Here is a 72,089-nt window from a genome sequence, read left to right as displayed (position 1 = left end):
AAAATTCCTCCGTTGCCGTCTGGATGAAAGGTGAGGTGCCTTAGTGGAAACACCTTTTCACCCTCTCTTGTTTGCTACCCCAATTACTTTTCAATGGGGTTGGAACCAATCGCCTTTTGAGGAACTATACGCACCCGATCTTAACAGCGGAAATTAAAGATTAGGAATTAGAAGACAAAGGTGGGTTTTTGAGAAAAAACCTGTAGACGTTTGTGTCCTCTTAAATGCATGTGTCTTCCATTTCTGTGTTATTATCTGTAAAATAAAACTTATTTTATTTCAAAATTTTTGATTCAGATTCTAGATACCTTAGATCTCCAAGAAATATCAGAATTTTTAGTTAAAAAATGGGTTAAATGATAACTAATACGCCTTTGCCTTATATTTTGCATCATTTTTGGAAAACATAACGGCTGCTAGTAGTGGTTTTAAGGTCTTTTGAAAGACTGGCTTGCTGTACGTGCAAGTTAAAAAGTTATGTAAGTAAGTTATTTTATCTCATATGTCAAAAGATGGCAGTTTCAAAAGTGACATCCACTGACATGAAAATTAATACACTTATTACAGAATTGTTTAAATGAATTTGTTTCTCATGAAAATGTTCGAAAAATGTATAATTGTTTATGATTTTTGACTCGAAATCCTCTGAAATTGGTCAAATTTTTTTTTTTTTTTAAATAATTCTTCCTTCAGAACAACAAGTAAGTTGAGTTTTCTGCATCCCAGAATCATTTTTTTAAAAATTTTATTTGAGTTTGTATTTATTTATTTCTTAATCAGAATAACTGGTTGAAGAATAAGTTAATAAATGTAATATTTATGATTTATCGATTTTTATAAAATTAAGGTATGACTTATTTTCTCATTCTTTTAGTTTGGAAGCGTTTTCTTCTGAATTTTGTTTTTAAAATTTAAGAAATAGCCCCATTCATTCCTTTTAATATTTTCCTAAACATCCAAGGACTATAATTGTTGTATGTTTTTATACAAGAGGCATATTAAATGGTTCCCAAAAGTTTTGCAAATCGTTTTTTCTGGCACACGCAACTTAAGTAATATGGGTTATAAAACGATTTATTTTATTTTCCCATATTAAGAACCGAAACCCAAAATATAAGAACATATATGTAAGAGGCATCCTTTATGAACTTTAAAGTAGGTTCACTTAACCATTCCACCATACATTGCTCATTTATCTCATTTATCATTTTTGACCTTTTTAATGGTAAAATATAGTAAGTATATTGTGTTACATAATAAGTCCTTTTTCAGACAATTTATTAATTTCAGTTTTATTGAAATTGAAATTTTATTGTTGAAACCATTTAGATGGCTTCAAGTAGGGTTAAATGTATAAGTAATTTGAATCCAACCTATATTTTATAACATACAATAATGCCCTTATAACTTTGATAACTTGATTTTTATTTCGTATGTTGTTCATAAATATGTTTAATAAGTTATAAGAAGTTATCCCGTAGGTATTCTCTTTTTACAAACAAGCTTAATGGCTCCGTATTTCTAAGACTTCTTTCGTGGAAATCATAAAACTTTATATTATTTCTTTTTTTTTTATTATGAATTGGGTGCAGACTGTTTTAAATATGATAGCATGCTAAATCGTTCGTAATTAAGTTTTCGGGCAAAAACATGTAGGAATTTACTCTTGAAGTCATATTATAGAAACCGAAATCATTTACAAACTTATGTGCCTACGAATTTCTCGTATAATGTGTATTGTTTAAATTGTATGTACATGTACATAGATAAAATGTTTTTAGGTGTGACTGGTGGACGTAAAGAGACAAAAAGAACAGTCGACGTAAAACATTTTAAGGCCGATTATAAGTGGATAAAAATGAAAACTCTCTTTGCAAACATGAACGTGAGTTTGATGATGAAGTTAGGTTTTTTTTGTGTTGTATTACTTATTTTATTTGTAAAGCACTTTTGTCTGTTATTGTTGTTGACATATGTAGGCTTGCCGTTCCGTTGGGAGAAATTGATATTCAAAAAAACATATTCTTTGACACAGAAAACTATAGGCTCTATATATTATATACAAAGGGGTGCATTATTGTTGTGTGTGAAGTTAAAATATATATACTAGTTGAGTGTATCTCTGTTCTTCCTTTAGTTTACTCTTTAATCTATTTCATATTTGTTTAATCAGTTCCACATTCTTGATGTGCAGCTGAGAAAATAATCTCTTCTTATGTTTTCTTTAAAATTTAACTTAAAGGTATGTTAGGTTAGGTTAAAGTAGTTGTCCGTAGTGGATAAGGACATACCTAAGCCAGTTTAATGTAAATGTTGAAGTCTTCTTCTAAGCTCAATGACTGATTATGTAAATATGATTGAGATCGTTTTAGAAGATTTCTTCTAGGTAAGTCTTGCGTTTTTGAGCTAGAGCATGTACAAAGGAGGTCTCTTCCTCATCAATACAGCTTTTGTAAAAGTCATTTGAGAATACGCATACTCTATCTATTAGACGGTGCCCGGTTATGACACTGATTATCGAACTTAAATGCGACCTGCTTAGAGATAGCAAGCATTTTGGGCGCTTTGTGTGTGTAGGCCAGATATTTTTCGTGGCCTGGCAAGTGGTGATGTTATTCCACCTGATGTTTGCCTTCTTCATAGCGTCTTGTTGGTTTACATGTTTCGGTTGCTATGCAAGTATTATCTTAACGTGGTAGAATAGGTTGTGCTGTACCATTTCTGTTAAGTTCATCTGCCTTACAATTCCCTAGAATGTCTCTATTTCCCAGCACCCAGAAAAGGTAAATACTAAACTGTTATGTTATCTTCCATTGAGATGATCGACAGTTATGGACTGTTATAGAGTCCAGAGATTTGATAACGACCTGACTACCTGAAAAAATACGGATATCAGATGTTGGTATCACGTTTTCTTAAAGCCAAGGCAAGACTCTAAGGTAAGAAGATAGTATTCCTGGAAAGGTGAGTATTATTGTAGAATGGTTCAAGTCGGGAGATGGGAATATATAAGATATGTAACATGGTCATGGTGTCTAAGCAATATAATAAATACAGTTGTAGTTGTATAGTCCAACTGTTCAAAATTTCTCGTCACTCGATAAGAGGTTTTCTGTGATACACAGCTAAGCTTTGTAGTGGTTGTCTTAAGCTATACCTCACTTCTTTTATTTATTACAAATATATTTCGGATGAATGAGTGGCACGGGGTTAACTAATTAAAAACATAGTTCTGTTTTGATTTAGAACTGATTCTACTTACTTCCTTAAGGCCATTAAATCACTGGTCAGTTATTATTAGATCAAGAAATATTTCCAAAATGGTTTATTCCATCGAACAGTTTAAAAGATTTATACATTGTATTAAAGAAAGTAACATTTGTTAACAACATATTTAAAAAGCTTTTAGAAGAGTTTGAAATATGGCAATTTAATCGAAAATACGTGCTTTGATTTGTATGAATCAGTACTTCGTCAAAAAAAAAGTTGTAAATAATATCAAGTCTAAAACAGAATGCCCCACACAAACCTTAATGATTCCAAAACTTTTATGTCATAATGCTTTGTGCAACTCACACTGGTGCAAGTGAAATTTAACCAATTTGGTACTATTTCACCTTGTTTGAGTACAATAATGGGTCTGATTTGTCAAATTGAAAATTTTGACAGTTCTCATTGTTTCAGATTTTTAGAAAGATGTCTGTGCGTGCGTGTGTACGTACGTTCGAACGTCCGTACATTCACGACGTTTTTACGTCGTCCATAGCTCGAGAACCAGAAGAGATATTGACTTCAAATAAATTGTGTTATACAGAAAATAAGGCAGACAAATTCAGAAAGGGCTCTCAAGAAAATTCCGTGAGTGTTTTTTTACTATAGCAGGTTAACCCTAAATATCTCACAAACAAATGACACTAATGACTTGAATTAAATTTTATATTATATATTGTAACGTGATAACAAACAACTATTAATTTGTGAAAAAAAAATCCAATTAACGGTTTTTTTTATAAATAAAAAAAAAACTGAAAAAAATGTATCACCTCCAAAATTTAATAGATACAATTGATCCAGAGATTTTATCTCTAAAACAATTTTGTTCAACGAAAAACAGCTTTCTCAACATCTGGCAAAATTTAGAGAAAAATCGAATAAACAGTATTTCTTACAAAAAATAAAAACCTAAACAAAACAATTACAAAAGTTCTTAAAAATTGTTTTTCGACTCAAACATCTTTTCAAAACTTTGAGATATTACCTTTAAACTAATTTTAGCTTTTAAAAAATATTGTTTTCAATATTCCGTAAAATTTTGAGAAAAATCGAATTGACAGTTTTTTTACAATAAAATAGAAACCTATCAAAAAAACAGTACTAAAACTTGGTAAAAATTTACTTTCGACTCAAATAGCTTTTCAATAGCTTGAAGTTTGTTTTCAAGCTTTTTTAATTTCACAGAAAATATTGTTATCGATATTAAGTTGTTTTTTTATAAAAATCCAACAGTTCGTTTTATCATAAAAAATAAGATCTACAAGAAATAGTAAGAAAATTTGATAAAAATTGATATTCGGTTCTTGATATCACTCAAATTAATTTCATTCATCCAATTTGTAAAAATTTAAGAAATGCTACTTAAATTGGTAAAAATTTGTTTTTAACTAAAAGTCTATTTAACAAAACAAAATTTTCAAACTAAACTATTTCTTTATATGATTTCTTTATTATATTGTTGGTAGTTTTAAAATTTAAATAGTTCAATTGAAATTTTTTTAACTCAACACGAAAACCTATACAGACTTTTAAGAAAGACAAATCGGCAGACGGGATGGGAAGTTATCAGTGTAGGTCGCATCCCAGCCTATTTTTGTATTCGTTTTAAGATTCACAATCTTGTTCTTCAATGGCTATTTCATTACGCTTACCACATTTGGTATTAAACAGGAGAAGCACTTGCACTTGTATAACCGTTGCAAATCGCTGCTTCTTTCGATTTAGAAGCAATTGGTTAGTAAAGTCATCAGGATTATATAGAATGCATATTATTCGTCCAAAGTTTAATTATAACCCCCATTTTTGGGCTGGTGCTCCAGTTACTTAGTTACATAAGGTTCTTGAATAGCATTAAAAAAACAGTGTTGAACCATTAACGTCACTTAAACATATTCTTAATGTCTATTTCCTACCACCCACTTTAACAGATATTTTAAGAAGTTATACTCTACTGAAATTACTTGCTGTATTCCTTCCGTCAAGGAGCTCAGGCGTTATACTTGCACTACTAGAATTTTTACTAGTATACCCTAGAATCAAACTTCAAACATCATTTCAAAAACAAAGATTCGTTCTTTTGCTAAACTACTTGAATGTGACACTCTGTGTCTTTCAAGCCAATGTGCTGTGCTTTGAATCCTTCTTTCGAAACCCTTTATTTATATATATTATTTGACCCACCCCTTATTAAAACATTTAACTGAGTATAGTACTTCCGAAACAATAAAATGCATTAAAAAAGTACAATCGCAGGAACTTTAATTAAGATTTAATCTTTAAAATAACAATTTAACCAACTTATTTTGTTGTATTTCCAAATATTTGTTGTATTTCCAAATAAAATTATTATTTTCAGTTATTTTTCATAAAAGCAGCACATGTTAAAGCGAACAACAATTGAACAACTAGAAAAGAGCGGAAATTGTCAATGGTCACCGTTTTGTTTTCGAAAACCGTGTAAAAAACAAAGCAAGAAATGTTCCGAACAAAATATTAACTGCGTGAGATGAAAGATACATTGTGCGCAAAGTGAAGCTAAGCCCGAAGTTATCGGCATTAAAACTGACTAGTGAGCTGGAAAACGAGCTCGGAAAGTCTTGCTCTGCCGAAACTATAAGACGCATTTTGAAGAATAACGGATTTAATGGAAGAGTTGCTCGAAAAACGCCAACAAGATAAATTGAGACAGTCGTTTTAGGTTGGTAAAAGAACACATTAGAAAGGATTCTAGCTTTTGGGGGCAAGTCATATTTGCGGAGGAGTCAAAGTTAAACATTTTCGGATCTGACGGGCGATATTATGTCTGTCGCAAACCAAATACAGAGCTCCAGGGCAAAAATCTCAGAGTGACTGTGAAACATGGACGTGATCACGTTATGGTTTGGGCCTGCATGTCAGAAGCCGGAGTTTGGAAGCTGGAGTTCATTGAGAGTACAATGGATAAATGGTTTATCTCAATATCTCAACAAAAATTTGCTCCAAAGCGCAGAACAATTGGGCATAAGACAATCGTTTCGGTTTAATCAAGATAATGACCCGAAACATACTTCAGGAATTGCCTAAACATGGCTGACTGTCCCAAATTTCAATTTCAATGTTATAGAAAACCTGGTGTCCTTTTTGGATACAAACATTGGAAAATGCTACATTTCAAACAAAAATAACTTCAAAACTTCATTGACTGAAGAATGGGCAAGAATCCCTCCAGAAACGACAAAAAATTTGTAGATTCTAATCAAAATCGGCTTAAGGCAGTATTAGAAGAAAAGGGTGAACATACAAAATATTAAAATTAACACCAATTTGCGAAATCTTTTTTTATTAAGTTTTTATTTAAAATGGATCAAATAAGCTATATTACTGAATAATTGATTTAATTTTGCTTTTGTTAAAAGCAAAAAAAAAAGAAAATTAGGTCTCGCAACAGTCCATGAAGAACCAGGTTCTAGTGACTTACAACTCTCAAACATTCCTGAGTGCGATTAATGTTGTTAGGGATGGAAGGGACCTACAGTTTATATGCCGAATCCGAACGGCTAATTTGAGAAAGCACTTTTTATGACAAAAATAACTCTTGGAGGATTTGTCAATTTCTCGCAAGAGGCAGTAGCCATGAAAAAAGTTAGGCAGCATAGGCACTGATTGAACCCAAGACCATTTGCATAACAGTCCAACGCAATAACCATCACGCTACGGGTACTACTTTTGTTTTTGTTATCTTGTTCACTTTTAATCTTAGTAAAATAAATGAAAAGATTTTGTTAACGTTATAACCTACTGAACCTTTCAGCGTTTTCATTTTTCTGATACCTTTCTTCGCTTAAGAACTATTCTTTCATAAGTTTAATAATATACGATAGGTCAAATAAGCTGTAAGCCACTGTAAATGGTCTAACCGTACTTGGGTGTAGTGAACTCAGTAGCCTATCAAATGTATAAAAGTGTTAGTGTGGTTTTATAAACAGTGCAATGATTTTAAAACTGTCACAATAATCACGTCAATATTTTAATTCCTTGTTAATTTGTAGCGATTTAAAGCTATTTTTTGTTCAAAATGTAGATTGGAAGATTATGAGTTTTCTGTGGCATTTTAAACATATGTGTTTATATATTGCTAATAACATTTTTGCTTCTTTAAATTTCAAGATTGACTCCGATTGTATGATTTTCTTGAAATAGTCATCATTTACAAAAAAAAAACTTGGCATAGTTTCGAAACACTTGAACCAAATGTTAAAAATGACTCAAGAGAATTTACATTTTTAAACAAGAATTAAAAATTCTTATGTTAAATAGATTGAAGCGGTTTACATCATCCCTAATGGACTTCAACAAAAACTATGTGATACTCGTACTCTGTATATTATTTGTATACAAGAATATCCAAGAATTAAAATTTTACCAAACTTAATTTCACTTAAGTGTGTCTTCTAAATTTCCAGTATATCATTTCTCGTTTACTGCCTCTAGCTTGAATTACACACACAAAATAAAAACGATTTTTTTAACCAAAATAACTTTTTGGAATTCTTCAATACTAAACAAATTAAAATTAAAACTGCACCAAAAAGTATTTCAAAACCATTTTCTTAAAACTAACATACATCCACTGCAGTATGGTTGCTTTAACATTGAAACCATCTCCAAAGCACCGCTAGAAAATTTCAAAGTTTAAAAACAAACAAAAATTGTTCTAATTGAATTTTAGTTCGTATGGTTCCTAAAACTTTATAATTTTCTTTTCTTTTTGTATAATGTCGACACAAAATACATAAAATCTCTCAATTCTAAGATAATTCTAACACACTCAAACTGATTTCATGTGTGCATACTTAAAAAACATTAACAACACATGAAAAGCAAAAATTTTAAGAAAATTCATCTAGAAAACTGCCAGAAAAGAAGATTTAGTATGAAATAGCGATTTTTAGCTCAATTATCCAAAAATTTAAAAGTTATTAAAATATTTCACTAGACATCCTGTCTCCTCTGGATTAGGTAAATCGTCTGCCATTCAGAGCATAATCAACATGCAGAAACCTCAAATTAGCAGCTTTTATGTTGAACTTGTTTCTTTTTCCTCATCACACAAAATCTGGAATGTCCACTTTTTTTTTATTCAAAAACTCAAATTAAAAAATAAACCAAAACTTTGTTCAAATCCATTTCATAAGAATTAACTCATGATTTAAATCCAGAGCTCCGCCTTGACTCCATGCTATGCGTGCTCGTAACTCTTTTTCTTGGAAAACAAAAAAAAAAGACCATGGGTAGGGTACACATGGCGTATGAGTAATCTAAATAACGCTTTATGTGGCTTTGGCTTGTTATACGATTTCAAGATACTGTTTTCTTTTCTTTTTTGATTTTGTTTGTACTTTTGGCTTCAAGCTATGACAAGAAAATCACTACAATTAGCTTCACTCGTCTGAACTGGAACTTCGAAAAAAGAGTAAATATGTACAAAATTGACCAGTTACCGAACGTTTTAGCGTCTTGACCATAAGCATTTGTTGGTCTTGGTATGAGTGGTAAGTGAGACCGAACATTAAGTGCGAGTCTACTTTGCGGTATGATTGTTTGAGCCAGCTTTTTTTGGTATTTTTTTAACTTGTTGTTGTTGTCCGTCGTCTTTAGCAACAACGTGAGTTTATAGGCTTTCGCAGGCGCAAAATCATCATTGATTGTCATTTAGGCTAAACACACTGAGCACGATGCCGAAAGCCGAACCTACCTTGACTGTCAACCGTGTGAGTACCTTACCTTATAGCTTACCTTAACTTATACTTATGTACGTATGAGCGTCTCAGCGATAAAGCATCTCTCTCTCGGGCTTGGTATAGTTAACAACCATATAGACGTAAAAGGCGGCGGCGAGCGCGGCGACACAACTGAGCAACTGACGGTATAATTTTAATTTGTTTTTGCAGTTATATGGTTCGTTCGCTGCATTGCTTAACGGTTTCTTGTGTATTTTTCGCGTGAGAGTAAATATTGACGAAAAATATCGTACCCCCTCTTTCTTACCCTGTTGCCGCTGCTTCTGCTGCCATCATCTCGTCGTAGACGTCGCCGTCTTCGCTGGTCGTGGATTTAACAATGGTTAAACAATGTACGCCACTATAGCATATCAACTTAACACTATGCTCGTATGTATGGATGTATGCATGTATATGACGCTGAGCAATGAGGGATGGCAATAACTGTTTGTGGAGTATAATATGCAGTCTTTCGGTCTTCGGTATTTCGGGGTGGGGAGACATTGCGAGGGGCTCTTGAAGCTTGAGTTAAAGGCGTATACGTAATCACGATAACTCGTGGTTTGGTTGCTCTGCCTCTGCAACACACCATGCGACAAAAAACCAACAACCAAAAAGCGACTATTTTTAAATGTGGTATAAAAGGGTGCCAGTGTCCGGACAAGTACATCAAATCATTCTCACATCTCACTAGCGATACATCAAAGCAAAGCTCGATTGTTTTAAGTTTAGTGTTTTTTTTTACTTCTTCTTTAAAGTGAAGCCTTAAAAAAAATTAATATATTGTAAAAAAAAGCATCGTGCGGTTTTGAGATTAAAATACAACAACGAATAAAATTTAAATTAAAAAAATGAAAGTGTTTATTGTGTCTGTTATGCTGCTGGCTGCAGTCTCAGCTGCCCCAAGTGTTATCGATAACAAAATCGAAAGTGAAGGCACCCTATCGAGGGCAGCCAAATATCTTGGAGCCTGTTTTGAAAGTGATGATATAACAACTTGTCTAGCTGTCAAAGGAATAACCGCAATGAATCGTGCTGCAAGGAGTAATAATATTGTTGTTACTAATGGAATAACATTTAAAAGGTGTGAATTTTTGAAAATTATAACTTCTCAAAAAAAAAAGACTGTGATGACTGAGTGTGCAAAATAGTGCTAATTTTCAACTGACTTAATATTTCAAAAGCTTATATTTTAGTCCAAAATGTTTAAGAGAAAGATTTAACAATTTTTTTAGTTTGGAAAAATTTAGAAAATTTATAAATTTTGTACGAAAAAACGAAACATTGAACTTGACTAAAAATCTGAATCAAAAGTGTGTTGAAAATATTTAACTAATGTCTTCTGGATTATTAGTCAAGATGATAAAACAAAAAATACAAGAACTTTAACTAGTTTTAAAAATATTAAATTTATTGTAAGGAATAAGTAAAGTTGACAAATTTTGTCCACAGTTTCTTGTTCGTTCCGCAATTTTTCAAAATTTTGCATTCACAAATTTAAATTATTTATAAACTGTCAAATTTAAAAAAATAGGATTTTGATTTATAATTAGTAATTTTTTCCACAATTTCTTGCTTATTTCGCATTCTGTCAAAATTTTACATTAACAAATTTAGATTATCTGTAAACTGTCAAATTAAAAAAAAAAGATTTAGCTTTTTAAAATATTTGTAATCAAGTCAAAATTGATAAAAAAGTTGTACTTTAAATTTTAACATTAAATTATTACGACGTTTTCACTTTTTTGACGTTTTTACTTTGACATTCCCTAATATTTCGAAACTTATGTCAATTAATTATTTCTCTGGTGTTTAAAAGTCAGAATTTAGAATTTTTATCTACCTAAAAAGTTTTCTAAATCATTGTCACCTTTCAAAAATATCATCATGAACTTTACTGCTGATTGTAAAAGAACATAAGAACATTAAACATTCACGAAGATTTATATTTCAAATAGTTTTTTTCGATATTTTATGAACAAATATTTTTAAATGTTTAAAAAAATTAAAAATTGACAGACGATTTGCCCATCACTAGCTCCCATTACATAACTTATAGTGATGTGCAAATAACTAACGAAAATTTTGAAAGAGGTTGTGTTATCTCAATGAAAGAACGGCGACATTTTTTTATTCGAATTTCATTCACATATCATAAACATTTTCCTTTATTTTCTTGTTTTATATCAATTTTTTGTACTGTTATGTGAATTTAAACTAAATCTCTATCTATTTTCTCCCTTTCATCTTGTAATTGAATATTATGCAGAGATGCAGCAGTTCCAGTTGCACGCAGCGCCAAGGCATTGTCCGAAAATGACATCATGTCTGAACTACCCACCGAAGCTGAAGAAAGAAATGGACGTCTTATGGATATGGCTATGCAATCGGTTACAGATTTCTTCGGAACACACAACTTGGAAGTCAAGGTACCCACTGAGACTACTCAAGAGGTTGCCCGTGCCATTGAAGAAGGTAAGAAAAATACATCACAAACAAGTTTTGCCGCAACTATAACGTCAAACTATGCATTTCTAGGTCGTGGTAAGATGAAGAAACTCATGGGACCATTGATCTTGGCTGTTGGTGCTAAGTTGTTTGCCCTGGTGCCACTTATGTTGGGCGGTTTGGCTCTGCTCGCCACCAAGGCCATTGTTGTCGCTAAGATCGCTTTCCTTTTGGCCTTGGCTGTGAGTGCGTCGAAATTGTTCGGTGGAGCTGGAAAATTGGGCGGACTTGGTGGTATTGGAGGTGCTGCTGGCTTAGCTAACTCTGCCGGATGGCAACAACCTGCCCAGCAAGGCTGGTCATCGGGTGGTTCTTCATATCCATATGCCCGTAACTTAGGCGATTTGGAGGACAGTGAAGAAGATGCGCAAGAATTGGCCTTCAAAGCACAAATCCCAACCCAATAGATGATGTCCCATGGTGCAGCAGGAATCGAGAGTTGTGCCTTTTGTTTTTTAGTTTGTAGTTTAATTTATTTAAAAATAAAAAAAGAGATGCCGAGAAAAGTTGTTGAGAAAGTAACAAATTGTTGTAAAAAATAAAACTTAAAGAAAATTAATGTCATAAAAATGATAAAACTCATATAATAAATCTGACAGTTGTTGTTGTGCCAGTTTTTATTTACAAAATTTCGTTTTTATATATGTTTTTGTTTAGTTCTTCTTTTTCTCGTGAGTTTATTTAAACGAGGTCACCCTGTGTGTTTCTAGTTAATTACATTTTTGTAATAATAAAGAACTTATTTTTTTAAGTACATACATTAAATTTGTTTCACTTATTTGTTTATTTGAATTTAATAAAACAATATTTTTTTTCAGCAATTCAATAAATATTTAAACGTATTTTGAATAAGTCCAAAATTAATTGATTGCAAATTGTAAATAAATTAAATATTCATAATTTGAATAAATTTTGAAACCAATCTCAGGAGAATATAATGAAATTATAAATAATGAAATGGCCAGCAGGTATATTGAAGCCAATGATGGTGATGATGAAGCCAATGATGGTAATTTTGATGATGATTAAGTTGATGGCTTTAAAATTTCAGGGCCAAGTTATGTGAGGTAACTTTTTGATGATGAGAAAAAAAAAAGAAATTATGATTGCTTTTTGTGTTGCATTTAAGCTTATTTAAAAACACCGCCACCGCCGCTGGTGCCGTACCTCGTGCTGCTAATGATGTCAATGAACGCTTCTTCTTAAGATTATATCATTGTTTGGGTTTTGAATCTGATGACCCACTTAATTTGATTTAATCTGAGTAAATTAATGTCTTCGTTTTGAATAAAATTGTTGTTCAAGGTTGAAAATTAGCATTTTTTCGCTGGAGGTTTTAAGTGTTGATATTGATGCAGACGCGAGAGGATGAGTTGCTTTAAAATATAGAGTAATTTACATAATACAGCATCAATGAAATTGATAATGGTGTTAAATTTAATTTTATCTGATTGATTTGAATGACTAATTAAGTCTTATTAGAGCAAATTATATTAAAGTGAATGATTTAGAAAATTGTCAAATTAGCTTTAGCATATTTTAATTACATATATTAGGGAGGTGGGAAGGAGACAGGTAATAGAGAGGTGGTAAGTAAGTAACGACCTCCTAACATTTTTTTTTGTTTAATGTTCCTTTTTACAAAAGACGGTTAAAATAAAATGAAGCAATTATGGGCTACATTAAAGGTAACCCATGTAAATTTCAAACATTGAACTTGATAAATTAGTATAATTGGAAAGCAAATATTAATGTACGTCCTGAATGGCTTAATATTGAAATGGGAAGGATGCAGAGAATTGAGAATAAACAATTCTCCAATTTTGATGATTTAAGCAACAAGAGGAAAGCAACTATGAAAACAGTTTCGACACTTAACTGTTTATATTTACTTCACAAGTAATTAAATTTACAAACCAGTATTGAAGTTGTTATCAATTTACAATAGAATTTGTGTTTATTTCTAAAGTAAACACGTTTTCAAAAAGAAAAAATGTATCCATAAATTTTGTTAGAAATCCATTTAGTTACTTGTATAAAAGCTTTTAAGGAAAAATTTACATGAACTATTATTTTTCTTTTGGAGAATTATTAAAAAAAATAGAGTTTAATTTGCGTTTATTAAAATTGGTTTTAAATAAAAGACGTTCAGTTTCAAAATGTATTTCTTTAAGACTTTTGTTACCTTGTGACCTATAGAAACTATATGATGACAAGTATTGAACTCGTATAAAATTTCGAACTCGAGATTTTAATCCAACATGACGTTACGATAGTAGAGAAGTCAAAAAAAGTGGGTTCTTCGATTCCGTCTGTCTGTCTGTCCTTGCCCCTGCAACCCTAAACCATTTAGAAGATGGAGTTCAAACATGGAAATTAAGGTTTAATTTATTGATAAATGGCAAACTCTTTTATCGTCTTAATAATTTAATAGGTATCTATAGAAACTGGGTCATCAATTTTGAACGAAAATCAAATGAACAACATATAAGCGCTGCAGTTATTCATAGTACATATATTTTTAACAAAAAATTAAAATATTATAAATAAAAATCAAATAAAAAGAATCTGCTACAACGATTTTCGAAAATAAAAATAAAATTTTTTAAGACAAATTTATTTTATACGTAAATTTTAAAATTAAAGTTTTATATGAAAGGAGTTTTTGGATACAAAAGCACTTTATTCATCACATAGTTTAAGGCTAAATAAAATTATTTTTTTTATTTATAAATCTACAAAATTAAAAATTACAACTCATAAAATAGTTAACTTACTTTTTTATATTGGCAACCAAGCCTCATTGACGTTAATGTGAAAATAGTTATATTACGAACTTGCTCCAAAGAATCGGTTTAAAAATATTTCCTGTATTTTAAGATTTAAAAATGTACCTTGGAAAAGTGAGAGGGTTTTTTATTGTTAATTTTGTATATATAAAATGTTTTCATTTTAATTTAAAATACTTTTGGTACGTTTTTCATATACGATTTTCATTACCCGTCTTTGTGATATAAAAATTTGAAAAAAAAAAAATATTTTTTTTTAAATCAGTGGAAATCGGTTCATAACTTCTTGAGAAAACTTAAAAACAAAAATGAATTTTTAACTTCAGATAAAAAGTTTTGTAATTACAAATTTTGACATTTCCCTACATTTTAAGGTCCCTAGAATCTAAACAAAAGATTTTTGGAGTTATGTACGTGTGCACGTACGTCCATACGTTCGAAAAGCTTTTTTCGATCTATATGTCCAGAACCAGTTGAGATATTGTAAAAATAAATAAATTAGGTGACGCAACAGCCCAAGAAGAACCAGGGCCTAGTGACTTACAACTCAACAAGTCCTGTGTGCGAGTAACTGCAGGGATGGAGGGGACCTACAGTTTGTAAGCCGAATCCGAACGGCTTATTTTGAGAAAGCACTTTTCATGACAAAAATTACTCTTGGAGGATTTGTCAATTATTAGCAAGAGGCAGGCAATCTTTGCCTGTGGGTGGCACAGGCAAAGATTGAACCCAAGACCCCTTGCATGACCGTCCATCGCACTAACCCTCACGCTTTATAAATATTGTTATTCAGATAGTGATGCAGTAAGATACAGAAAGGAATCACAAAAATTGATTTGTTGTTGTTTTTTTTTACCAAATCAATTTTACCAACAAATGTTTCAGTAACCAATAACGCTAGCGACTTGAATTCATTCACGTTAAACCAAACTAATATAAATTAAAAAAGAAAAAAAAAAAAACAAATTAATGTTTTGTTTTGAAACAACAAAAACTGGGAAAAAATATTTATCACCTCGAATATTTTACGAACAAACATTGGTTTTATCTCAAAAATGGTTTAATGCATTGAAAAATGACGTTTTTGATATCTGCTAAAAATTTAAATTTATGTACTAAAAATGAAAACCTAAACAAACATTACTAAAAGTTTGTAAAAATTGATTTCCAACTCATACATTATCTTTTCAAAAATTTAACATATTGGCTTGAAACTAATTTCATCATTTAAAAAATGTTGTCTCTGACATTGGGAACATTTTTTATAAAAATCCAATAATAAATTTTTTCATTAAAACTTAAATCAATAAAAAATACTAAACAACATTGAAAAAAGCTGATAATTGATTCGAGATATATCGTGATGAAATTAAGGTATTTTCTTCAAAATTATTAAATTTTGTGCTAAATTCTGTTGCTAACATTTAATGTTGTTATTTAAAAAATCGAATCTTTATTTGATAATATTACTTACTTATTAATTTAAGGTGGCGCTACAGTCCTGTGTGAACTGTAGCCTCGCCCAACAAACTTTTCCATCTATCTCAGTCCCTAGCTAGATGTCTCCAGTTCCGGGCTCCAAGTTGGGTGAGGGTTTCTTTTCACTTGTCCGCCACCAGATCCGCGGTCTGCCTCTACTGAGCTGTTCTGTGGGCGTGGGTTTGAAGACTTTCTAGGCCGGAACATTGGTTTCCATGCGCTCTACGTGACCCAGCCATCTTAGTCGTTGGACTTTTACCCTTCTGGCTAAGTCTGTACCGCCCGTACAGCTCGTCGTTCCATCTTCTCCTCCACTCCCCTTCGATGCATACGGAACCGTAGATCAAACCAAGAACTTTTCTCTCGAAGCGACCCAAGGTGCTTTCATTTGCTTATGTCATAGTCCATGATTCTGCACCGTATAGCAGGAAGGGGTCTTATATAGCAGCACTTTGGTTCATCGAGAGAGGACTTTACCACTCAATTGCTTTCTTAGTCCAAAGACTAAGACATCAGTTAGCAAGAGTTATTCTGCGTTTGATCTCAGCGCTGGTGTTGTTTTCTGCGTTTACAGCGGAGCCTAGGTAGACGAAGTTCTTGACTGCCTCAAAGTTACGTCTGTCGATGGTGAGGTTTTGACCAAGACGTTGGTGTTGTATGTCCTTTCTAGACGACAGCATGTACTTTGTTTTGCCCTTATTAACCGTTAAACCCATTTTTGCCGCCTCTGCCTCAATATTCACAAAAGCCCTATCGACAGCACGCTGAGTTCTTCCGATTATGTCAATGTCATCAGCATATTCCAGTAATTGGACAGACTTTTGAAAGATAGTGCCTCTAGTGTTGATGTATGAGCGCTGCACTATTCTTTCCAGCACGATTTTAGTAAAATCACATGACAGCGCATCACCTTGTCTAAAACCTTTTTTGACATCGAAAGGTTCTGTTAATTTACAAACCTTTATAGAGCAGCGTGAATTCTCCATGGTCATCCTGCACAAACGGACGAGTTTGGAAGGGATGCCAAAACAAGACTTGGTTTTATACAACTAGGCCCTATAGATGCTGTTATATGCAGCCTTGAAATCGATGAAAAGATGATGGGTGTCGATTTGGTGTTCTTGGGTTTTTATAGGTTCTGCCGTAATGTGAATATTTGATCAACTGTGAACTTTCCTGGTCTAAAACCACACTGATAAGGATCTATCAGGTTGTTGATGATCGGCTTTAGACGTTCACATATTACTGCAGAGAAGATTTTATAAGCGATGTTAAGTAGACTGATTCCTCAATAGTTGCAATGGTGCAGTTTAGAGGGTTTTCTTTTTTCAGGATCGGGCAAACAATACTGAGGTTCCATTCTTCGGGCACGCTTTCTTCCAACTATATCTTACATATAAGTTGGTGCATGCTCCTTATCTTATCTTAATCTTTTAACTTATCTGTAACTGCTTTAAAGCTAGGCATTCAAGCTTTCCACTCCAGCGGCTTTATTAGACTTCAGCTTAGATATGGCAATCTTTACATCGTAGGGAGTCGGGAGGACGGGATTGTTGGATTTCGTCTTGTATGTTGAATGGATCATCCTTCCTGACAGCGGAATTTGGTTCGTCGTCGCCGTTATACAGTCTGCAGAAGTGGTTCTTCCATATCCTCAGCATTTACTGCGGTTCCACTATGATCTTTCCGCTTTCGTATTCGCAGCCTTCAGTTCTGGGTTTATTTACCTGTGAATTTCGTTTCACCTGCTCATAGTATTTCCATTTGTATCTCTGCTTTTGAACCTGTCAACATCTTCGACCGCATGCTTCTCATGCCCTCGCCATTCGGTAAAATTTTGAGAAAAATCGAATAAAAAGTTTTTGAAGTGGGTCGCATCCCAGCCTCTTTTTTCCTCCTTTCTTTCAGTTAGTAAGTTTAATACAAATATTTTTTTTAAATCCAAATCTCTTCTGCCAAGCAATAACCATTACTAATATTTCCATCAATGTTAAAATGCAGAACCTTTTTATTTGTTATTGAAAATAGGAAAACTACAAATTAAATTATATTATTATATATATATACAGTAGCACTGTATACAATTTTGAATACAATCTCTGAAATGCAAACTTAAATTTAAATCCCACTCAAGATCTTAGTCCTTCATACTTCCAACCGTATGATACTCTAGCTGTAGCAATATTCTATTTTCTCAACGTCAATAACCAATCATTGGATGATTTTTACAATAAGAAGATATATCAGTTTATTTTTTATTAGACTTGATGTTTTGAAAGAAATAGCATAATATTGGCTTATTACACAGTTCAGGGGATTTAACGTTTTATAGATTTTTGTTATTAAATCGATAACAAAAATGAACTGGCAACGAGACGATACCAGTCTTGAAGTATTCTAGACCTTTTTTGAAGGCCAATCATAACACAGATTAGCAACACGGCTTTAAAAGTTTTCCAAATCGGAAAAACCACTAAATTTCTGAAAATGTATACTTTCATTAAAATTAAAGATTTTATATTTATCTGATTACTTGTTTATTTTGATTTTGCAACTACCTTTCTCAGTAACTATCAAGTTTTCGTTTTGAATAATATTAGAAAATAGAAAAGATCCAGAAATATTTTAAGTTTTAACTTCCCATAGGGAGTTATTGTTATGGGTCCGATTTGTCAAATTGAAAATTTTTACATTTCTCGACGTTTCAAGGTCCCTAAAGTCGAAATAAGAGATTCTTAGAAAGATGTCTGTGCGTGCGTGTGTACTTACGTTCGTACGTCCGTACGTTCGCGACCTTTTTTTTGTCGTCCATAGCTCAAGAACCAGAAGAGATATCGATTACAAATAAATATTGTTCTACAGATAATAAGGCAGAAGGATGCAGAAAGGGCTCTCAAGAAAATTGCGTGGGTGGTTTTTTCACCACAGCAGTTAAAAAAAAGGTGAACATTTTGGTTAACGCTAAATATCTTACGAACCAAAAATGCTAGAGACTTGAATTAATTTTTATATATTAAATTGTAACGTGATATCAAAGCAATAAATATTTTGAAAAAAAATCCTATTAACGGTTTTTTTTATAAATCAAACAAAAGTGAAAAATAAAATTTGTCACCTCCAAAATTTTACGACTTAAATATGAACTCATCTCCAAAACAATTTTGTGCAACGAAGAATGATGTTTTTGGCATCTGATAAAATTTTGAGGAAAATAGAATTGACAGTTTTTTTTATAAAAAATAAAAATCTAAAATAAACATTACTCAAAGTTGGTAAAAATTGATCATCGATTAAAATATCTTTTAAAAACCTTGAAATTTAGGCTTCAAACTTATTTTATCTAATAAGAAATAATGTTTCCAACATTCAGTACAATTTTGAAAATAAATAGAATTGACAGTATTCTTACAAAAAATCAAAAACCTAAAAAAAAAATGTATACAAGTTGGTAAAAAGTGATTTTCGACGCAAATATCTTTTCAAAAATTTGAAATATTGGCTTTAATCTAATTTTATCTTATAAGAAATATTGTTTTCAACATTCGATAAAATTTTGAAAAAAAATCGAATTGAAAGTTTTTTTTTACAAAAAATAAAACTCTAAAAAAAAAAAAACAGTACTAAGATTTGGTAAAAATTTATTTTCGACTCAAATAGCTTTTCAAAAATTTAAAATATTGCCTTCAAACTTATTTTATTTCACAGAAAATATTGTTTTCGATATTCAATAATTTTTATATAAAAATCCAACAGTCCGTTTTTTCATAAAAAATAAAATCTACAAAAAATAGTACTGGAAATTGGTAAAAATTGATACGAGTACATATAGACAAACTTTTAAGCAAGACAAATCGACAGACGGGATGGGAAGTTATCAGTGTGAAAGAAAAGAATCTTGAATATATTGATTAAATATGTCAGCTCGTCGCTACCGGTTACTTCTTCATTAAAACCTGCATGAACACATTTAAATCCATTGAGAGAAGAAGTGCTTATACGTCACGATGTACATAAGACAATACGTATTTAGAGAGTAATTTTGTTCTTGTTTTGATTTAATAAGTTTGATTACTTTACACTTCTCTGATTCCTAGAAATATGCTGTCAGAATCTAGTAGCCAAAAAGACATTGAGATATTTAAGGGTTCAGAGGACATATTTGACCCAACTCCACACTCCATCTTTGACCCGTCAGTAAAGATCAGTAAAGATAGTGGTATCCAAGTCTTTCGTGACCATGCCATTCTTTCAGTATCTAGAAAACGGTTAGTCAATTTTTAAGGAATATCAAATATTAAATAAATATTAGTAAGCTTTTGAAATATAAGTATTATTTTTAAAGAGTCTTTGGACACAAGAGCTATTTTGTAAATTTAAAAATGTACGTCTGCAAAAAAGTTTGTTTTCAAAAAGTTAAATGTCATTTGATTTCCTAAAACATACTTGAGTTTTTAAAATCATTGTATCATTATTGAAGTCCATTTTTTAAGTGTTGAATGGGGGCAACTTCTCTGAAGCAAAACAGAAATGTATTTTGTATTGAAAGAAGCCAAGTTAAGGAAAACAAAAATAAGTAAACATTTAATACAAATCTATCGGTTCGTTTTTGAGGAAATTCCAATCAATTATTGAATAAAGAAATTGTCAAGGTACTGCTGTTATTTTTAGTCTTAAAAAATGACAAACAGGAATCAGCTTTAAACTTTTATTTCCAATTTTGAACGCAATAGTCCCAATGGTTTGGGCTTTAGGGCGAAGTCAGATAGACATACTTTTGACTTCCTTGCCATCGTTATGCCATGTTACATTTAAATATCGATTTCGAAATTTTGTACGATACATAGGGGTAAGTTTTCAGTTTTTATTATAGCGTTTTTATGTTTCGGTTTTTTGGTTACAACTGTTTTCAAATTCAAGATTTTATTGCACTTAAAATCATTTGTATACAAATATTTAAAATGCAAATCTCTTCTTCCAAGCAATAAAGAAGAAAGAAATCTCGAGATTTAATATTTTAAAGTTTTGTTTGTATCAAATCAATATAACTTAGGGCTGACAACTACAAGAGATTTTCAAGACGAAAATGTATATGTTGCACAAAAATTTGTCAAGAGTATTGAAAATGTTTGGAACTTATTTACTTTCACAAAAAATTTACAACAGATAATTTATAACAAAAGCCTACATTTAAATGCATACTCTGTTTTCAAAAAAATTAGTGCTAACTTGACAGTCGTGTGTATTGTATAATTAAATGATAATTAAATCACCCTGGGACCTTTTAAGAAAATCAACAATGCTCATTATTTAATGTGAGGATAAGTTCTTTTTATTTGCGACACCAATCAAATTATTCCAATACGAGGCGAGACTTCTGATTAATCAACTAATGATAAAAAAGTGATACGAAGAACGAGACTCAGCTATACGAGACCAAGACCGATACCAAGACGATACTGAAATGATTTGATTTCGACGAAATCGAGACGAGACTAGTAAAAGTCTCGTCGGATGTCATGTCGTCTTGCGAGACCTAATTAAGTCCCTAAGTTAATTTATGGCACAGTCAGATTTTTACAACGTTTCTATGAGGAATATTCTTAATTATTAAACCGACTTTGAGGTTCCTTAAATAAAAATCCTTAATTTAATCAATAAATTTTTTCCAGAGTATACAAAAGTTTTGAAAAAAAACTCAGATGCTTAAAACTCACTATATGTTATTAATCCAATTGACACTCTTGAAAAATTGTGAATAAAACAAAAAGATATATATGTATCTGCTACCAAAGAGACAAAAATATATTTGACTTACGCTTTATATTATTAATACCTACAGATTCAACAATCTAGTTACCTATGTATGTTAAATTCTTTTTAAAAGCAATTAAAAAAGTTATTCAAAATTTAATTTAAACTTCTGTTGCACTTTATTTACATTTCTCTTGTTGAATTTTACTTTAGTTTCTATTGCAATATGAAAACATTTTAGCACATTGCACTGTCAACATTTAAGTTAATGTCAAAAGTCCTTGCATTTTGCCTCCCTCTTTCCCACAAAAAGAGAAAATACAATTTCCAACATGATATTCTTATACACTCTTTCGGTTACTTCATTTACGTAGTATATAAAAGATTTACTCTAAATATCTAGAGGTAGAATTTTTAATTAAAATTGTTGCATTCAACATTTTTATGCAAACCTGGTATAACTATGACAGATACTGTTTTTGTAGCTAAAAAACAAACTTTGAATCGCTTTTCATACGCATTCAAAAAACATGTCCTTTAAATGATTTAGTTTAGTGACATTTTACTTTAGCACTTATTGCATACGTTTGTTCCATCTATTAAAAATGTTGGTATCATTGCTTAATATCTCAAATCGTCATCAGATTTGTACCTTACTTCACTCCCACAAACAAATAAATATTTAAATTAAAGGATTTCCAAGTAATTTAATAGAGTTAAGATCAAGCTTTCTTATCGAAAATGCGTGCCACAAAATGCGTATCCACAAAATAAACGGTGATCAATGGCTCCCTTTTGTATACAACAATCTTTTTTATTTTTATAAAAGATCTTTTGTCTGGAACTTTTTACCCATTTCAATCAGCTTTTAATATTCGTTTTTAGATTCTCATCCTTGTTTTGTTGTGGACATTGACATTGCCCGACAATGCAAGAAGTTTTCTTACCCCTTCTGATCTGGCTAAGAAAATATAAAGCGTTTATTCGTAAAAACTCAAGTTTAATTTTCATATTTGGGATGGTGGAACGTATCTATTTTAGAAAAAAAAGCTTTAAAAATGATAGCCAATCGTTTTATTATTGAGACATTTGAATGAACGACTCATGGTTTTATGCCTAACATTGTTCTGTCAATAAAACAATGTTCTGATGGAATAGCCAGTTGTATTCCTAACCTCCAATTTCGGACGTACTATTAATTATAAAGATTCTTTTTTCAGCCGCACTTCAAGAATGTGGAACGCTTTACTATGCTCAATATTTCCCACTCATTACAATGTTGTATCCCACTCCGTGGGATAGTTGGCAACGTCATCCTGGTTCATAACGGTGTCTACTGATTTGATGGAAACCAACTGTCGTGGAAGAAAATTCTTATTGGTTGCATTGAGATCCTCGACATCTTTATTTTTCGCTGCCAGTATTGCTATTTCACTTATCCAATTACGATTATTTAACTTTTTCGCTATATCTGGGAAAACACGCTGAATAAGCTCCTCTTTTGAATCTGCGATGTGACAGAAATCTGTGGGTAATATGATGAATCAGGTCGAGAACTCCATTGTAACTTTATTATTTCCAATATCTAACATCTGCTTCGCAAACACATTTGCAGTTTCAACATGTTGCAAAAATACTCGCATGTTAGTTGTTAATTGGATTGTCTTCACGCACTGCCACAAATTCGATGATTTTAGGCATGCATTTAGTTCATCAGCAACAGCTGATCGGGGAATAGCTGGAAAAGTCTGAAGAAAATCACCTGATAACAGAATCATGGCCCCACCAAAAAATATTTGGTTGTCACGATAATCTTTCAATGTTCTGTCCAGCGCCTCGAGTAACCTCTTATGGGCCATTGTGCATTCATCCCAAACAACTAATTTGCATACCTGCAGGATCTTGGCCATTGTGCTATTTTTGGCGATGTTGCAAATTGGTGTTTCGGTGATTTGAATGTTTAATGCTAATTTCAAGGCAGAATGCGCAGTTCGTTCGCCTTCTAGCAGAGTCGCAGCTATTTCAGATGAAACCTACGCTAGAGCGATCTGATCCTCGTCAAAAGCAATGAAATTAAGAACGTTTTTTCGGTTATTCCGGGAGCATCAAGAAAGTAAATTCCACTAAGTCCACTGTTCACAGCTTCTTTAATTTTGATTTAATTGTGGAACATTTGTACGAACTGTTTCGGCCAATGATTCAAAGTCGTATTGTTGTTCCGTTTGTAACTCATTGTTTAATGCATTAACTGTCCTCAGTTGTTTGAACGATGTCGGACCACGAACATTCACCAACAACAATCGCAAATAATAAGATTCATCGTTATTTTGTTGGATGTACTGTGTAGATGCGACCCAGAGCGTCTGAAGCAAATACATGTGGATGTCCTTCAACTCGTGTTCCATGTTTTCGACGATGAAACAATTTTGATGATGCATTCTATATGTAATAGCGTGGCATGTCAGCATACAACAAAGTGCGAGCAAAATTATCAGTTTGACAGACTGTGAAGAAACATGTTAATGTTATCGATGGTGAACGTGCCGCACTATCTGCCGCGTTCGATTCATTAAAATAAACTCGTTGACCATTTTCTAAATGGACTACTGCAGGGTATCTTTCATGGGTCGCTAATGAAAATATACACCAAATTGCTTAATTGCTACTTACATAGCGCCCCATGTCGTACAATATTTACGAGTATGGCACAAATCAATGTTCAAATGGTAGACATGTGCATTCAAGAGGACACAAGCGTCCACAGGTTTTTCTCAAAACCCACCTCTCTCTATCAACTCCTACTCTCACCTCCCCGCTGTGGAATATCGGGTGCCTAGTACCTCAACTATACGAGTAGATTGGGTTAAAACCCCAGTGGAAATTTGTTGGGGCAGCAAACGAGAGAGGGGGGAAGAGTGAGTCCATTAGGACGAATTCTCGAGATGGCATCAACGGTGGCGTCTACAGTGCCAGTAAGGTTGAACTACTTAGTGAACACCTTATAGGGCTTCTTCGACATATTCGGAGCCCAGGCCTATAAGGAGCGGTTCATCCGGCTCCCCTTCCTTGGAGTTATACTAAGGATCTGGCCCTCCAGGTTGGGGGTTGTGCCGTCGGGGTGACTTCCTGGCCACGTAAAAAATACCTTTAGTTGCGAATCACCAACAAGCCTCGGATACGGACGAATTAACATACCGAAAACAAAGACAGCGTCTATTTGGGTGTGGATTTGTTGTTGGAACTAGAATTAGGCAAAAAGTCTTGAATTTCAACAGTGTGAGCGAGCGCATCACGACAATATACATCAAGGCGAAATTCTCCAACATAAGCCTAATATGCGCACATGCCCCAACAGAGGAGAAAGATGAAGACATCAAAGACATATTCTTCGAGCTCTTGGACAAGACATATATGAGCAGTGCCCTATGGCTATGACATTAAAATTGTCTTAGGAGATTTTAATGCCAAGCTAGGAAGAGAAGACATCTTTGGTGGCATAATCGGGAGATACAGCCTGCACGACACTACCTCCGACAACGGATTCAGGCTGGTCGAATTCGCTGCGGGGCGAGACGTTCTGGTAGCTAGTTCACACATCGCAATATCCACAAGGGGACATGGAAATCTCCTGATCAATCAACCGTCAACCAGATTGACCACATTGCGATCGCCGCACGATACTTCTCCAGTATACTGGGTATCTGAACATTTCGAGAGGTCAACATTGACTCAGACCACTACCTCGTTGTAGTCAAGGTACGGCTACGGATATTCCGATCCAAGCCAAAACAAGGAGTCCTATGCTGCCTGCATTAAGCATTGAAAACCAGTGGCAACATTGCCTTGCAGCCATCAGAGATGCCACCTCTGAAGTGCTAGGTTTCACACGGCCACCACAGCGAAACCCCTGGTTTGACGACGAATACAAAACAAGAGGCATACAAAACGGCGCTGCACAAAAGGACTAGAGCTGCTCGCGAGCTCTACGAGCAGAAGAGGAGAGAGGAACACCGGCTTCTTAGACGGCAAAAAAGAGCATGAGAAGCGCTCGATCGAAGAGATAGAGGGATGTGACAACAGGAATGAGGTTTGTAAATTTACCAAAAGGTAAAAAAACCTCCCAAGGGTACCAGCCACGAACCGAAGCCTATAAAGACGATCAGGGAAACATCGTTGTAGCACCGCAGTAAATGCTGAGAACATAGATCACTTCTCCAAATTATATGACGACGATGACGAACCGAATTCAGCAGTAAGGGAGATAGAACCACTCAACCTCGACCACGCAGATCAACAATTCCGCCTTTACGATCTTAGCGAAGTGAAGATAGCTATATCTAAACTTAAGTCAAACAAAGCTGCTAGAGCTTACGGCATCGCTGCCGAACTATCAGCAGCAGGCGATGAGTTGGTCGGAAGAAAGCATGCCCGATGAGTGGAATCTCAGCATAGTGTGCCCGATATATAAGAAAGGAGACCCTCTAAACTGCGCCACTTACAGAGGCATCAGGCTCCTTAACATTGCATATAAGATCCTCTCTGCCGTATTATGTCAACGTCTGAAGCCATTCGTCAACAACCTGATTGGTCCTTATCAGTGTGGCTTCACACCAGGAAAGTCCACTATCGACCAAATATTCACACTACGGCAGATCTTGGAAAAAACCCAGGAGATCGATACCCAACATCTCTTTATCGATTTTAAAGCCGCGTATCACAGCATCTATAGGGAAGAACTCTACCGAGCAATGTCTAGTTTTGGCATCCCTGTCAAACTTATCCGTTTGTGCAGAATGAGAGAATGGAGAACGCACGCTGCTCTATCAAGGTCGGAAAAGATCTTACCGATGCATTTGATGTCAAAAAAGGTTTTAGAAAAGGCGACTGTCATGCGACTTCTTCAACATCGTTCTGGAAAGAATTCCAAAGGTCCATCCAATTATTTGGATACGCAGATGATATTGACATAATTGGAAGATCAAAGCGTGATGTCAGTGGAGCGTTTTTGAGCATTGCGACGGAAGCGAAGAAGATGGGTTAAGTGGTCAATGAGGCAGGACTAAGTACATGCTGTCATCAAAAAGGTAAATTGAACAACGACGTCTTGGACAAAACGTCACTATGGACAGTTATAACATTGAGGTAGTTAAGGACTTTGTCTACCTAGGCACCGCTATGAACACAGACAACGACACCAGCGCTGAAATCAAGTGAAGAATAACTCTTGCAAGTCGCTGCTTCTTTTGACTACGAAGGCAATTGAGAAGTAAAGTCCTCTCTCGAGCATCTAAAATCACCATCTATAGGACACTCATCATCCCGGTTCTCATTTATGGTGCTGAGGCCTGGACCCTGTCAAAGAAAAATGAGAGCGTCTTAGGATGCTTCGAGAGAAAAATTCTTCGGTTTATTTTGGTCCCGTACGCATAGATGGAGAATGGAAGAGAAGATATAACGACGAACTGTATGGGCTGTACAGCGACACTGACCTAGTTAGCAGAATTAAAGTCCAACGGCTTAGATTGCTAGGCCATGTAGAACGGATGGACACCAACGCTCCAGCTCGGAAGGTCATCGAATCCAATCCCGAGAGACGGCGCAGTAGAGAAAAACCGCGACTCAGGTGGCGCACCCAGGTGGGAGAGGACCTCAACCAACTTGGCGTGCGAAACCGGAGACAGCTAGCTAGGGACCGGCTGTGGTGTGCCGAAAACCATTTCTTATCAATTTTTATTTTGTTTATGTGGTTTGTTAAAAAAGTTTTCGGATAAATTTTTCTTAAAAAAACTTAACTAAATATTAACAACAATGGTTGGATTTTAGAATATATATAGCATTTCTTGAAAATTTGCAATTTCGCATTTCTTACATAAATAAATAAAGATTATAGATTTTTCTAAGAACAATATCTTACTTTAACAACAAAATTTTGCACATAACTAAATCATTAAGAGGCAATACCTTTATTTATTCATGTGAAATCGAAAATCGAACATCAATTTTTACCATTTTTGTGTAGTATTTGTTGTTTATTTAAATTTTTATGGAAAAAACTGACTGTTTTATTTTTGACAAAAATTCACTGAATTTCAAAAACTAAATTTTTATGAGATGAAATCAATTAATTCTTCAAACGAATCCAATAACTTTAATTTTTTGAAAATATATTTGAACCGAAATTAAATTTTTACTAACTTTTAGCAATTTTTTTTTTGTAAAAAAAACTGTCAACCTTTTCTCAAAAATTTAAACTCGCATACATACTCGTAAAATATGTCTCAGTCTTTTTATGTATAAAAAAAATATCAATTTTAAATCCGTTTGGTTTGTTGTCACAATGTATAACATTGAATTTAATTCAAGTCTCTTGCGCTATTGGTACGTTATTTTTTGAGTTAACCAAAATTTTCACTTTTTTTAAATTGCTATGTTTAAAAACGACAGACACGCACACACGCACTAACATCTCTCTGAAAATCTTTTATTAAGATTCTAGAGACCTTGAAGCGTTGAGAAACGTCAAAATTATCAATTTGACAATTTACAATAACTTCCTGACAAATTTGTTTGATCTAAAATATCTCAAATTCCGTAAAAATTATCATGAATTGTATTCGTTATGAAAAATTGTATCAGATTTTACAAGTATTTGGTCAAAGTTTCCGATTAATAGAGCTGCATATTGATTGAACAATGACCAAGAATGAATTTAAATTTCAAATATATTCTATGATAATGTAATAATTAAATAAAGTTTGTCCGGACAATCAATTGGAAGTCCTGCACACATTTAAATAGGGTTCATGTCCAAAAGAACTCTTCGGTAATTTAATTGATTCCCAAAGTTTTCCTGTATCCAAACTTTTTTCATCTTTAAATTTGTATCGTTATGTGTTCAGGATAAATCGCCATTAAACTCTTAATTGAGATAGAAAATTAAGAAAATCAATATGAGGCTATGCCCCACTCTCTCTCTTATTTATAAAGTTTTCGATTTATCAACGATTGAGGCGATCATAAGGTAGATTTTCGAGGACATCTTCTTTTGCTACACATAAAAACAAAATATATTATAAGTGTCTATGTCATTATTTTAATTAAAAATTGAAAATTCCTGTCCGTAATCAATTTGAAAAACCATCGATTTGATGTTTTCTATTGTCATTTTACCACTTATATGAGCAATAAAGTAGAAAGTATTATTTTTACATAGAACAAAAACTAAACGAGTTTCATCAGAAAAATGATAACGCAAATTAATTTATTCGACTTAAACTACATAACTCTCGGTTATTTGTCTCTCTGATTTCGGTATTGAAAACTTTCGCAATTTATAAAACACCCACCCATACCCACACTGCACCGCCTATAGCTTCTCACTGTACATGAGTAAAGAGGGGTTTGGGGGCGGTGGAAAGTATTATAATGCTGAATATCCATAGAAAACTTCAAATTTTATTGAGAACAAACAGTAGTTCAATAAATTCCAATCTATTCCACCATATCAAATCCATAAAGCCTCCATACACTCGTCGTCGTATCTATGTTGTTGCTTATATACCCAACCCAAATACTTGGAATGAACTAGGCTGTGCGCAGCGATTTTATGAAATGAAACGCAAATTAATTTCGACACAAATTGTCGAGCTCCACAAATTCCATAATTATTATCTTCTTATGACGCTAAAGTAGGCTATCCATACGCGCGTACTTCTATATTCGTTTATGATTGATATACTCAACTCATATAGTCGCAAATTGTATATACCTACCTAATTAAAGCCCTGGATATAGTCATAGGAAAGGCTTTCTTTTGAACACCATTTCGGGTTAGGCTTGATATATGTATATATAAGCTTGCCATGACGATGATATGATGATAGGTGCGAGTGCGCGATATTGATAAAGATACACCTAGAGGGAGAGACTTTGAGTCCATCGATTGGGCTTATAAGAGGGTCGTGGATTGAATTCCAATATGGAATACTTGAAAATGAAAATCAAACGGTTTTAAAGACGCGGAAGACTTACCATGTTGGGTAATGGTTGTATATGGTGTCCATATGGACGCACGAACATTGAAGGTGCCGACTAGCCGATGATGGGTGGTGGTTCCGTTCCGCCCTAGGGCTGCCACCGCACCACCATATTGCATGCACACCGATCGTCAGGCACCTGTGTCTCGATTACGTATAGAAATGTGGGGAGCTACTCGTACTTTTGGCCAATGTTGATGATGATGATGGAAAGAATGGTGTCACGTAGTGTAACATATTTTTATAGCAGCCTCATAGAATGAATACTAATTAAAAACTAAAGAAGAAGAGCTTCGATTACGGATGAACACTAAACGCTACAAATTTCTTCTCCCCCACTTTGATGCACACCGATATTTGTCTACCTTTGGCTACCTTACACTCTTTGGTGACGTTCCCTTGTCTCTTTCAAACACCTCGCACCCACCAACGACATTTGTATTTTGGCAGGTTGATTTCGAATTGACCATTTGATACCAAAGCAAACTCTACTGATTGTGATTGTGACTTTTTCGTCTAAATAAATAGCTTGACCGATAGCCAATCAATCACAAAGCAAATTGTCCACTCGTTCCGGTAGAGACTCGTTCAGTGCTCAGAACTTTTAGTTTTTTTTTAAATTTTAAATTTTATATTAAATAAAAATCTCACATTTTAAAAATGTATTCGAAATTATCAATTGTGCTTTTCGCTGTTGTGTGTGCCACCGCTGTTGCCCTACCACATCAGGATAATAGTGATAAGGATATTATCAATGCCTTGAATAAAATCGATAATGAACCATCGCTGCCATTGTTCGGAGGATTACGTATCGAACGGGTAGAAAATGGTCGTGCATTTGGTGAATCAAATTCTGGTGAAACATTCGAGGATCGTGCCGAACGTTATTTGGAATCGCACGAATTGAATTTGGCCTTCCCCGGTGAAGATGATGAGAGCGAAGATGAATTCGCCGGACGTTCAGCTGATGGTAAGGGTGAGGGATAATTCATTTCTCTTCTCTGATTAATTTGTTGCATTGTTTAAAGTGAGGAGCTTTGTGAGGAAGCACGATAAGAATCAAAAATATCATTCTAAAAATTGTTTGTTAGTTGTAATGTTTCCTAGAAGTTTGATATTACAACAAAGTAACTGACGCTTTTTAAAATAGAAAAATATCAATTAGTAATTTTAAAATGTAAAGTTAAATTTATTTTTTAATTATTTATAACATATTCCTTTGTAGTTATGAGTATTCAAAAGTTCCTTAGGTACATATAGTTGCTCATTATTTCTCAGCCGAACTTGTTTGGTAAAAATCTTGGAGAAATAAATATTGCAGTAAATTTGCTGAGAGTTTTGGACATCAAGAACTTTTATTACCACTACTGTTAAAAAGAAAGAAGAGGTGTTATTAGGAAGAAGTAATTTTTAAAATAATAAGTGTTTTAATAGTCGTACTGTTTAAAGTTGTAGTTTAAATGATTTTAGTTATCTTTTTAGTAATTCAAGTGCTTTTCGAAGTAAATTAACTGTATTAGTGATTATAGAAGAAATTAAGAGCAATAGAAACAGAATTAAATCCCATTTTTGGTGAAAGGAGTAGTTCTTTTAGAAAATTTGAATTTATTATTTAGATATGCTCAAAGACTTTAGTAGTCTTGAGATTTTAAATCTGCTATTATTTCCTTGTTTCAAGTTCTTTGAAACAAAATAGTTAAAATGTATGCACAATATTGTTTAAGCAATTAAATGAAGTATCATTTCATATCAAAACATGTTTCTTATAATATTCTTTACTATCAGTAAGTATTTTTTTGCATCTTTAAAGTCAATTTAGTTAAAAAAGGGCAAGTTAATATAAATCCCATGCCTTTTTTAAAGATGCAAATTAATGTGATACTTAACTTTAGAGCAATTTTTGTATTTTCGGCATCAATGGGAAAATATTATGCATCAACATTTTTAGAATCACATCCAAAAATACAATTTCTAGAATTTGTTTTAAACACATAAAACGGTACAGTAGACCTTACACTTAGTATGCATGTTTAACTTTTTCTCAATCAAAGTCATCTAAAATCCATCTCACCTTAAAACTGTGGCATTGTCAAGAAAAAAGTAAGCAATAGAAATAATTTTAGAAAATAAGTTTAAATCTAACAAAACAATTGATCTATTTATTTTATAGTTCAGCCCTTATGAAAGAAAATATGCATCTAAAGCCTAAACCACCTTAAGATTTCTATAACAGATTTATTTGTATTTCTTACATTTTCTTAACTCTTCAAATATCAATAAATATTTGTGCTTATTTAAATATGTCTTTTTTCAAAAATGTTAAGTAATTTTTCATATTTATTAAAAAGTGGATTTTCAACTTATTTACACAAATATTAAGTACGAATTAAGCGCAATAATTTTTACGAATGGTTATAACCAACATTTTTTTAAAGTTCTACCAAGATCAAGAGAAAAAGATGTTTTTTTAGGTAGTGTTGTTAAAAATACAAATTTGTGTTCAAATGTAGTTGAAATCCGATTAAAAGTAAAAACAAGTTCGAAAGCTCCATGAGTTGTTACTTCATACGTGTATGTTTTCAACTAAGCTTCTGGGTTTGTTTTTCAATTTTAAACAGTTGTAGCTTATTCTTTAATAATATGTAAATTCGGTGAAAACCAAACTGATCCAAAAATTCAGAAGATTAAAAATTAATAATAAACTTAGTAGAAGAAAAAAAAACAATTAAAGACCACAAAGTTTCTACTTTAACTTTTTGTAAATTTGCTAAGCCCAAATGATTTCTGAGTTCATATTATTTCTAGAAAAACTAAAGGTTTAAAAATATTTTTTTTAAGACATTAAATAAATTTATTAATCACAAGAAAAAAAACTACTCAAACTTTTAGAAAATTACTAAATCTGATTGATTTTTGAGTTTGCTTAACTTATTTTTAAATCAAACTGTTAATGCTTGGAGTATTGTTTCAATGCAACATTTAAAAAAAAAGGAATTACTATGTTACTGTTGAGACAAGTTTAGCAATTTTCAAAATGGCTTTCAAATCGCTTCATATTTAGAAAATTTTTCTTAATGGCAAAAGGCTAACATCTTATCAAAATGTTCTTTTATTATTTTTCAAAAATTAATTGCTTTTAATTGTTACCAATACAAAATATTTTTTCTTATAAAATCGACCATAATGCAGGGCTTACTTTTGAATATTATTATCTATCATACAGAAACTAAAATACCGACGAGTATGATTAACGGAAATTTTATTAATTTTAGAGAACAAACATTATTCTATATGCTTCGTTTATTAGAAAATGAAATCAAATTAAAAGCATATTATATAATTCCATATTAAATTTTGTGTTCCAATTATTAATTTAATTTATTGCTATTTAAACAACAAAACAAAATTGAAATGTTTCTCAAGGACTCAAAATAAACAGCAACTCAAAAAAACTAAACTTCAATTAGCTCACAACAAAACGAACAACCCATTTGCACAGGTTGCACGTCTTCGAGCATCTGCAAGATATCACGTTCTCGTGATGATGCTTTAAATAAGAAAACCATAATAATTCCAATTTCAAAAAAAAAGAACTTTCTTTTCTCGCAATCCATAAAATAATATGAGTATGAGTACGACTAAATGAACATCTGATGAAAATGACATAAAATAAAATAAAATAAAAACAAAAATATTGTAATCTTGGGTAAAAGTCCATCTGTCATAAAAAAAATACAAAAACCAGAAAATCCGACTTCTTTTAAAGATATGGGAACATTAGAAAGCTTTACATATCTTTTTTCTTTTACTCCATTCAACAATGGTGATGGTCGCGGTTGGATGTTAATAAGAGAGGTGGTATTGTATAGAAAACAGAGTATCTATCTTTCATTGAGTTAAATGGAGGATATTAAATTATGAAAAAAGTAATCAATAAGTTAAAAAGAAAAATAATAATAATAAACAAATAACTGCTTTTTTTAAGTTGTTTCACCATCACCATACAAAGAAATACACCGAGTTCTTTCCACTTCCCCATCTTATACCTTTTGTGCGCAATATTAACAGCGATATGATTAAATTTATTCCACATCTCCATATTCACCAGGTAAAGATACTTCGTAGTATCTGAAAAAAGTATCTAGAATAATATTAAAATAATGTATTGAGTACTCACACTCATATGCGGCGTTATTTGCGTCTGCTTTTTCCGGAAATTCATTTTGCATTCTTATTCTTCATCTAGAGCTTCTTCGGTATATAATGTATACCCTATCTATAGGTAGTCTATGTTTTCAATGAGGTCTTCAATCCCTTTTTAAAAAGGAAGCAAGAAGAAATAAACGGTTGTCTACTTCCGCATTTTATTCGAAGCTACACTTATTCATCATCTTCGATTAGGTACTCAATACTCGTAGTAACATTCTTTGGATTCTTTTGTTAACATTTGTATTTCTTTTTCTTTGAATGACAACAAAACAACAAAGTGTGACTGCCCCACCTTGTGTCTATTATGGTTGGTCTTGTCAAATTGGGGCAGTGGGAGAAATAATGAAAACAAACAACAACTCTCTTTGGCTTTGAACATTTTTCAGACCGCATAAAGTATCTTTTAGATACTTCTGCATGCACTTACAATCTTGGTTCAATGAAGACCTCGAAAGAAAAAAGAAGTTTCATTTATAATGAGAGTTTTGTGTTGTGTGTTGGTTGCATGCCACATTGTCTTACCAACAAACCAAGATACAAGTTCGTAGACCTTAAAAACCAGTCATTGGAAAACAAACGAAGAGAGAAAGCAATTTGTTTGGCGGTCACGTTCAAAATACGCGAGGAGAGAGAAAGAGAATATATCATGGCTTGAAATGAATGTAGCTTTCCATGCCAACCCCACATCCCTCCTCCATAACCCCCCTCCCACCACCAGTTTATTTTATTCAAGATTTATGGACTTTTTTGTTAGTTGCTGTAAAGTAGAGATATTCATAAACAACATACAAGAAAAATGTGTTGAGTGAGGTTGGATTGGCTTAAATTTCAAAACAACTTTCGAATTTAATTTGCAAAGTGAAATTTTTTTCTTGTTGTTATAGTTTTCTTTTTTTTTAGTAGATTGACCATTATCACAGTCTTTAGTCCCACCCTTTAAAGAGAAATTCTTTTTCTCACATTGTGTGGGTTTTGAAAAAAAAGAAAAATACTTTCTTCAGTTTCCACGATTGACGGGCGGTAGAATTTTCTTGCGTATAAAATGGTTATGTATCGTTGTGAATAAAAACAGACTCTTTCTAGCAGATGTCTGAGAAAGTTGTTTCAATATTTTACTTCTACAGAATATTGAATACGGTCTAGAACATAAAACATAATAAATTATGATTAAAAACGTTTGATTCTTCGTTGAATCCTTGAATTATTTTTCTTCTTTCACAAATGTTTTTAAATTTTTTTTTTCGAGTAGATTTTCTATTAGAATTTACACTGAACTATATTGTAACCTTGAAAAATTTAAATGAAATAAAAATACTGTGTTTTTTCCATGTGATTTCTTCTTTAAAAAAATAAAACTTTAAGCAAATTTCATCAGTTTTCTGGAACTCCTCGTTCACTCCTCCGCTTAACTTAAATTGTTGGCACATTCAGGGCTTTCTTATGAATTTATATGAAGAATCACGAAGAATCACTGTGATAAAAACGAAATGAAATAATTTATTAAAACTACAACGTTTTCTTTAAAAATGTTAATATTTCCATGGAATTTCAAATTAAATAGAAACACTTTCAGAAATTACAAAAAATAGAGAAATATCTCTGGATTTTTTTAATATTTTAAAAAATAATTCACTTTACCTTGACAGATGACCGATTTCTTGTTGATTTTATTTAATTTAATACCACTCGTAAAAACGTCTGTTTAAAATTTAAATTTGAAAAGACACTGAATTTCATTATCCACTGGAATTTCAAATTAAAAGAATACACTTTAAGAAACAAATAACAATTGTAAAGATCCAAACAGAAATGATAAAATAATGTTTTTCACAATATTCACATTTGACATTTTAATGGCGATTAATTTTAACGTTTCAAAATGTTTTCTCTTTCCAAATTGACAAATAAAAATGTTTGAATAAATGGTTAAAAAAAAGTAAAAATTTAAAATGAGTCTCCTCAGAGTCTTGAATTGGTTTGTTATAAATAATATATTTTATATTTATATCTTAACAATATTTTTTCCAATAATAATGAAAAATTATATCATTCTAATGGCAGCCACGGCTACGGTTGCAACAACATATCCTTTCCATTAAATTTTCCATCAGCAATTCATCTATTTGAAGCTTCACGAATTAAATTTTTCCTTGATTTTAATGTTGCCCAAAGATCTAAGACCAAAGGTCTCAAATAACAAGATATCCTGAGAAGAACACGATCAGTAAACTTTTCTTACGAACTTGAGACTTCTTTGTTTTCATAGTAAGTTTCTTGAATTGAAATGTCGAAGAGTTAATTATTCCCTTTTGAAGGCATCAAAAGTTAATATTTATCAACTGTCAACTGTCATGACAGCTTAAGAAGTAATAGCTTCCCAAGTAGCGAACTATTCGAACTAAAAACTTCTATTAGAAACCCTATTTTTTTGAAATTATTTTGACAAACATTTGATGTCTTTCACTTTACTCCCGACTTATCAGCTCTTAAAGTTTATGGTGACAGTTGCCTTGACAGCTTAATTGACAGTTTTACTTTCAGTTTTATATTTTGGATTTGAATTCTTGCAAGTAAAGAAACATTATTTAATTAATTTTTAGTTCCTTGAAAAAGCAAAAAAAGATTACTTACTTTTAGAATACTTCAATAGTCCATAAGGCAACATTCCTCTGGACTTATTTGTATAGGAATGACGTACACAGCTGACGTAGAAGATTTGTATAGAGTAAAACCTGCTTAAATCCATTTATCAAATGAAAGTTTTTCATTTGAGAGAATATTTCAACGTGTTTCCTATAAAACAATTCTTCTCGGGAAAGCAAGCTCAATTGAAAAGAAAACATCTTTTATTGAAGTTTTATTGTTTCTTGTTGTTCGGTGACTTTTGTATTACTAGCCTGTCTTAACCTGGTTTTAATGTAATACAAATTATTTAAAGAACTTGTTTTAGTTTCTGTTTGTTTTTTTCTTTAAAGGCTTTTAAGTATGTATACTACATCTATTAATAAACGAAGAAAGAAGAAATGTCATGCTTCAATTTTCCTTTTCATACATTTTTTTGTTAATTTGATTCGCCTTTAACTAAAATGTAATTTTTTTTCACTTTGGTATCCAATTCAAGAAGATAGTCAACAGCTGAAAATTGAATAGTTTTTTTTTATAAAAGAAAAGGAAAAGCTGAAAGAACTTTTATCTAATTCTATTAATATAAAAATTCTTATCTGAATATTCAAGTTCAAGAGAAAGTAAGTTCAACTAAAATCTTTTAAGAGATATGACGTTAGCTTTTTAAAATTTTGTCTTGAAAATTAAAAAAATATCAGAATATTTCAAAATTAATTAAAGAGATAAATGTAAATATTTTTACAACTTTAAACATTTGTTTGAAAATACAAATTTTAATAAACACAATTAATTAAAAAAGTGGATAAAGTCAGGTTAAATGTATTCGCCAATCAACAAATAAAAGAAATATTAGCTTCTATAACAACATCCTGTATTTTGACACTTGATCAAATCTTAGCAAGGGTTTGTAGTGCAAAATTTATTATCTTAAGGGCATAGGTGCATAAAATTGCATAAAAAGTTGAATTCCTCCTACAAATCACTTACTAAGCTTTATCGACATATTTGACATTCTATTTATTTAACTTCAATTTTAATTGTCTTATCCATTGAAAAACAAAAGTATTAAGGATTACTTGAATTGTTAAAAATGTCTTTACATAATTTCTATAAATCATCATAAGTCTCTTACAAGTTATTATTTCCATAATTTAAATTTAGTAACTTCCGTGGTTTTTTAAACAAATTATCCAGAAAGGTGTGTCTTAAAATTACAAAATAATAACTCGAAGAAGTCATTTAACAGATATTGAACGCACGTCTTTTGATTGCATCTATAAAAAGTATTGCTCAATTGATCTGAGTTTAATGAAAATTAAATGAAGTTTTCTCACAAAATTTGTAACTTTCGAAATCAATAGCAAGAAAAAAAACTTTTTTAATTTCATCGATTGTAATTGAAAAAAAGTCGAACACAAGAAAAGTTTTTAGCTGCAAGTAAAGTGAAGTAGGAAATATATTGATTGTATTTCGTCTCTTTTCAAAAGAACACACGTCTGATTAAAATTGAAAGAAAAGTATGGGAGTTCCTAATAGATACTTTTTTATTCTTTATCGTTTCATTTTCATTTGTTCGGAAAAGATGAGAAAAAGAATCTGGATATGATGAAAAATTCGAAGAACTGCCTCCATTTGTTGTGTTTTCTTTCAATTATATCATATCAATCATTATTGTCTATTTCCCTTGGAAATAAATTGATATCAACTTGTTTTAAAGAAAAAAACATCCGAAATACAGTTTTCAAATTTCCTCTTATTTGTTGGATGGATTTCAAAGATGTTGCAATGTACAAATTACAAGAACACTATTCACTTGTATACTTCTAGGAAGAAATCAATCTTTGCTGCTATCATCCTAAAATTATGCCATCTATATTGAATGTGTTTTCTTTTTTTTCTTCTCAAAACAGAGGGACGTACCAGGAAAGTGAGGAAAGTTTTGTTGCCACTTCTTTTGGCTTTGAAGCTCAAAAAAGCTGTTGTCTTCAAAGTTCTCTTCATGATCGTTAAATTCATTTCCCTCAAGGCTTTGGCTATCAGTTTCTTGGCTCTCATCTTCGCCGGTAAGTTTTAAATCGCACTAAGCTTTTTATAAAACCATTGAAAATTTATTATTTTTTATTTTAAACTTAGGTGCCACCTTCTTCAAGGATCTTTTGGCTAAGAAGAAGGATCATGTTACCACCGCTTACATCACCGGAAGTCCATTAAACGCTGAAATCGTACACTCTGACTGGAGCCGCAATGGACAAGCTACTGCTCAAGATCTAGCTTACAACCACTATGGACTTACCCAGCCCTACTAAATAATTAATTTAACCCCTTCTCCTTTGTAAATTAATATTTAAGACCCTAGGATGTATCTAGTTAGACCAAATTATAAACAAAATGGACTTTTGAGCAAAACGAAACGGCCGGCCAATGGAACAAGGACAATGATGCGTACATATAAATCGATAGAACACAAAAACAAGTAAAAGAGAGAGAGCTCTATATAAGACGGATGATGTAAATACAATTCCGAAACAAACTTAATTTATTTTATTTCATAGTTAAAATATTTAAAAAACAAAAATTGTTATTTATTTAATTATGAAAGATAAAAAAAAGAAAATAATTCCACATAATCGTAAACATTTTAAAATTAATTAATTTATATCAACATCATGCAAATTATATCATTAAATATTTATCATTCATTATACTCAGGATCAAATATGTTTATGTGGAAGTTAAAAAAAAAAAACAAAGCAATTGAATAAAAAAGAATTCAAATATTTAATACACTTTATTTTTATTGTTTCTACTATTTTGTTGGAGGCGCCTGAATAGGATATACCAACGCATCTGTGCAGCACTTCGCTAGTAAAATCGGTTGTGTTTTAAATTGTATATGACAGTTTTTTTATTTTAACATTTTAAGAGAGAATTTTAAAGCTTTTAAGGCTGTTCTTAGCCAATATGTTGCCATTTTGTAATTTAAAAAAAAAAATGTAACATTATTCAATTGTTTAAATCTTTGACGAAATGGAATCATTAACAACTTGTTGTTAATAACTTAGTATTTCACTTGTAAAAAATCTTATACAAATTTAGCAATTGAAAAACAAACAAACTTAAATCTGGTGAACGGATCGATTAATTTGAAGTGTCAGAAAGTCAAATGGATTATTAATAGTTATGGAACCCAATTAGTGATTTTAATTCTAGTAGTTAAGAATTTTTTGATTATACATTTTACGGATAGATAGTTAACATCAACCGGGCCAAAGCTGCAAGACTAGCCTCTCATTGGGACTCCTACAAAGAATCCCTAAGAATCTACAAGAAGGCAATAAGAAAATCCCAGCGATCTTCTTGGCGATCCTTCTGTGGCATGATAGAAGAAACTTCTGAAGCCTCTAGGTTACGGAAAATTCTTTCAACTAATCCAGCTATGCCAAGTTGCTTGAAAAATGCAGACGGCTCCTGGACTAATTCAAGTAATGAATCACTGAACCTACTATTGGACACTCACTTTCCTGGTAGTTCTCTTAACGAAACTTGCAACAGCTTTGCACGTTCAAGTTCAAATACAACATATCCACAAGGTCTGATCACAAAGGATAAGTTACAATGGGCTCTCAACAGCTTCAAACCATTTAAAGCTGCAGGCTGCAGGACCAGATGGAATAATACCAGCAGAATTACAAAAGGCTTCTGATATAATTGCACCAATCCTTGAGGCAATTTTTACCAGCTGTCTTTACCTGGTCCATGTTCCCTCGGCATGGAGAGAAGTTAAAGTTGTTTTTATACCTAAAGCATGTAAATGCTCCCAAGTCAATCCTAAAGATCTACGACCTATAAGTCTATCATCATTCCTTCTTAAGACCCTGGAAAGATTGATTGATATCCATTTAAGGGCACGTATCGATACAAGACTTCTGTCTTCGTCTCAACATGCCTACTGTAAAGGTAAATCGGTATAAACAGCGTTACACACTTTAGTACGCACCATCGAATATTCCCTCCATCATAAAGAGTTCACTATGGTTGCTTTCCTTGACATCGAAGGTGCCTTTAACAACGTGGACACATCTGCAATCACTTCTGCACTGACATCTCTAAATGTAGAGAGTTCGCTTCGGGAGTTAATTCATTTAATGCTTACTAGCAGAATAATTATTTCAAAACTGGGCAACTCTTCTAGCAGACGATTCGTTAGTAGAGGGACACCGCAAGGTGGTGTTCTATCCCCTCTCCTCTGGAACCTAGTGGTGAATGAAATCCTAACTAGTCTGGATGCGGAGGGTTTCAGAGTGATAGCCTATGCGGACGACGTTGCTATAGCAGTTTCAGGAAAGCATCTTAATATCCTAAAAGAACTCTTACAAAATGCCTTGGACAGACTAATACTCTGGGCTGATCGGTGTGGACTGGGTGTTAACCCTCTCAAAACCGATCTGATCTTATTTTCGAGGAGATACAAAAAATTCCATTTGTCAACCCTCCTTACATTAAGGAATCCAATTAAAATTCTCAGACGAGGCCAAATACCTAGGTCTTGTCTTAGACAAAAAACTAAATTGGAAACGCAACGTACAGGAAAGAGTCAAAAAAGCTACTGTACTCTTGCAAAAAAGCTATTGGTAATAAATGGGGTTTACAACCCAGAATTACGCATTGGCTATACACATCGGTAATCAGACCGATTTTAACGTACGGTGTAGCAGTATGGTGGACTGCTTTAGAGAAAGGTATAAACAGGGATAAGTTGAATAAAGTTCAACGTTCAGCCTGCCTATGTATAAGCGGATCGCTTCGCACGACCCCGTCTGCGGCACTGGACACCTTGCTCTATCTTACACCTCTTGACATATTTAGTAAACAAATAGCTGCAAGCTCTGCTATTCGCCTCAATGCTTCGTAGCAGTGGACTAACAACAACATTGGCCACTCCGTAATTCTAAGGTACTTAGAATCAATTCCAAAGCACACACTACAATTCGACAGAAATTTCCAGATTTCTATGCCTCCCAGATCTTTTTGGGAGGATAGGACATTCTTGGAGGATGAAGCAATCCATTTTTACACAGATGGGTCAAAAAAAGAAGAATGTGTCTACTCTGAACGACTGAAATTAAGTCTCTCATTCCGCCTTCCCCATCATTGTAGCGTGTTCCAGGGGGTACTTTTGGCGATAAAGAAAGTATTGTCCTAGCTTAAAGAAAATGTGACAAATCTCTGGACTCTGTCTCTACAAACTCTATAACAGTCCATAACTGTCGATCATCTCTAATGGAGATGGCGCAACAGTTTAATATTCACCTTTGCTGGGTGCCGGGCCATAGAGACATTCCAGGTAACTGTAAGGCAGATGAACTCGCCAGGAACGGTACAGTACAGCCCATCCTACCACGTTTGGCAAGTATTGGCATACCAATCGCTACTTGTAAACTGTTGCTAATGCAAAACGGTGCGAGTAGGGCAGGCACCAGGTGGAACAACATCTCCACGTGTCAAGCCACAAAAAAAATCTGGCCAACACTGGATATAAAACGTTCAAGGTGCTTGCTCTCTCTAAGCAGATCGCATATAAGCTCGATAATAGGTGTCAGAACCAGACACTGTCTAATAGGAAAGCACGCCACGAGACTAGGCGTATTCTCAAATGACTTTTGCAGAAGCTGTATGGACGAGGAAGAGGAAGAAACGGTTCTTCATCTTCTCTGCACATGCCCTGCTCTAGCTCGAAAACGCAAGAATTACCTAGGAGAATTCTTCTTTAACGATCTAAACGATCTAAATCATATCAGTATAATTAGTCTCTCACGTTTCGTAAGGGACTCTAGCTGGTTCCATTGAGCTTAGGAGGAAGCCTCAAGATTCATGTGGTATCACAATGGGCCATTAAACTGGTCTAAGTGTGTCCGTCTCCATCTTGGACAGCCACTATAACCTAACCTAACCCAAACTAACCTAGTTAACATCAATAGTGTTTTTTAAGATATAGTATACCTTCATCTGTTTTTAAGCCAAAAATCAATTTCAAGCAGTTTATGTTTCTATTAAGAAAAAATTCTAAGTTTTATTTTTTTTTAAATTACACCAGATATCAAAAAAAGTTATTCTTTGTATGATTATAATTTTGGAGATTGTTTTCTGTTCGTAAAATGTTTGCATTGCGTTCTGATATAAAACAATACGACATTTTCATTTTTACCAATTAAAATAACTTCCTACAAGATGCAAGGGCGGAACCATACTTTTAACAAGGGGGGGGGGGGTCACACTGAGATGAGTTTTTCCTCACCGCTTAAAAATGTTCTTTAATGTTTTATAAAGGAGGCTAACAAAATTATTTAAATAACATAATGTGTATCTTAACCTTACATTTACAGATTTTAATTGCTAAAGTGGCAACTTTAGTTATTTAATTACTAGCTGACCCGACGAACTTTGTTCCGCCTTAATGACAATAAATAAGCAGATTGTGTTTTTTTTTTATTGGAAAAAATACAAACAAAATTAAATAACTACATTAATCATTCATTATTATTTCTGTATTTTAGTACATAGGTTGCTCTTCACTTAAGTACCTTGTGATACACGACATTTTTTGTTTTATTATCAGGCGCAAAAACAAACAACGCAGATGGTCTTCCGACCCGTGAACATTATATGTATAATTGACCATGGGAAAAACATGAAAGTTTATGATTTAAACCACAAACTTTTAAGGATTGGCCTTGTGATTTGTTGATGGTCATGGCAAATGCAAAACGTATCGGAAATTGAAGTCTTTTAAATTCAAACGGCATATCGGTTGGGATCATCGGGATCCTCGGAATGAGAACTTCCTCACCTTTGAATTTTCCTATCATTATCGTAGCGTAAATTACATCGTTCATCAATTTACTAACCACCAAACGCGTAAGCCAGGCACGTCCAAAGAGTTTAAAAATTCAATTGGATAGTTGGTGGCTTCATCTTCATTTGTGACGCAACCAATAGATTTGAGTGAATTCATTACCGATAGTCAGCAATTGCTCCGAGAAATCTTCAGCAGATGTATCATTAAGCAATGTAACTCTCATGTTTGTTGTCAGCTGCAGTTTCTTCACATAGCGCCATAGATTTGACGATTTGAATCAAGCGTTTATTTCACCGGCAGCCGTAGATCTTGGAATTACTGGCAGTATTTGGCGGAAATCGCCAGACAGTAAAATCATTGCTCCTCCAAAACATCTCAAGTCATTGCGTAAATCTTTTAATGTTCGGTTAAGTGCTTCTTATGCACGTTTATGCGCCATTGTGCATTCGTCCCAGATGATGATTTTCGATGCCGCTAAAACTTTGGCCATTGCTGAGTGTTTTGCAGTATTTTGTATTCTTCTTGCATTACGGCTTTGTCGGGAAAGATTCGACCGTCTTGGTCGCGGCATTATTAATTAAACTTCGCTTCACTTTTAATTAAACTTCACTTCACTTCAATCCACTTCTTAATTATTTATTTAATAGAAATAGTTTTAATATTGATTTCTTACAAATATCAAATTGTCATCCATACGTCATTACATAGCTGTCATTTTACGTCAATTACATAGCTGTCATTTGCGTTTTGTTATTCCAAGTCTGATTCTTTTTTGTTATACCACGTTTTATAGTGACTGACGTTTCATGTCAAGTCACACGGGAACGCTGTCGAACGGGATAAAAAGTATCCTATGTCCGTCTCCTTGCTCTAAGCTACCTCCCTACCAATTTTCAGCCAAATCTGTTCTGCCGTTCTTGAGTTATAAGTGGTGTAACTAACACGACTTTCTTTTATATATATAGATTTTAGAAGACTGTTGCTCAGCAAGGTAAGGTCTAACTGTTTAATTTGGATAACACTCTATATATGAAAGAATTCCGGGATTCCAACAGTTTTCTAAATGGTTAATATTTAAGGTCATATTTAAGAGCTAAAAGACAATAGTTTAGAAGGTTTTTGTTAGAAATTGTTTTGAAACGTAGCTTTTTTCGAAAAATAAAATATACTTTTCTTGTTTCAATTTCTATTAATGCAAAGAACCCTACAAAAAATCAAGAGAGACGATCTTATATGAAGAATTGTCGGGCTTTCTTTGACGTAGTTTTATCGAACTCAATTTTCGGGAGTCTATTATTTCTATCGCTATCAGTCTGCTTACTCGTATTTTGACCTTAAAGGAGTCATCACAACCCAAAAATTGTAGAGAGAAAAATGCTTGATTCTTAAATTGGACCATATAGGTGCACTTGAGTACATTATTTCTCTAAATTGAAACAAACTATGGTAAACAAATAAGTTGAGGAGAAACGTTTGTAAAACAAATTACACGTTTTGGAATCTCTTTCCAATTCAAATTTTAAGAGATACAAAGCTTTTATATCAATAAATAAATATGAAACGTTTATTATGTTTTTCAATTAGCCATTAGTTTAACAAAAAAGTCACTTTTGCTGTTGTTAGGACATTTATATTATTAAAATTCGTGTTTAAATCTCAGTTCTAGAGCATCCAAAGCAAATTCACTTCAAAAGTAGATTTATTTAATTTCTTAAAATCTTTTGAATTGACAGAAATTTTGAAAGAAATAAAATGCATGGTTTGGTCTTTAGAACTTCCTAATGTCTATTTAAAAGTCTGTTTATAAATAATTCCTATATTTTAAGATTCAAAAATGTAACTCATTTTATTCGAAAATCATTTTAAATTTTGTCTTTAAAATATTTTTGTAAGCACTAAATAAAGTGCTTATAAAAATAAATTTTACATTTAAATTTCGTTATCGAGTTTTGTAAACAAAATTAATATATTTAAAAAAATCAAAAAAAAAATGTCTTTTTTGATCATCAATTTGACATCGACAAAAACTTGCACAGAAAAGAAGAATATTGAAATCGGTTCATTACTTCTTGAGAAACCTTAAAAAAAAATAAAGGTTTTTTAAGAGGTAGCCTTCTGGAGCAATACCAAATTATGTTTTTGGGAAGAAGCCAAATTAAGAATACAATATTTAGAGAAAGTTTTAAAAAATCAAATATTTTAATTTGACGATTTCTTATTCAAGGTTTCTTCTCAAGAACCTGAATATTTGCTCTTTTTCTTAGAGTGAAATGTTATACAAATAATTTAAAGCATAACTAAAGTTCAAATTCTAAATTGAGTGAAAATAAAAATGTGAATTGTTTTTGACAGCAAACCGCTATTTTGTAAATGTCGTTCAATTACTAACTTAAAGCAGTACTTTTAGCAATAAAGTTTAAAGAAGTAAAATACAAATTTTAGTAGTCATACGATTAATTTTGAATTAAAGTATATTTCTTCGAAAAAACAAGCCAGGTAAAGTATTACCTTTCTAGCTTCTGAAGGTTGACGCGTTGACCTAAATTTGACGGCTCCGTGAAATAACTCATAAAGTAAATAAACTTCCCAATTGGTTAGGAAACTTCAAAATAATTAAAATCTACGACTTGGTCGCACGAACTTGTTTCTTGATGCAAAGAGTCTGTTTAAAAAAGTACCTATATAAGATTTAAAAATATACCTGTAAAATGAATTTGTCTTCAAAGATATAAATGACATTTGTTGGTCAAGAACCTCAAGACACAACTCATCGTAGAATAACTCATCCAATTGTTTGTGTATTCAACTAGCTCGTTCAAAGCTTTTTCCATTGGATAGCTTTATATTAATTTCATATTAGAAGGACCAGGATGGAAAGTAAATTATCTGAAGATAAGAAAGAGGAAGAACATGTACTCGTATGTTTAAATTGTAAAACGATCGCCAATTGGTTGTGTAGTTAGGTAGGTGTCTAAAACGAATAAAGAATAGTTCATTGGTGTCCTCAGCCATGTTTATGATGATAATGAAGGAATGTTATTCTTATTAGTAGGTAGAAGGTACTGACTACAATCCAATCGTATTCCTTCTTTCCTATAAGTTTTCAGCGGAAACATGGAGTTATTACGATCAGTTTATTTTTTTCGTTAAATTTTAAAAGAAACAATCATACAAACAAGTACAAAAAATTGCTATTCATGTGTTCTTTACGGTCAGGCTCTTATGTGTTTTGGATTTTAGTTATGAAGTAACACGTAAGCAGTAGTTGTAGAAGTTGTACGTAATACCTTTATAGGTAGGTATAATGTGTATCTATACGTTGAAAAAGTGATTCTAATAGAAAATACATATACTCCTGGGCCGTTTCTTAAACTTGTAGTAAGTATTTATGCTTTTATATAGGCGAAGGCAAGTAAAATATGTGAACAACAACCTTATTTGTAATGAATACAATTTTAAAATCATATAAACAAAGGTACCAAGATAATACTTCTTGATAGACACTTTAAAATAGAATGTTGATTAATATATCATATTCGTTAATCCGATACAGTGGCGCTACACGGGCGGCCATCGTTGGTATTTACAATAATTATTGTCATAAAAATACATAAATATGTACCAAATGCATTAATTTAGATAAAAGATAGGAATGTAATTACAATTTTGTCAAAATAATCCGCTCTTTTAGGCTCGTGCACAGTTAAAATAGTTTAAAAAAAAAACTATTTTAACATTCAAAATTTTACCCGAAAAATAAGTTTGTCTTCAAAAATGTAAATGCCATTTTAAAAATCCAAAATCCAAAAATTGCATTTTTGATAATCAAGTATTGTTAAGGCAATAAAAGAGCTTATTCAGAAAAAAAGTTGCTGAGAAAATTAAAAAACAAAATAACGGTTCTATGAGCGGTACCTTTTATGATCAATACAAAAATATGTTTTTCTTAGTTAAAGCCAAGTTAAAAAATAAAATTTAAGAGAAAATTAAAAAAAAATCTATAGGTTTGTTTTTGAGAACATTCCAATTTTCTGTTTTTGACCAAAAAAACGTATGGGATCCATTGTTTGTTTTGATCTTTAAAAAAAAATGAAAATAACGCCTAACGCGAATCTGCTCAAAACCTAAACCCCCACGATTGAACTCAATCGACCCAATGGTTTAGGCTGTAAGAGCATGGACAGACAGACAAAACCGACCGGACAGAATCGCGGGATCCAATTTTTTTGACTTCTTTACCATTATAATATCATTTTTGATTAAAATCTCGAGTTCGAAATTTTGCACAAATGCAAAACTTGCCATATATATGTAGTTCCTATATATCGCAAGTAAAAAATGAAATAAGTTCCCAAAAAGGATTGAAGTAAGTTCTCTATTTAAAAATGTTCTTACATTTTTTTGTTCCCAATGTACTTTTCGGCTGAAAGCGCTACTTAACTTGTTGTAGCACAAAAGATATAACCCCAAATTTAAAAATTTGGTTACATTTATTTGGACAAATAAAATTCAAATTATTTTTGAAAGTAAGTTCAACTTATATTACCAATTTGAAAGCACCTCAGAATTATTTACTTACTTGCTTAAGGTGGCGCTACAGTATTGTGTGAACTAGGGCTTCACCTAAGAAAATTCTCCATCTAGCTCGGTGCTTGGCTAGATGTCTCCAGTTTCGCGCTCCGAGTTGGGTGAGGTCACTTTTCACTTGTGCGCGCAACCTGATCCGCGGTCTTTTTCTACTGTGGGTGTGGATTCGAGGAATTTCTGGGCCGGATCATTGGTTTCCATGCGCTCTACGTGACTTTTACCCTTCTGGCTAAGTCTACGTTGCTGTACAGCTCGTACAGCTCGTTACCATAGATCACACGAAGAACTTTTCTTTCGAACCGACACAAGGTTCTTTCATCCGCTTTTGTCATTGTCTATGCTTCTGCACAGTATAGCAGGACTGTGATGATAAGGGTCTTTTATAGCGACACTTTAGTCCCTCGAGAGATTACTTTAAAACTTAAATGCTTTCTTAGCCCAAAAAAACAGCGGTTAGCAAGAGTTATTCTGCGTTTGATCTCAGCGCTGGTGTTGTTTTCTGCGTTTACAGCGGAGCCTAGGTAGACGAAGTACTTGAATAACTCAAAGTAACGTCTGTCGATGGTGTTTAAGAAAAATATTAAACATTTCAAATAGTTGCAACTATAGCAGCGAATGGATTCGACTCAGTTGGTTTTATTTGTACTGCAATGAACCATTGTACTTTCTGTAAAGTTAAAAATTCTAAAATTTCGAATTTAATGGTGCGTATTAGCTTAAAATACCTAAAAATGAAGTTCACTTTAAAAAAGAAAATGATGACTCCATTACATTTTTAGATGTGAAAGTGAAAGTGTCACTGAATCGCTACTCATACAAAAAATAGGCTGGGATGCGACTCACACTGATAACTTCCCATCCCGCCTGTTGATTTGTCTTGCTTAAAAGTTTGTCTATATGTACTCGTATTAATTTTTACCAAATTTGCGTACTATTTTTTGTACATTTTATTTTTTATGAAAAAACGGACTGTTGGATTTTTATATAAAAATGACTGAATATCGAAAACAATGTTTTCTGTAAAATAAAATAAGTTTGAAGCCAATAATTTTAATTTTTGAAAAGCTATTCGAGTCGAAAGTAAATTTTTAAAAAGTAAAAAAACTGCCTATTCGATTTTTTTCAAAATTTTACCGGATGTTGAAAACAATATTTCTTATAAGGTACAATTAGTTTTAAGATAATATTTCAAATTTTTGAAAAGATATTTGAGTCGAAAATCATTTTTTACCAACTTTAGTTAATTTTTTTTCGGTTTTTATTTTTTGTAAGAAAACTGTCAATTCGATTTTTCTCAAAATTTTATCCGATGTCAAAAACATTATTCTTCGTTGCACGAAATTGTTTTGGAGGTGACAATTTTTTCTTCAGTTTTTTTGATTTATAAAAAAAACCGTTAAACGGATTTTTTCAAAAAATAAATACTATATATTATATAAAATTAATTCAAGTTTCTAGCGTACGGACGTACACACGCACGCAGAGACATCTTTCTAAAAATCTTTTCTTTTGACTCTAGGGACCTTAAACGTCAAAAAATGTCAAAATTTTCAATTTGACAAATCGGACCCATTAAAATAACTTCCAATGGGAAGTTAATAAAAAAAAACGTGAAAGCCTCCTCCTTAAAAAAAGGTAGATAGCCAATTAGACAAAAACAACCAACCTGCCATATGTAAAAGGTGTAATTGGTACAGTATAATAGGGTTTAAAATCCATATTTTTATCACCTAAAAAGTGGTTAACTACCTCAAATCACCAACAAACCAATTACCTCTACAACCACCCGGAGTATATGCAGTACACTGCAGTTGTCGGTCTTCACGGGTAATACATACTCAGAGAAGCATTGCTACACTCTTTAAAAAAGACATTAGCGTCTAGTTTAAGTAAACAACAAAGAGAAAAGTCACCATATGCAAACATATACTAGACCACGCAGGTGAACTCTAGGTAGGTAGAAATGGCGATCTCAAGGCAACCTAGCCTGAGATCCAATTAGCGCTGTAGTGCGCCGTTTTGATACCAACAACTCGTTTGACCTTTGATTGAAAGGGATAGATTGATAGAGAAGCTTCATAGCGATTATGTTAGAGCCATTTTGTCGCATTGAGAAAAAAGATTAGGTCTCTTATCTTTGTCTCAGATAGCTCATCAAGTTCTTGAAAGAATGCTTTTTCAAAGCCAAAGCAGGTCATTTGCAGAGGAAATGGATTATCGTTTCACTTTCTCTTTGGTCACTACAGCTACGGCAAAAGGTGTTGTAAGAGATACCCAACTTCTCTGCATGAAATCTTATAGGCCAATGTCCGGTACAAACCGCAACAATCCTGGCTATGTCTTGCCTTGGCCTGCATAGAAGATCGTTTGTTCAGGTTTTATTATAGGTGGGCCATATCTTCCTAGATATAATGCAGTTGGGTAAAATGCTCCACCTTCGGTTTGATTCAGTTTGGTAGATAGAAAATATTTTACCCTTCATAGCACCAAGAGGAATGTTAACCATTTCCGCAAGTGAGCTATGAAGGGCCCGTTCATTTCCCACGATGGCACTATGGCCCGGAACCCAGATCAGGCTGACACCGAGATTAATATTGCGACAAACACAGATAAGAAAGTTATTTCATATCTATAAGCATGGTTTGTTCCTGAACTGCGTTACACCACCAACAACAACGGGAAGAGATAAAATTCTCTAAGCACCTGTACAACTTGCATGGCAGACATCGCTTATAACATTTGTATGGTAACATTCAGGGTCGGTACTAAATTAATCTCGCTTAATATTTTTAAGCGGCTCATCCAAAGTAACCCGCTATGTGAAAAATAACTCAAACGTTTTTCGCTTTATTATATCCTCAAGAACCGATGATTCTCTTCTTGGCGGTAGCTGTGGAACTTCTGGTTTAGTTGTAAGTAATTCTCCACAATAATTATTATTTAAAAAAATAAAACTAGAAATACTTAATTTTTTTTAGCGGAGTAACATGACTGTTTGTGATTTAAATCGCTTTATTTTATTATATTGATAACTTAAATCTTTTTACTTAATTAATTATATTGAATTAATTTATATTGAATTTAAACATCTTACTCTAATTACCAAACATTGTAAACTTACCCTATGAAGTGTTTCTTATTGTTTTTTGCTACTCGGATTAAGAGATAATCCCTTTCTACAATTGTTTGTAAATTATATTTGAAATCAATGCTAGATGATATCATAAAACTGTTTTGCCATCTGCAATGCGCCAAAATTGTATGTACATATGTACAATGTATATAATGAAAGCTTTGTTTCTCGCATTTATGTAAATCGATTATGATTCTAAGAAAACTTGAATTGTCCCTTTTTGAATTCGATCGCCAAGCTGGTAAGATCTCTAGAGATCTTGGTAAGAACAATAAAATTTGAAATATTGATTGGTTGTGTTTTTCACTATTTAGTGATTCATTTTATTATAATCAAAATCATTGGTCCTTCGATCCCGATATTTTATATTTTTTGAACTGGTGATTAATTGAAAAATCGAGTGTTTAATTCACTAATAAGAAAAAGTATTCAATAGCTAATTAAACTTATTAATATAAATCGCTAAAAAGACAATAGCTTAAAGTACCGGTTTATAGAAATCTTTAAGAAATTATTCAAGGTGTGGTGGATTAAATTTCGATTTCTTAATTAAGAACAATAATTGTATTTGATTAAAATGACGTCACTGCAACTTCGTGGACATGCTAAGGGAGCCATTACGCGTGCGACGAATTTTTGTGAATCTCTTACGGGCGATGAAGATTTACCGATGTTAGAAGTCAGATTAGAAAAATTAGAAATCGCGTGGAAAGACTTTTCGTTCCACCATATTTCGTCTTTGGAAGGTTTAGACGAGCAAGCAGTTTTTACGCTTGAAGCAGAATTTGAAGAATACGAAATGAAATATTTTGGTGCACATACGAAATTTACGAAAGCTATTCGGGAAAAACAGAGTGTTGATAAACAAATTAATCTTGTCGAGGAGCTTGCCCAAAATCAATCCTCATTTCTAAGCAAACTTAATTCGTCTAGTAAATCTTCGAATGTAAGCCTTCCTAAAATTAACATTCCTCCATTTTCCGGCAATTACAAAGATTGGCCTACATTTCGCGACATGTTTATCGATACGGTAGATACAAATGATAAGCTTACCTCTACTCAAAAATTTCATTTCTTAAAATCTTTTTTGCGAAACGAAGCTGCTGATCTTATCAGCCATATATCCCCCACCGATGCTAATTATATTGGGGCATGGACAAAACTCGAAAAACGGTATAATCGCGTAAACTTACTCGTACATTCCCTTATACAATCGTTCGTTTCACTGCCTACTATGTCTTCGTCAAATCCAGACACCTTACGAAAAATTACGGACGGTGCCGATGAAGTTATTCGTGGTCTTCAGGCAGCGAAGAAAGAAACGCGTGACCCTTGGATTATTTTTCTGCTTCTCAACAAGCTCGATGAGGCAACCAGACATGCTTGGGCTAAAAAAGTAGGTTCTCGGGACGACTGTAAAGTGCAGGAATTGCTTGATTTTCTTGAATTACGATGTGATGCGTTTGAATCTTGCACTCCGATGAACACTCCGGGTACATCGCGAAAAAAGCAACCGACTTCAATTCGCTCATACGTAGCTGAGTCAGCAGGACAAAACCCTAAGTGCTTCAAATGCAAAGGTGATCACAAACTATCAGAGTGTCCTTCGTTTATTTCGCTAAGTATTGATTCTCGTCGGAAATTTCTTAAAGACAATTCATTGTGTTTTAATTGCCTTCGTTCTGGCCACGCATCTTACAAATGCTTTAGCCATTTTCGTTGTCGAGTCTGTAAATCGCGGCATCACTCACTTGTCCACTCCAATCAATCTAGTGGTCCTGAATATTCTTCGAAAGGGAAATCTTCTTCCGATTTTCCTGTAGACAACTCAAATGCTGACGTTACCTCCGGTGTTCCTATTGCTAGTTCTGATTCTCCCTTGTTGACCAACCATTCTCTCAATTTTGGTTTTCCAAAGCAAACATTTTTGCCTACCATTCTCTCCTATGTTCGTAATCATCAGGGTGAACTAATAAAATGTAGAGTGTTACTAGACACAGGGTCACAGTCTTCATTCATTACAGAAGCATTAGCTCAACGTATTGGTCTTCGTCGAAAACATTCTCGAATACCTATTTTAGGACTTTCTTCTGCAAATGCTGGTCACACTAACGGATATATGTCAATTTCATTGGCTTCGAGGGTTAGCAACACCGTTCTACAGTGTGATGTACATATTTTGAGGAAACTAACTTCTAACTTACCAACTCAATCTGTTGATAGTTCGTCGTGGGCCTATATTCAAGGGTTGGAACTAGCTGATCCACTATTTAATATTTCGAGTTCGGTAGATATTTTACTAGGAGCAGACAGAGTTTGGTCGATTCTAAAACCAGAACAAATCATAGGCCCAGAAGGAAGACCGTTGGCGCAGAATACTTCCTTTGGATGGGTCATTACAGGAGAATTCGTTTTTAATCAAATTTCTTGCGTTGGCATATGCAATGCCGAATCATCTGTTGATACTGATTATCTCTTGCAACGCTTTTGGGAACTGGAGGAAGTTTCCACAGTCAGGATCCAAACAGATAATGATCCTGCTGAATTATTATTTCGTAAATTTGTTTCTCGCTCTGAAGACGGTAGATATATTGTTCCTTTACTTTTGAAAACTCCATCGCCTTCTTTTGGTAACACACTAGCTGCCGCCATGTCTCGGCTAAATTCTATGGAGCGTCGATTTCAAAAAAACCCTGACTTAGAGCGACAATATAGAAAGTTTATGGAAGATTACTTAAGTCTTGGTCATATGGAAAGCGTACCTGATGATGAGGCAAAATCTTCCCATGGTCGACATTTTTATCTTCCACATCATGCGGTGTTTAAGCCCGACAGTTCTACGACTAAGCTTCGGGTCGTTTTTGATGGCTCAGTCGGTGACTCAACTGGGCAGTCTATTAATAGCCATTTATACATAGGTCCTCCTATACAAAGAGATCTTTTCGGAGTTTGTCTTCGTTTCCGCCAGCATCGATTCGTATTTACAGCCGATATAGTAAAAATGTTTCGACAGATTTTGATCCGAAAACCCGAAACAGACTATCAGCGTATTGTCTGGCGAAATTCTCCTAGCGAAAATGTGAAACACTTTCGACTCAAAACTGTAACTTATGGAACTTCTTCAGCTCCATTTTTGGCTGTTCGTGTCTTGAAACAGCTTGCTGAGGATTATCAAGTAACACATCCTATTGCAGCTCGAATTCTTTTGAACGATGTCTACGTTGATGACATCATGACGGGAGCAAACTCTATTGAAGATCTTATGAGAATTCAGTCAGAACTTGTAGAACTTCTATCGTTAGCCAAAATCCAACTTAGTAAGTGGAGTTCAAATTGCTGGAGTCTTCTGGCTAAGATACCATCAGAAGATTGTGAGTATTCTTCTTTGGATTATGAAAAGTCGTCTTCCTTCATCAAGGTATTAGGAATGTTCTGGAACCCAAGCAATGATGTCTTTTCATTTCGTTTCAATCAACCTAAGCTTAACCAATCTCTAACAAGAAGAACTCTTCTATCGGAAGTTGCACGAATATATGACCCGTTAGGTTTTTTGGCTCCATCCGTGATCATCTTTAAAATTATGTTCCAAGAACTTTGGTCATCAGAACTTAAATTAGGATGGGATGACCCGCTTCCACAAAGGATAACTACCCAATGGATGAACCATCGAGATGAACTTCCTTTGTTTCGGGACATTCGGGTACGACGTAATATATTTTCTGAAAAGGACATAGAACTTCACGGGTTTTCGGACGCCTCTACGTTGGCATATGCAGCCGTTGTGTATGCGCGATCAAGAACGGTCTCGGGTGAAGTAAAAGTGACAATAATCGCGGCGAAGACAAAGGTGGCTCCTTTAAAACCTCTTTCTATTCCCCGATTAGAGCTCTGTGGAGCCCTTCTTTTATCGAAACTTTTAAAACTCATAAAATCTTTTTTGAATGTTCACAAATCTATTAGAGTATGTGCGTGGTGTGACTCAGAAATAGTGCTTCATTGGCTTAATTCACCTCCCCGTCGGTGGACAACGTTCGTGGCAAATCGCACTTCAACTATATTGGAAACGGTTCCAAGTCATTCGTGGAGGCACATTGCTTCGCAATCCAACCCAGCTGATTGTGCGTCGCGCGGTGTTTCCCCTTCTGAACTCGTAAATCATAGTCTATGGTGGTCTGGTCCTTCTTGGCTATCCCAATCGGAAGAACGTTGGCCAATTCATTCTAAGCGTTGCACATATAATGAAGTTGCTAATAAGGATCCAGTTCAACTCGAGGCCAGACCATTGCCTACTAATAACTTTGTTTCGTGGTTTTATGCAAGCGTTATTCAAGACATTATTGACAATATATCTTCGTGGCATCGGTTAATTAGAGTGCTTGCATATATCCGTCGTTATATATCAAACTTACGCGTGAAATCAACTGGCGTTCGCGTTTCAGGTGGCTTGAAATTCCATGAAATTCATTCTGCAAAAATTTCTGTCTTAAAACATGTGCAGCTGACTTCTTATCCCAGGGAAATAGACGACTTGCTTAAAACTAAGACTTTATCGCCGAAGTCAAATTTACTAAAATACTCTGCATTTTTGGACAGCGATGGACTCTTACGCGTCGGCGGTCGTATAAAACATGCAGCAGTTTCATATAATATTAAACATCCTATAATACTTCCAAAAACTAATAAAATTTCTTTCCTTATAGTAGAGGACATTCATTACAGATATATGCATGCTGGAGTGTCGGAAACATTTACATTTGTGCGGCAGCAGTTTTGGATAATGGGTAGCCGAAACATTGTAAGAAAGGTGATACATCGCTGCAAACCATGCTTCATGCAGCGCAAAGCAACTTGTGAGCAACTCATGGGAAACCTTCCACTTCAACGGATTCAGCCGAATCGAGCGTTTACAGACACAGGTTGTGATTACGCTGGCCCGCTCACAATCAAACTTAATCGAGGTAGAAAACCGAAACTGCTGAAGGCCTATATTGCACTCTTCATATGTTTTTCGACCAAAGCAATACACTTAGAGGTTGTAAGTGATCTCACTACTGATGCGTTCCTTGCCGCTCTGCGTCGATTTGTTTCCAGACGTGGACTGTGTCGGAACATTTACAGTGACAACGGAACAAACTTCCAAGGAGCAAAACGTTGCCTCTCTGAAATGCATCAACTGGTACTGTCCCAAAAGCATAACGATACAGTAATCTCATCGCTTGCAAAGGATGGAATTGCCTGGCATTTCATTCCACCCTCCGCACCTCACTTCGGTGGGTTGTGGGAGTCAGGTATACGATCCGTAAAGCTTCACCTTCGACGTGTCATTGGGTCTACAATATTGACCTTTGAAGAGTTAACGACAGTAACTTGTCAAATCGAAGCTATCTTAAACTCTAGACCTTTATGTTGTCTCTCTGATGTGGATTTAAACCCTTTAACACCTTCTCATTTTCTCATAGGTGAACCAACAACAGCTGTGCCTGAGCCGAGTCAACTCGAAACCCCAACAAATCGTTTGACCCATTGGAATTTTTTGCAAAACATGGTTCAAGGATTCTGGAAGCGGTGGCAGCAGGAGTATCTTACGAGTCTCCAAGAACGACCCAAATGGCAAAAACAACTTCCAAATCTGAAACCAGGTGATATTGTGGTAATTAAAGAGCCAAACTTACCACCAACAAAATGGTTGCTGGGCCAGATTGAAAATGTTTCACCGGGTGCTGATCAACTTGTTCGTGTGGCCACTGTACGAACGTCAAATGGAACATTTACTCGACCTATAGCTAAATTGGCCATCCTTCCACTGTCCTGAAACTGGTTCAGGGGCGCCGGGATGTTTGTGATTTAAATCGCTTTATTTTATTATATTGATAACTTAAATCTTTTTACTTAATTAATTATATTGAATTAATTTATATTGAATTTAAACATCTTACTCTAATTACCAAACATTGTAAACTTACCCTATGAAGTGTTTCTTATTGTTTTTTGCTACTCGGATTAAGAGATAATCCCTTTCTACAATTGTTTGTAAATTATATTTGAAATCAATGCTAGATGATATCATAAAACTGTTTTGCCATCTGCAATGCGCCAAAATTGTATGTACATATGTACAATGTATATAATGAAAGCTTTGTTTCTCGCATTTATGTAAATCGATTATGATTCTAAGAAAACTTGAATTGTCCCTTTTTGAATTCGATCGCCAAGCTGGTAAGATCTCTAGAGATCTTGGTAAGAACAATAAAATTTGAAATATTGATTGGTTGTGTTTTTCACTATTTAGTGATTCATTTTATTATAATCAAAATCAATGACTAATGGCTAAAACGCAAAACAAAAATCGAAAAAAAAAACAAAAACACTTTAATTGCAATTGTTATCCTTTTTACGCAAAGCCATCGAATCACAATCAGTTTTCGAATAATAATTTATTGACACTTCTCTTCTCTCTTCTCTCTTCTCATAAATCTTTATAAAACTTTTCCCTTAGATAAAGTTTATATTCAAACTTAAAAAAAAAACTGTATTTCTTATCAATAAAGTTAATTCACAATATGCAAAATTCGAACCTAAATACTTTCTACAACTCTCTAAGTTATTCTTATCTTCTATCATGTAGGTACATAAGTTACTGATAAATTTTAAAACTTCTTTTTTTTTCTAATACTGGAACTTTAATTCTAATTGATATATGTTTTTCTTCCATACGCAAATTGAATTCATATTTCAGCCATAAATATGTCAAAGTGTCTCAACAATTCGAAAGTATGAGCATTTGCGTATAAGGATTATATCTTCAAGCCCAAAAGTACATGGAACACACATAAACTTAACTTGTTCTTCATGGCATTGGAAAACGGGCATATTGCATATATTATAACTCCAAAAAGGAAAATAACTTTGTTCGTTCAACTAAATAAGTACATTGATGTGGGCAATTACACGGATATAGAAGTTTGAAACTCCGAAAAACAAAAAACCAACCAAGTTATGAATGTAAAACATAAATTCCTAACTTCCTAATGAACATATTTACTCCCAACAAAGTCTCGATCTTATGCTCCATTTGCGAGGTAGAAATATTTTAAATTAATGGTGACATTGTTGTAACTTTGTTAAACAGGAAGTAGGTAAATGATACTTTGTAAAGATAATCATACAGGAGTTGTGTATTCTTGCTCTGATATTTTGATGAGTCTTAAATAGAAAAATACAATTTCTATTCAAGAACTCACTGCTCACTGATTTACCGAAAGATTATTCTATTCGAGACATCATTATTACAGCTTGTTAATGATTATGGTGGTTAAATGGACAATGGTAGGGTAGGGCGACAGTGACATTTCCTTTTTATTACAACACCATGCAAATTGAAATAAAATTAAATGAGCTGCAAACTCGGCAGTCGAAACAAGCATCACCAAAATGGAAAGCCTGATGGTAATAGAGATAAACTCTACGACATTTTCTTCTATCAGTATAACTTAAGCATTAGTAGCAACTTCTTAAAGACAACATCATTCACTTGAAGAAGAGACACCAGGCAGTTATTTTAAGCTTAATTATATTGTGATAATGTTTCGCCAGTACCTACTTTGGAACCTTTTTGTATCTTAGTTACTTATGGAAGAGAATGAAGAATAATAAAGAAAAAGAAGTGATATTATGTTTTTGTTATGGACTTATCTCGGAGGAAATTAAAATTAATCACTATGGAGATGATTTAAGGAGAACAAAATTCTTAAAGACTATAAAAAATGCGTGCAAGATGAAAATTTACACAATTGATTGCCCCACAGACAAGAAGTACTGGCTGGCTTATTGTCTTAAGGCTGTTTAAACTTTAAATAATAAACCCGAATTTTTTTATTCTGAGATTTGACTTGTTTTTCAAATTAATATTTTTATAAAGTATGTTTTTGAAAGTAGTACCCGTGGCATGATGGTTAGTGCGTTGGACTGTCGCAAGGGGTCTTGGGTTCAATCCCTGCCTGTGCCACCTTAATTAAAAAAAAATAATTTTCGCGGGTACTGCCTCTTGCGAGGAATTGACAAATCCTTCAAGAGTAATTCTTGTCATGAAAAAGTGCTTTCTCAAATTAGCCGTTCGGATTCGGCCTTAAATTGTAGGTCCCTTCCATTCCTGACAACAGTACTCGCACACAGGAGTGGTTGAGAGTTGTAAGTCACTAGGCCCTGGTTCACTACGGACTATTGCGCCACCCCATTTGATTTGATGTTTTTGAAAGAAACCTGTAGCATCAAAAATAAGTTTTGGAACAAATGTTTTTTTAATTTCCAATAAGAAGTTATTGTAATTGGCCCGATTTGTCTAATTGAAAATGTTGACATTTCTGGATGCTTCATGATTTTTAGAAAGCAGTAAACGAGCGTGTGTGTTCGTAAGTTTGTACGTCCGATCTCATATTCACTGTAAATATGTGTTGTCATACAGATACAGAAAGATGCAGGACTTTAAAAAAAAATTGAGAATTTTAATAATTAATTTATTTCGTTATAAAATTATTTTATGGTAAAATTTTGAAGAAAATCAAACATATGTTTTTTTACAAAAAAAAACAACTTACAAAGAGTTGGTACAAATTTATTTTCCATTCGAATGAAAATAAAATGTTTGAGTTACAAAAATTTCTCATGTATCCAAAGTGTTGGTTTAAAAATACTCCTTATATTTTAAAATTAAAAAATGCATCTGCATTTGTTTAAAAACAACCTTCATTTATTAATATTATTTTTTTGAAAATTGTAAGAGTGTTTTTTTTTTAATTAACTTTTTGTGTATAAGTTTTCAAAGTTTGTCACAAAAATACTTTTCGTTTGCAGTTATTAGTGCTTATATATACATTTTACATTAAAATTTCCTTAAAAAAAATTGAAGCTTTTCTGAGATAACAAAATTAAAGAAAGTGAATATTTAAAAAAATGAAAAAATAAAAAAAGGAGGCTTGGATGCGATCCACATCACTGATAACTTCCCATCCCATGATTCTATTTGTCTTGCTTAAAAGTTTGTAGGGTTGGGTCAAAAAAGTTGTTACTTGAATTATTCTTAAAAAAATTAAAACTACTAAGAATATTTTTCATATAAAGAATTAGTTTAGTTTGAAAATCTAGTTTTGTTAGATAGATATTTAGTCGAAAAGTAATTTTTAAGAATTCAAGTAGCATTTCCTAAATTTTTACAAATTCGATGAATGAAATTAATTTAAGAGATATCAAAAACTGAACATCAATTTTTACCAAAATTTGCGTACTGTTTTTTTTAGGAAAAAACGGACCTATTAATTTTTATAAAAAAATTAACTGAATATCTACAACAATATTTTCTATGAAATAAAAAATTTTGAAGATATTTTTTTAATTTTTGAAAATCTATTTAAGTCAAAAGTAAATTTTTACCAAGCTTTAGTATTATTTTCTTTGTTGGTTTTTCTTTTTTGTAAAAAAAACTGTCAATTAGAATTTTCTCAAAACAATATTTTTTAAAAGATAAAAGTAGTGTAAATCAAATATCTTAAAGTTTTGAAAAGTTATTCGAGCCGAAAATCAATGTTTACCAACTTTTGTTAATTTTTTGTTTAGCTTTATATTTTTTGTAAAACAAACTGTCAATTCGATTTTGCAAAAAATAAGTTCAGAATGAATTGAAAACAATAATTCTTATAAGAAAAAATTAGCTGGAAATGAAAATCTCAAACTTTTGAAAAGATAATTGAGTCGCGAACGCACGGACGTACGAACGTCGAGCAATACAAAAATATGTTTTATTGTTGCAAGTTAAGAAAAAAAACTTCGCGAAAATTTAGGAACAATCTATATGTTCGATTTGAGAAAATACGAATTTTCGATTTTCGACCAAAAAGCCTTTATGGGGACTCCTCTTGTTTTAAGTGTAAAAAAAAGAACGCTCCAAATGCAAATGGGCTTAAAACCTTTTTTTATAAATTTCAAGTCACTGATCCAAAAATCTGGGCAGAAATTAATTTTTTAACGAATTTGATGGTCTGTCCGACTCCATCCAAATAGTTGTTGCCTATTATTCTAACACTGAAATCGTCATTTAGGGCGATTTCAATATACCCAATTCTCCTTATCTTCGCACATTGTACCGTGTCTGCAGATTTCTCATGTGTAAAAAACCCAGTTAAAGAAAAAACTCTTATGAGACGGTCTCAATGAATTCAACAGGAGCTTTAAGTGGTCACTATGCTTCCTCGACTGTGACGTGAATTCCAGCGCAGATATGATTACAAATTTATTTCTTTGTGAAATGAGAAAAAAGTAATTAGTATCAGAGATTTAAGTTTCTGGATTTATAAAACCGGAATAAGTTCAAACAAGCTAGTAAAACCTGTAACGACCATATTTGAAGAACCATATTTTTTGAATGACCAGTAATTAAGGCAAAAAATACTAAAATGTCCTAAAGGTAGTAAACTTTTCTGGTAATTTGTAAAAAAACAACGAAACACCACTTCGACCTCAGTTCCAACACTCCTCCACAATGACGCTCATTATGTAAGCACGATCGATAAAGCAAATTTGCTTGCAGCACAATTTGCTGTTAATTCGACCCTACCGGAAAGTGTCATGAGTCCTCCTGTTCTTGAGACCGTAAACGATTCTATGAGACGAATCTTCTTTCGCACTCGTGCAGTTGCAAGAGTACTGAGAGACCTTGATATACACACATCCGCTGGCCATGATAGTATTCCCCCTATTGTTCAAAGAGGTGTGCAAAACCACTGCGTAAGCTTTTCCATCTTTCCTACTCTACAGGTCTCTTTCCAAACGGATGAAAAACAGCATTTGTACAGCCTGTCCCTAAAAAAGGCGAATCATCCTACTCCTCTAACTATCGTCCAATTGCACTTTCGTCCCTTCTTTCTAAGGTCATGAAAAGGATGATTAATTATCAGCTTAAGAAATATCTTGAAAAAGGAAAGCTTCTTAATGACCGGCAGTATGGCTTTTGTAGCAATAAGTCCACTGGTGATCTCATGGTTTATCTCACCGAACAGTGGAACAAATCTTTACATCGTTTTGGAGAAAGTAAGATTATTGCACTTGATATTTCAAAAGCATTTGAAAGAGTTTGGCACCAAGCTCTCTTATCGAAAATCCGTGCTTTTGGTATAGAAGAATCCGTTCTTCGTTGGGTTAGAAATTACCTTTCGGACCGTTCAATTCAAGTAGTGTTGGACTTGTTCAAATCGGATATTCACAAAATAAACGCTGGTTGTGCCCCAGGGCTCCGTTTTGTCTCCGACGCTCTTCCTTATTTTTATAAATGATCTTTTGTCTGAAACTTTTAACCCACTTAATTATTTCGCTGATGACAGTACCCTCAGCTTTTCAAATTCGTTTTTAGATTCTCATCCTTGTCCTTCGAATGTGGAATTTCAATGGCAGCGTATGATAAGCTCATTAAATTCTGATTTCGACAGCATTGTACAATGGTGAATCAAAAACCGAAAACTCAATGCTGTCTCCTGTCGTTAAAGCGTAACCAACCCCCGATGCCGCTATCCATGAGCGGCACTTGCATCCAGGAAACTAATCAACTTTCAGTACTCGGTATGAATATCACAGATCACTTCTTATGGAATGATCACATATTCGACATTGCAAAAAATGCTGCTGGGTGCTTAGGATTTCTCCAACGGTGCAAGACATTTTTCACCTCTTCTGATCTGGCTGTAATTTATTAAGCCTTCATTCATCCAAAACTTGAATATAACTAGCATATTTGGGCAGGTGACCCTAAAACGAGTATAAGTATTTTGGACAGGGTCCAAAAAAGAGCTTTGAAAATGATAGGCGATAAAACTATAACCAAAACAATTACGTCACTCGGACACCGCCGCAATGTTTTATTCCCCTTTAGTTGTTTTACCGATATTTTTATAAACAGTGTTCAATGGAACAGTTTGACCTTGAGCTCAATTTCGGACGTACTGTCAAGTATAGAGATTCCTTTCTAAACTGCACATCGAGAATGTGGAATGTTTTACCGAAATCTGTGTTTTCCTTCTTTTAAATCCTTCCCTATTTTCCTAAGGCTCGCACTGTGTTTTAACTTTAAACATGTTTAGGGTTTATAGCCCCTTGAGTGTCATTTAATCATAAAAAAAAAGTTTGCACAGTTTTCAAAAGTTTATAAGAAGTAAGTCTATTGATTTTGAAATGACAAACACAACATAAATGAAAGTGAAAGCTGTCAAAAAAAAACAACTCTCGTCTTAAAAAAAAAAAAAATAAATAAGGAAGGTATCTCATTTACGATGGAAAAGGATAGTAGCCAAATTGACACAAAGACCTTGCGACTAGTGAGCACAGGCATAAACCTCATCACTGGGGTTCTTCCTTTCAAAAACTCAATCTTAGAAGATGTGACGTTGCGGTTCGGTCCTATTTTGTAAGATTGAATGGTTTATTTCAAAAATGAACAAGGGAGGGATAAACTCTTATTTTCGTCAACACTACCGACATCACTGACTTCTTTCAAAAGCTTCGATGCTTACATCATTTTCAGTAATGCCGGACTTTTTGCTATTTCCATTTGTATGGTAACCTGGACCTATGACACTTTAGTAGTCGATAAGGCAGGAGGCTATAAAAATCAGCTTTCAATGATAATTGTCTAAAACAATCTGAGGAAAGTGACATTCTAATTGCTGTGAGTCAGTATATAGAAACACTCTCCCTTAAAGTCTTACGCCATCACAATTTTAAATATACATTCAAAAAATAGTTGCCAAAAGCTAAACTTAGCATTTTCTAAAGAAGCACGTGCATCGAAAGCGAAAGGTATTATCGACAGACCAATTATTAAAAGTGTCTGGCTTTAGATGTTCGTCTAGATATTCGTGCCTATTACGTTTTCTTGTCTCCAAATTATTTTCCATTTATAGCCAAGATCTCAACTTCACACAGCGAATCTTTTTCTATTATTTATGTTTTCATATCATTATTTTAACGAGAGGTTAATTTATAGCTTTGTCATAAAATAATTCAGCTTTTTATTATTTTCTTGTTCGTTGTTTTGTCACCTTACCCTCGGTTTACTCAAGCGAAAATCAGTCAAAGAACAAATTGTATATTCTTCGTCTAATTGCAGTTGACCATCGGATTGACGAGAGGACTGGCGGGCATAGGTGGAGGGCGGGGCAAATCATTGTTTTGCCTTAAGTAAATCGTCATTTCAAAGGAAAGTGCTTCCACTTAAAGTCGGCCTTATGTATATTTTTGTACTAAAGACAAAAGTCTCAGGTGAAAATTTAAATTTAAAGAGCTAAAAGATTCTGAATGTCTTTTTGCAGGGTCCCAGTTCATCACGGATGAATGATGCGAACTATCGCATTTGTATGTTTTCATTATAATAAGTCTCAACAGTAGCAATTTGTGGTGTAGGTAATTGTTGTAACATCTAACTTTGTTTTTTGTTTGGTCATTTCTATTCATTCAATTTAGATTTAGTTTTCATTTAAGTCTCGAGTTTTAGAAGCAAGTAAACATGAAATATTTTACTTTGAAGTCTTAAGAGTTGGACATAAGTTAAAGTAGATTTTTTAGGTATAAATCGAGGTTTCATTAAAAGTTGGACATTAGTTCTGGTTGGACCATTCCTTCTGTTATTTCGTCTTCAAGAGAATTTGTCGTTCACTAAAAAGTTTTAAGTGTTTTAAAATGAGCATTTCAAAAGGACTTTTATTATTTTGTGTTGTGTTACTCGGGGTATTATTAAATGGACTGACAGCAAGTGATGAAAACAAATTGGATATGAAAAAGTCAATTGAAAATTGTGAAAAGGAATTAAGTTCAACATGTTTGAAATTGGAATTTTTAAAAGTTCTTGAAAAATTAACAGAACGAAATGAAATAAATATTATGCCGGGATTAAGTATAATAAGGGATACAAATGTTACAATACCGAAAAATAACGAATTGATTGCTGGTAAAGTGATAAATACACAACAAAAACATTTTGTACTATTTGAAAATAACGGAATTTATAAGTTTTATATATGTTAAATATAATTTTACTTAAGTTTGGTATTCAGTAATTTTTTAATTGTAAACTACACGTTTTACATTTAATTTCGTACAAAAATGTGGTCGAATTCCTAACGTCAAATTTTTTTTAAAGACAATATGAGGAAGAATACAGAAAAAGATATTCAAATCAATATATAAACAATTTTCTTTTAAAAAGAAACCAAGTTCAAAAAAGCAAATTTACGAAAAAAAAAACAATAATTAACTGTTATTTCTGGACTTTAAAGCATAAAAAAAAATTTAGACTAAATTTCAATTTACACATTGATTAAGCCTGCATGGACAAAGACATTTCAACAGATAAACAGACTGACGCTGGTTAAACTTTTTTCGACTTTTCTGCCATTTCAATTTGATTTAAATCTCTATTTTTAATTTTTACGAATGCAATTCTTGCCCCATGGTTCTTATATGTTATCAAAATAAATAGGAAATTATAACTAGTCATCTAAGTTAACGCTTTCATCTAAGGTACACATTAGCGTTATGGAGCATCAACTGACAAACGCCCTTTTCAGAAACTCGCCTTTTTATAACTATTTCTAGTTCACTTCCTCTGTAAAAAATTATCAGTCGTTATCTCCCAATATAACTTGGATTTCACTCCAATAAAAATGTATTGGTATGTAATAGCTTTAATGAATCTTCTAAAATCTTCTTATGTCAGGGATAAAGAGGACCTTCAGTTTTAAGCCGAATCCGAACGGCTGATTTGAGAAAGCACTTTTCTGCGTCGGAAGAGGCAGTAAGCGTGAAAAAACTTAAGGACAGGGATTCAACGCAAGACCCCTAGCATGACAGTCACTAACCATCACGCCACGGGTACTATGATTCTTGTTATTTCAAAATTCCTGCAAATTTTGTAATAAATCGAACAATAATTGTTTCAATTAATAGAAACGCTTGTTCATGAAAAATTAATATCAAGCATCCCTTAAGCATTATTCACATGAGCACGACCAACGAATGAACGAATATTCGTCGATTTTGACATTTCTTTCACATGAGAGTTTTTAATTCGTCGCGAATAAAATTTGACTTTGACCACCGAAACCATATAACAAGAATGATTTTTCTAGGTTAAGTACGAGCGATTATTTAATTTATTGGAAGTGTGGATGATGTGGAACACGAATAAAGTTTGACAGTTCGTATTAACTTCAATTTTTTTCGCGACGAATAAATTTGTTTTCTTTAATTTATTAATATGTGATATTGAAAAGTAAAAGTATGGATCATAACTCAAATAGAAACTATATTGCTATCGTTTTGTTAAAAATTTGTGTGGAAATATGTCTCCAAACGTATATAAACTCTTATTTTGTTAGTCATTCGGCGTTCGTTGGTCGCGCTCATGTGGATGCTGCTTTAAACTTGATTACATTTATTAGGGAAAATGTAATGAAAATTAAAAACAAAACTTACCAAATTTGTTTAGAATTTTAATAAGAACATTTTTGTTAACAACAACATTATGTGTTAGATACAAAATTTGAAGTGGATTTCGAAAATTTTTGGAAGCCTAAGTTGAATTTGAAAGTCATTTTAGCAAATAAATAAGCTTAAAGTTTGATTTCCCTAATTTTAAACGATTTTTGTTCTTATAAGAGAACAGGTCCCACCAACAGTTGGAAATTTCAATTAATAGGCCCATTTATTCACGTTAGGCTTTTTTTCATTTGTTTTTTAAGACAAAAAAAAAAATAAATTTGTTAGTCCTAAATCAAATATTCAAATTTTCTCAAAAACAAACCTACAGATTTTTTTTTTTAAATTTTCGTTAACACTTTTTTCCTTATTTACCTTCTTCCAATATGAAAACAATATTTTTGTTTTGCTCCATATATGTTTTAAGGTTGTTTCAGGAACTAACGGACCGATTTCAATAATTTTCTTCACAAGATCTTATACTGCTTCAATAGCATTTGATGATCAGAAATGTCATTGTTTTTATTTCTGATTTTTAAATTCTATTATGTAAAATAAAACGCATGTATTTGAACGTAAACTTTTAATTTTAAATACTGTTCCAGTTTAGCAATATCTCTCGTATATTACAAATCACATATTACAATTGTAAATATTTTTTTTAAAATATTTTAAATATGTAATTCGTCATATGTTTTCTATGTGAGGGCACATAAAATATTTCTGCACGGTTTCTCAATATCTTTTGGGAAAATAAATAAGCTTAAAATAAATAAATGTCTTTTATAAAATAATAAACATAGCATTTTTCTATGACAATTAAGTGTTTTAAAATCATTAAGAGCACATCAAGAAAGATAGTTAGACAATTTTTCCGACCAGTCAAGTTTTCTTAAAGCAAAAAACGAAAATCTTTTCTGTATCCTTTCAATTCTTGAGATAGTGTTTCCATAATAAGGCGACCAACCAACGCTTCAATATTCTAAAAAGTGAAAACCTAAGACATAAATATCGTATTAGAGAGAACTCCAATATCTTTGGTAGTTTCAACTCCAAGGAATAATTCATTAAAAAATATTTTTTAAAAATTTATTTGTAAGAATGACTCTGAAGCATTGAGAATTTTATTGTTCGCCAAATATAACTGAAGGTGATTATATTCACACCAATTCAAGAAACTTTGAATATCTTGTTGCAGGAGGCAACAATGTAAAACTGAGCATACATCTGACAACAATTTAACTTAATTTGCTCACAACAAACATTGACAATGTTTATCATAATAAAATATTATTAAGAAGTGTGGCCTTAAGTGCCTACCTTATGGTAGCTCTTAAAACACACTTATTGACTTTGAGAAGAATCCATGAATGTGAACTACTTGTTTTATATGAGACGAATACAAACTTAACCATTTTATAAGATTGCGATTAAAACCGAACATTCGCAACTTTCGCAAACGTTATCCAAAGTGAATACTGAATACAATCAAAAGCTTTCACAAAAACAGTATACGAAACATCAATTTGCCTAACTTGATAACGCCAGTTTACCGTGGCAACAAACAAGTGAAATTAAGTGTTCACAAAAATGATTTCATGAGAAGTCCATTGTTTCACGTGCTTTGTAGAGGATATCTTGTTGGGACCAGATTTCAAAACAGACTTAAATTTCAGGAAGAATATAGTCTGTTTAAATGGAGCGGTATCAGTAACGATTGCATAATTTTTGAAGAAATAAAACCAGCCCCTTAAGAACAATATAGCGTTGTTTTTAATGGATGTTATGATACCACTTGGCTGAGATATTAACGCAAGAATTGTTTACCACTCAAATTTGCGAATGGTTTTAGCAATAGTGGTTTCAGTAGAAAACCAACAGCTGAAGAACTAGGAGATTTTTTTTTTCAAAAATTAACTTAAGCTATTTTGAGCTGGTCAAGAAACCTATTTTATGCGGCTAAGGAGTTATGAATGAATTGTAGTGGGGTTTTATTAAAAAAAGCTTTATTTTTGTTTTCACTTCATGATTGAAATAGCGTTGTCTTCTAAAAATAAGTACAACTTTTTGTTGTATGTATTCTATACCTCCTTTTTTAGCTAATGAATAAAATAAATAAATAAGAAATAAACTGCAAATCTTAGTTTAGACAACACACTTATTGGGCTTGATAAGACCCAGTAGTTTTGTACGTAGTAAAAATGTATTGAAGAAAGAAAATAAGTTATTATTTTATTTTAAGAATTGTTAACAACAAAATAGTTGTAGAATTATTTTTAATTATTAAAAATTTCTTTTCCTTATAGAAATTGCCCGATCTTTTCCAAACGATCCTGACCAACGTTTGAATATTTTTATTATGAACAAAATTAAAAACTTTCTTGAATCCCGTTTGCTGCGACTAAAATTGCTACTATCGGATGAGCCATCAATAGAAGATACTTCAGTAACAAATGGACGAACCGATAGATATTACAAGAAAAGTGGAATGGAGACCCTAGTTGCTACTGGTTTAATGATGAAAGGTTAGCTTAAATATTGAACACATTTTTTTATTAATATCGTAGTTAATTAAACAATGTTATAATTTGCAGGAACCTTACTGGCCATGGGAATGGGAACTATTGCACTTATAGCTGGTAAAGCTCTTATGACAGGTTTAATGGCATTAACAATGACAAGTGTTATTGGATTGAAGTCTTTTACATCACCGGGTAAATCAGCTGTTTATGAAATTATCGCCAAACCTGTTTACACACCATACCATTCACATTCTGTAGGTCATGATAATCATCATCATCATCATGGTGGTCATCATGGAGGTCATCATGGTGGTCATCACAGCGGTTGGGGGGGCAGTGGTTGGGGTGCTTGGGGTGGTTGGGGTAGATCGTCAAATGTTGATTTACCAACAAATTTGAAAGCACCCTCATTATAGGCTAATATAAAACTGAAATCAATTAATTTAAGCAAACATCATATTTATTTATTTATTTATTTTTAATTTATGTAAAAGTAGATACTTACGTGTACCTTGTAATCAATCAAAACTTGAATGTTATAATGTTTACAAATATTTTAGAGTAAATTGCGAATTATATAATGATTTTATATCGCATTGGTTTGTTTTGTTTTTAATATGAGTGAACCGAACGTGATGCAGCGATAGACTTAAATAGTAAAATTAACTCATCTGTGCAGTTTGTAACATGTATCCAATAACAAAAATGAAACGAAGAAATGATGGACTACAATTGTTAAAAAAATATATAAAAATTAAAAAAATGTGTTTTGTATTTGTTTGTAGTTTTAAAATGAAATGCGCATTACAATATGCAACTAAATATAGTGAATTACAAATGCAAACACGTCTTTTTATTGCATATGTTTAGCTGTTTTAAACAAAATTCAAACGAAAACAAAAGAGCTGACGTCCAAACTTATTCTTTATTTTTAAACTTGTGTCTTGTTAATGGGACATTTAAATGTCCACTTCTCTGCGGTCCCGTGAGTTTATAATGAGTTGTGACTATTTTAAAGAGTCTGTGACACAAAAGCTAAAATTAAAACATTTTACTATAGGGTCCGCCATCTTACTTTGTTTTTCATCTAGTACTTATTTCGTGAATGGTAACACTTAGCTCATGTCTGATTTTACAGATAATTATTTTTATCCTTCCGCTGAACAAATATGGTTGTGTATATTCGCTGAAAAATATTGCCTAATATCAACTTAGAAAAGATGCCGATTTTGCCAAAAAATCATATTTTCAGATGAAGTTCATTTTGATCTTGGAGGTATGTAAAAAAAAATTGTACCATTTGGGGCACAGAAAACCCGCACACAATCATAAAAAAGCCGATACACACAAAAAGAGTCCTTGTTTCGTCTGGATTTCGAAATTTTAGTTCACAAAATGAGAAGGAGAATATTGGCAACATTTGGTTTCAAAAGAACCGCGGTGCTACGGGCTACACAGTCGAATCTACACTCGATGTTTTCATAGCATTAAAAAAAAGAAGTTATTTCACGGTCCATTTATTAAAAAAAAAAACTTTTTAAGGCTAACAATAACTTAAAAGGCTTTAACATTATATTTAATAAAATGAAATTTTTAGAAATATTTAAAAAAGCTTTACATATCACTGTTAACAAAGCGACAAAATATCTGCATGCAATTTTTCCAAATTAATGTTTTTCTTCCTGATGTTATAGTAAACTAAAAAAAAAAACAAGCAATAAAATAAATTAATTTGATTACAGTTTTGTGTGTTCTAAAAAAATTAAAAAAAAGAGGCTGAAATGCGTCCCACACTGATAACTTCCCATCCAGTCTGTCGATTTGTCTTGCCTCCTGGATTCTTAGGCTGTCGTGTTTTGTTAAAAAAGTCAGTAGAATGATTCTTAGAAGTTTAAAAATTACCAAAAATATTTTGCATATAGAGAAATAGTTTGATTTCGAAATTTATTTTGGCTAACAAGATTTTTAGTCGTTAACCAATTTTTACAAATTTTGGTAGCATTTCTTAAAAGTTTTTATTTCTTATATAAACAAATACTGATTGGACGAATGAAATTAAATTGAGAGATTTCGAGAACCGAAGATCAATTTTTGACAATTTTGCGTACTATTTTTAGAAGATTTAAGTTTTTTATAAAAAAACCGACTGCTAGATTTCAATATAAACAAATTACAAAATGTGGAAAACAATATTTCTTATAAGATAAAATCAGTTGGAAGCAAATATTTGTATTTATTTATTTATAATTTATTAACACGTAATTTATATTACAAGCTAATGCAAAAGGTAAGAGCCCAGCTGAGGAGATTATTGGCTCTTTGTTTTAATAATATTTATATATAGAGTTAATTTTAGAGTTTCAATACATTTATTTACATATTCAGTGTTCTAAGAATTAAATTTTTTTAGTATTTCATAGATTGATAGAATTTTAAAAACGGTGTCTATAATTGGTTTAAAAATTTGTCAATTTTCGAAGATTTGTGACATATACAAAATTTGTGTTGCATGTTGAAAACATCGGTTGTTTCTGGTGAGTAGATGTTTTTTGGGTTGTTGAAAAGTGACCGAGTCTGAGGGGTACAAATTTTGTGATTTTGCGTTTTGGTAGGTTCGTAGGTTATTTAGGTGGGAATGAATATTTGTAATTTTTGAATAAAAATTATATAATTAGTCAAAAATCTATTTTTACCATCTTTTATTAATTTCTTTTAGGTTTTTATTTTTTGTAGGACAAACTGTCAAATCGATTTTTCTCAACATTTCACTGAATGTTGAAAACAATGTTATAGATAAAATTAGTTACAAAAAATATCGCAAAGTTTTCAAAAGATATTTAAGTCGAAAACCAAATTTGACCAACTTTTGTTAATTTTCGTTGTGTTTTAATTTTTTTATTTTAATTTAAAAAAACTGCCAGTTAGATTTTTCTCAAAATGTTACTGAATATTGACAACAATATTTTTTTAAAAATGAAATTAGTTTAAACCAATATCTGAGTTAACTAACATTTTTACTATTTTTTTTAAACTGCTATGGTAAGAAAAC

General features: G+C 32.8%; 4 protein-coding genes across 5 annotated transcripts; all 4 read left to right on the top strand.

The window, feature by feature from the left end:
- The first annotated feature begins 9,693 nt into the window (after positions 1-9,693).
- Positions 9,694-12,296, top strand: LOC129940389 (uncharacterized). Its single transcript, XM_056048704.1, has 3 exons — positions 9,694-10,116; positions 11,302-11,507; positions 11,571-12,296. The coding sequence occupies exons 1-3, from the start codon at positions 9,884-9,886 to the stop codon at positions 11,945-11,947; spliced, it is 816 nt and encodes a 271-aa protein (XP_055904679.1). The 5' UTR covers positions 9,694-9,883; the 3' UTR covers positions 11,948-12,296.
- Positions 12,297-30,140: 17,844 nt separating this feature from the next.
- Positions 30,141-39,211, top strand: LOC129940736 (uncharacterized). Of its 2 annotated transcripts, none has more exons than XM_056049178.1 (3): positions 30,141-30,571; positions 38,340-38,492; positions 38,563-39,211. In XM_056049178.1, exons 1-3 carry the CDS (start codon positions 30,256-30,258, stop codon positions 38,733-38,735), a joined length of 642 nt encoding a protein of 213 aa, XP_055905153.1. In that variant the 5' UTR covers positions 30,141-30,255; the 3' UTR covers positions 38,736-39,211. The 2 variants fall into 2 exon arrangements, with proteins under 2 accessions (XP_055905153.1, XP_055905154.1); XM_056049179.1 differs by having other exon boundaries at positions 30,142-30,565.
- A 12,371-nt stretch (positions 39,212-51,582) lies between these two features.
- On the top strand, positions 51,583-56,817 carry LOC129939254 (uncharacterized). The gene has a single exon (XM_056047214.1). It carries the CDS (start codon positions 51,583-51,585, stop codon positions 56,815-56,817), a length of 5,235 nt encoding a protein of 1,744 aa, XP_055903189.1.
- Positions 56,818-64,671: 7,854 nt separating this feature from the next.
- Positions 64,672-69,456, top strand: LOC129939249 (uncharacterized). Its single transcript, XM_056047200.1, has 3 exons — positions 64,672-64,989; positions 68,825-69,043; positions 69,113-69,456. The coding sequence occupies exons 1-3, from the start codon at positions 64,722-64,724 to the stop codon at positions 69,454-69,456; spliced, it is 831 nt and encodes a 276-aa protein (XP_055903175.1). The 5' UTR covers positions 64,672-64,721.
- The last annotated feature ends 2,633 nt before the right edge of the window (positions 69,457-72,089 follow it).

The sequence above is a fragment of the Eupeodes corollae genome, chromosome 1 (genome assembly GCF_945859685.1).
Source record: "Eupeodes corollae chromosome 1, idEupCoro1.1, whole genome shotgun sequence".
In the NCBI taxonomy this organism is placed as follows: Eukaryota; Metazoa; Arthropoda; class Insecta; order Diptera; family Syrphidae; genus Eupeodes; species Eupeodes corollae.
The sequence above is the reverse complement of the archived record's forward strand: the minus strand, read 5'-3'. Positions and strand labels throughout refer to the sequence as shown.

Excerpts from the sequence above, each read along its gene's own strand:
- LOC129940389 (XM_056048704.1), top strand. The coding sequence starts at position 9,884 with ATGAAAGTGTTTATTGTGTCTGTTATGCTGCTGGCTGCAGTCTCAGCT. Across the intron at positions 10,117-11,301 it reads AATGGAATAACATTTAAAAG|AGATGCAGCAGTTCCAGTTG; the intron begins GTGTGAATTTTT and ends AATATTATGCAG. Across the intron at positions 11,508-11,570 it reads TGCCCGTGCCATTGAAGAAG|GTCGTGGTAAGATGAAGAAA; the intron begins GTAAGAAAAATA and ends ATGCATTTCTAG.
- LOC129940736 (XM_056049178.1), top strand. The coding sequence starts at position 30,256 with ATGTATTCGAAATTATCAATTGTGCTTTTCGCTGTTGTGTGTGCCACC. Across the intron at positions 30,572-38,339 it reads ACGTTCAGCTGATGGTAAGG|AGGGACGTACCAGGAAAGTG; the intron begins GTGAGGGATAAT and ends TTCTCAAAACAG. Across the intron at positions 38,493-38,562 it reads CTTGGCTCTCATCTTCGCCG|GTGCCACCTTCTTCAAGGAT; the intron begins GTAAGTTTTAAA and ends TTTTAAACTTAG.
- LOC129939249 (XM_056047200.1), top strand. The coding sequence starts at position 64,722 with ATGAGCATTTCAAAAGGACTTTTATTATTTTGTGTTGTGTTACTCGGG. Across the intron at positions 64,990-68,824 it reads AAATAACGAATTGATTGCTG|AAATTGCCCGATCTTTTCCA; the intron begins GTAAAGTGATAA and ends TTTTCCTTATAG. Across the intron at positions 69,044-69,112 it reads TACTGGTTTAATGATGAAAG|GAACCTTACTGGCCATGGGA; the intron begins GTTAGCTTAAAT and ends TATAATTTGCAG.
- LOC129939254 (XM_056047214.1), top strand. The coding sequence starts at position 51,583 with ATGACGTCACTGCAACTTCGTGGACATGCTAAGGGAGCCATTACGCGT.